Source organism: Phyllostomus discolor, chromosome 14 (genome assembly GCF_004126475.2).
Source record: "Phyllostomus discolor isolate MPI-MPIP mPhyDis1 chromosome 14, mPhyDis1.pri.v3, whole genome shotgun sequence".
Lineage (NCBI taxonomy): Eukaryota > Metazoa > Chordata > Mammalia > Chiroptera > Phyllostomidae > Phyllostomus > Phyllostomus discolor.
The window spans coordinates 11,123,092-11,193,223 of NC_040916.2; the positions used below are offsets into that span (position 1 = coordinate 11,123,092).

Sequence of the window (70,132 nt, forward strand, 5' to 3'; positions counted from 1 at the left end):
CTCAGGTGGAACGCTGTTTCGTTTTCATTTTGTGTTTTCTTTGGTCCAACATGTCCGGATAAGTCACAGAGCCAATTGCAGAACCGTGCTGGGCAATTTGAAAGTTAAAATTAAGGCTTTATATGTCAGAAGGAAAGCACACAGTCCCTATTCATCAAGCCTCTCCCTTTCCAGGGCCAACATGAAGGAGAAAAAAAATGGGTGTCTTTCCTTCGGCATGTGGATGATGAGATGGAAATGGTCCATATTTTGTACCCAGATTCTTTAAAGGAATGCTGAAGACACGATACTGGTTCTTCTGAATTGAGCATCTCTTTGAGTTTCCATCACAGCCTTGTTTCAGTTTAAATCAAACACAAGAGGGGACATTTGTGTTGGGGTATCTGCTGAGTGCTGGGTGTGGAGCCTTTGTCTGCCTCATTCATTCTTGTGTTCCCAGCACCTTGAACAATGCCTGGCATGCAGTAGGTGCTCAATAAATTATTTGATGAATAAGTACATAAATTTATTCCTCAGGGCAGTCCCACGTGGCTGCGGTAACTTTCAGATCAGGAGACAGAGACTAAACTCCATGCTGACATCCAGGGAAGGCGGCAGTCCACCCTGCCAGGCACGTCCCAGGCAGACAGAGATGGCATGGGGCCACCTCCGTGACTAGCTTTTGTGTGACCAGGTACATGCGTCTTCTGTAGAACCTTGTTCCATAGGGAGTGAAGACGAGAGAAAGAGGGCACTGAAAGTGCAACGGCTCCGCCATGCCCACCATCTTCACGATCACCACTGACTGTAGACACAACTGGAAATCATGGAACTGAAGGGCTGTAAGGACTTTCAAAATTTATAATACAAGGCACTTCCATTTGGGGGTAATTTGTTCCATTCGGGTCTAAGTTACACACACACACACACACACACACACACACACACACACGAGCCCCCCACACCCCAGCATACCAGCCCTGCAAGAAGGAAAGTGGACCCAAGGCTCATGTGATTTCTGCTTACCTAGTGCTCTCCATTCTAGAAGAACCCACTTCAGTTTTCTTTCTGTTTCGTTGCTGTCAGCCAAGGCTAGGTTTAGCAGGACAGAAGTTCTCTGAGTTTACGGGAGATGGATTAGCTGCCCCATCCCCCACCTTAGAAACTCTTTTATTCTTTCCTGTATCCCTCTCAGCTCTGGGCTCACGGGCGGGCACTCCATGAGTGCCTGACACAACTAAGCCAGGATTCAACGGGGATGGAATCTCTGTCCTTCGTATCCCTCAGTGGCAGGACCAGAAAAAGTAGGGAACCATCCCCTTTCAAAGGCATCAGATGATATTATAAACATAAAGTTTGCAGTTTCATCTTTTAAGAATGAACCCGCCCCCGTTAAAGGAAATTCAGAAATATAAATACAGGATGAAAGTATCACCCACCCATATTTCCACCATCCAGACCGAAACACTTTGAATATTTTATGGCATTTTTTTCTCGTTTGTATTTGTTTATTTATGGGTTTTATTGAGTTGCGATTGGTCTACATTTACAATACGTGTGTCTTGCTTTTTAAACTTATCCCCACAGCATTCCCTAAGTTATAAATTCTCTGCTGACATCTTTTTAAATAGTGGCATGGCTTGGGAAATAAAGACTCTTGTTTCCTCGGTCTGTTCTCCAGGAGGCTGGCCTGAGGATCACTGACTTCTCTGGTCCCTTGGTGGCTACTCCAGTGGTCGCCGACCACTTTATCAGCAAGCTACCTGAGGTCAACATTACTATTTTTTTGATTAAGACTAACTTTTAAGCCCTGGCTGGCGTAGCTCAGTGGATTGAGCATGGGCTTCGAACCAAAGTGTCACAGGTTCGATTCCCAGTCAGGGTACATGCCTGGGTTGCAGGCCATGACTCCCAGCAACCGCACATTGATGTTTCTTTCTCTCTCTCTCTTTCTCCCTCCCTTCCCTCTCTAAAAAATAAATAAAATCTTTTGTAAAGAACAGTTTTAGGTTCACAGCAAAACTGAGAGGAAGATACAATATGTAGCCTTTTGCAGATCAGCTTCTTTCACTCAGCGATATGCATTTAAGTTTCCTCCATGTCTTTTCATGGCTTCATAGCTCATGTCTTTTTAGCGCTGAATAATAGTCCATTGTCTGAATGTACCACAGCCAATCTATCCATTCATTTACTGAAGGACACCTTGATGACTTCCTGCTATAAATATATGTGTGCAGGTTTTTGTGTGGACATGTTTTCATTCTTTTATGTAAATACCAAGGGGTGTGCTTGCTGGATTGTATGGCAACAGTGCGCTAAGTTTTTAAAGAAGCCGCTGAGCTGTCTTCCAGAGCGGCTGCACCATTTTTGCATTCCCAGCAGCAGTGAATGAGAGCTCCTGTCGCTCCAGGTGCTCGCCAGCATTTGGTGTTGCCAGTGTTCTGGGCTCTGGCCGTTCTCACAGGTGTGTGGCTGTGCCTCACTGATGTTCTGGTTTGTCCTTCTGTGATGCCATATGATGCGGAGCATCTTTTCATAGGCTTATATGCCGTGTGTATTCTGCTGCGACTAGATGTCTGTTAATGTTTTCGGACCATACTTTCAAATCGAGTTGTTCTCTTATTGTCGAGTTAGGATCAGTATGACTGTCCAAAGGCCAAGAGAAATCACAGGTGAGAGCTGTGCCCCAGCAGGGACAGATTTATGTGGCACTTGGCTATTAGCAGTAAGTTTCCAGTAATCTAGAACAGGCTACATTGGGTCCTAGGGACCAGCCTGGCTACCCTCCCTCCTTCTCTGCCTTCTCTCCTCTGAGCCTTTCTGTCACTTTGATGTCACCGACATGCTGATGCCCAGGGGCCACTCTCTTCTTGACATCCCAGTGCTAAGCACTGTGTCTGTCCCCACATAAACCCCTGGGCCTGTTCCAACCCCTACCATACCAATCAGCCCCCGCCCCACCCTGCTCCCAGCTCTGCTCTGTAACACCTTGAGGTAGAGGACCCCTACCCTCTCCATCTGTCCTGACACAAAGCTCCTGCCAAAATTTAAAGGTGGCCGCCTGGAACTTCCCCCAAATCATCCCTCCCTGTGCACCTCGTCGCCTGCTCCCCGGGACTGGCAGCACTGCCTCCCTCCCAGGGTCCACCAGGCACTTGCTTAGGGCACTGCTAAAGTAGGCACAGCACCCCCAACCCCAAAATGAGAGAAGCTCAGCTGTAATGATGGAATCTTGAGTTTTGCAAGGACAAAATCTTACTTCACTTTTCATGCACCAGAGCATTGTTTTGTGGGTAATTTTTATGGAGACTGAATGACATATGAGACTGGACCACCATCTTCTCGGGACATCCGGCCTTCGACCCCTCCCCTGAGGGGGGATTCGTTGGGGCTTCCTGATGCCTCTGCCAGCACCCTCCTCTCCCATGCAGTCCACCCCTAGCCCCGTGCCAGCAACCTTCCTGAGCAGCACCCGTGTGTCCATCCACTGGCCAAAGACCCTGTGACCCACCTCTTCGAGTTGTGCCTGGACACAATCCAAACCGATGATTCCAACCTTGAAGGCCTATGGCAGTCTGATACCTATCCCCTCTCCACCCTCCGGGCCACTACCGTTTACTCCCTAACTTCCCCTCCCCTCCACACATACTCCTGCTCAGCAGCTGCCTCACCGTTCTGCAGATCTGCTACAGGTTCTCACCATTCTGTATTTTACTCATTGCCTGCACACTTACTGTGGGCCTAGCACATACCTGGAATGGTGCAAGGAGCTGGGAATAAGCATAGAGGATAACAGGGCACAGCCCCTCTCTTCCTGGCACCCACAGCCTCTGCATTTGCCTCCCTCTGTGCCTGGAATGCTTTCCCTCCTCTCCTTTCCAGAAAATGCTCAGCTTTCAACCTCCAGCTCAGAAGTCACTTTGTCCATCAGCCTTTGCCAGCTCTCCTGGGCAGAGCCTTCCTGCCCCACTTTAGCTTTTATTATATAAGCCTGTAACTATCTGTTGTCAAAGTCGGTCTCCCCAGGAGCTGTGAGCACCTGCAGGGCAGGGAAGCATCACTGTGTACCTGCAGCCCTGGACATGGTACCTAGCTCATAGTAGGTGCTCATTAAATGTTTGCTGAATAGATATTTGGTTATCGAACACCTGCTGTGTGCTAGATAGTGTTTCATGCATGTTACTTTTCCACCTAAAGTCCTCAAGGGCAAGGGGTGTTCTTAGATTGCCCTTGCCATGCCCCAGGTGGCTAAACGTGCTGCTGAGGTCAGGATCTGGCGATAGGAACAGTATGGAGAATTGACTGACAGGTATAAACTCACGGTGACTCACTCCACCCGCAGCCACTCCAGTTTCAAGTACGAGCTCATCATCAGATGATTTCAGTTCATCATATTTTGGGAAACAGAACAAACATCCAAAAAGCCCTACTCAGTTTACTCAGTCAATAGCAGGGCTTATGTTTGTGGTTAAAGCAAATTCTGGAATAAGTGCAAACTTGGCAGATGGGATAGCATCGCAGAGGGCACAGGGATCTGGAATTTTTCAAGTGGGAATCTTCTGGGACTTCAGGAGTGTGAATTATCTGGTAAGGCCAACTCTAGAAGGTTCTGTGCATTCAACCAGACCTTGGGAAAGCAGGGGTGCCCATTTTCAACAGGGGTTGGGGGGGAGCAAGGCTGAAAACAAATAAGCACATGCAAAGCTCTCTGGGCTTTGGGGGACAGTACAACTTAGTAAAGATTTTGAAGTAAGTCAGACCTGGGTTTCAATCAAGTGACTACGAGCAATTTTCTTAGCCTTTCTGAGCTTTGGTTTCCTCACCTGCAAACCTGATATAATAATACCTACCTCCTAGGGTTATTACAAGAATTAAATGGGATATTGGGTATTTTTAAAAGTGCTTACCATGGTTCCCGGCATGTAGTATGTGCTCAGTAAATAGTAATTACTAAATATGAACTGGCTTCACATCGATTCCTTAAAATTTGTATTAACATCAGTCAGTAAGTCAGCCTGAGACACAGCGCTTTCCACCGGGGCCCAGGCATTTCTGATGTACGAGGGTTCTCCATGACTTGCCAGAGACAAGGGTAAGGCATGAGGAAAGGGAACGGTAACATTTATTGACTACCCCCTATATGGAACTTGAGGGTGAGTTCTTTAATCCTCAATATCACTTTGTAAGACATTTTCACTTTACAGGAGAAACTGAGGTTCGGCACTCAGCCAAAGCCAAACTGGAGGTGGCAGCCTGGGGATTTGAACTCAGCTGTATCTGAGTGCAGGTCCAAGGTTCTTTCCGCATCCCTGGATCCTGCCCCTCCACCACTCACCTTCTCAGCTCCAGGGACGCTATGCGTGGCCAGCCACCAGCCCCTGTCAGTCGCTCTTCCCCTCACCTGTTCTTCACCTTGGCCACAACCTTGCCAAACGGAGCATCTCTTGGGGCAGAGGGCCAAATGGGGGCTCAAAAATCTGGCTGCTAAGGCTCCTCTCAGTGTAAGAATTTATGATTCTGAGACCACAGAGAGCCGCTTTTCCTCTCTGAGCTCACTATCCCCACCCAACAAATGAGGACACTGAACCATGTCAAAGCATCTCAGATCGTCCCATGAGCACTTGTGGAGAGGCAATTAGGTGTTGTGGTTAAGCACCCAGACTCGGGGACCAGGCTGCCTGGGCTTGGTTACTGCTCTGCCACTGGCTAGCTGTGTACTTCTGGCCATCATTCACCTTCTCTGTGCCTCAGCTTCCTCGTCTATAAAATGGAGACGTTCACAGGACTTACCTTGTGGAGTCGTTACGAGGATTAACGCATTAACTACGTGTAAAGGGCGCAGCCGGCTGTCTGGACACAGGGAGCGCCATACTTCGAGGCAGAAGACGGGCAACCGTTCTCCCCAGGAGCATAAATTTCGGTAGCCCGCCGCAAGCACAAAATGTATTTGCTATCTTTTTCCTTTTCTTAAAAATCCTTGTGCGACATACCCATGTTTGTTTAATATAAAGCCACATTTAAAGCACTAATTCATTAAGACCGACACTCCAGCAAGATTCCCGCCGACCTTCTGGCTCTGGCGCGCACTGGCGTATCCTGCACATGCTAACACGCAGTTTGATGGCGGTCCATGACTTCCAGGACCCTTTCAGCTCTGGTGTCGCATAGTTCAGAGCATCAGCACCACCAGGCTTCAGGAACCTGCTCTGGTGGCTGCTATACGGCATCCCCCACGCCCCCCACGCCCCTCACGCCCCAGACCCGGGGCAGCAATTCCTGAGCTGAGGCACCACCTGAGCCCCAGCAGGCCTGCTGCTGGAGGGCACGGGCTGCATCCTGCCCGCTCTGCTGCCTCGGTGCTACCCGCCGTGCCCCCACCTGGATCTTCTGCTCTAAGGTGGACGAAGAGAAAATAAGGGGGCGGGGAGTAGAGAGGGGAAGGGTTAAAGATGATGCTTTGTGTGGGAAAGTGCCTGCGGATATTTTTGTTCTGATGGTAGGAAACAAGGAAAAGGCGCAGGTAGCCACGATCCCTGGGGCTGTCCATCTCCCACCGCGCCCTCCTTAGCCCTCGAAGACACACCGAGACCTGCTCTCTAGACCCTTCTAAGCAACAAGGTGACAAAACTTGATGCCCCCTCCTCCATTTTAAAGACTTCACTTTATATAACACTCTAGCAGAACATCAGCAACACCTAAATGCTAAAAGTAGGGGAATGGCTGAGTAAATCATACCCCCTCCACTGGCCACTTAAAATCACGGTAATAGACGTCAGGAGGGTGGTTACCTCTGGGAGGTGGTGACAGGCAGGTGTGGTCAGGACTGGCCACGCAAGGGCTTCTAGGTGCTGGCAGTGGTGGTCTGTTTCTGAACCTGGGTGACGGGTTCTCGGTGTTTGTTTTATTACTAAAGTGACTCTCTGTGTTCTCTATACTCATGTGTATGTATGCTACATTTCAAAATAAAACGACAAAATATTTTTGAGAAGAAAAAATGATGGTAATTAGGACCACATCCAATTCAGAACACTAAGCAAAAGAGCAAATTCCAAAGTTGCATGAAATCTCAAATCATAACTGTGTCTTTTAAAATTGCATGCATGAGAAGAAAGACTTGGGGGTACTCACCGAAATGCTAAGAGTGTTGAGATTATGGGTATTTTTTTTTTTTCTCTTACCTATTTCCCAAACTTTCACAATAGTCACTCACACACACACACACACACACACACACAGTTCCCCTGAAAGGATTTTTAAAGGTATGATTTTTTAAATGATTTTCAAATCACTGTCACATCTGTTATCTCATGGATTCTTACAATCCTTTGGGCGGAGTCAGTACTAAGTAGTTCTGTTTCATAGACTGGAACACAGATGGAGTGTGTGTGATTTATGCAAGCCACTCAGTTGGCTGAAGGGAAACCTTCCAGTGGGTCTCAGGTCTCCTGAGTTCTGCATTAGCTGGACTGGGACTCCTGGCTGCTGGGACTTCATCCTTGGTGCCCGGGGCTCCAGGATCCTCATTCTTAACTAGGAGTAGCTGCTACCTGGGCTTTGATCCTCTGGTCCAAGGTGGGTGTCTAGGTGGTTGAAAATGGAGCACACAAAAGGTTCCAAAGATGCGGTCCCTGCCTGGGGTGCCCTCTTCCACTCTTTTCTCGAATAAGTCACAAAGTCCACAGATAAACTGTTTTGAAATGTTGAGAGAGAGAGAGAGAGAGAGAGAGAGAGAGAGAGAGAGAGAGAGGTGGAGATGTCAGGACCAAGGCTGTTTGAGAGTCAAGTTGGACAACACTTGTCCACTCTAGTTTTTGGAGGGGAAGAGATTATGGAAATGGGTCTGTCCTTGTGCAATTCAATGCCTCCCCCAACCCCAGGCCTTCTCTCCCTCCAACTCTCTTAGGAGAGGTTGCCAGGGGCTTACAGGGTGGCTCTGGCAGAAGGTCTTCATTCGAGGCCCAGGGCTCCTCACTTCAGAGGGGTAATGCCTTGAGAGAGAATACCAAAGGCACAATCAGACCAGAACCCATATCCCCTGCTCCCAGCTCCCAGCACTCTGCCCAGGCCATTGGCCCGCGGTGCATGGGGCAGAGCCCCGACATGCACTGGAGTGGCTGAGGGTGGAGAACAGGGCTCACTCTCATTGTTTTCTGCATGGAGTCTTATCGCCACGCCCCTGGAGATGGTCATTCTTGGATACAGCTCGACTTCCTCCACAATTGTTCGCCACAGACTAGGGGACAGAACGGGCTCTGGGAGAAATCCAGGGGTATCCCCCAAAGCCCTCCTTGATTCCCAATTAATGACACCACTACTGAGGCTGTGTGCTCCATTCTCAGAGATCCTTCCGACAAACTTCTGTGTTAGGTGCCATTAGTGCTTTATTTCAGCCAAGGAAACGTAAGCCCAGAAACGGAAATGATGCATCCAAGGTGACAGAGTCCCTTTCCACACTTCAGAGCCCACTAGGCAATGCTTCCCTGAGTTTCCTGAGGAGGCAGGCCCATTTTGCTGATTCTGAAGTTAGCGATCCTCGCTATTCAAACTGAGTTTAAGTGTGGGCTTTGGAAAGCAGAATAGAAAACCTACCCCACACTCTTTCTGAAGCGAAGTGGGTTGAGCCACAAAGACAAGGCTGGCGCCCAGCTGATTTTAACTTGTGCTGCATTTGCCCCTCTAGCGCTCTGTGAGCCAGCGAGCACAACCTTGGGGTTCAAAGAGGAGCAATGGGGCGGGGGAGGGAGCGGGAAGAAACTGTTCCCTAGACTAAGAAACTGCTAAAATCTTTAAATATCTCTGGACTTTTTTTTTTTTTTTGGCTCCCTGCAATGTTTTGGTGTTTAGATTCGGTTGCCACGAGTGGGCTGTTTTTAGCTGCCTTGTTCCATCCCCTCCCCTTTTAACTTTTTCCCCTTCCTTTAAGCACATGCCCCGGCATGAAGTTTCCAATTCTTATCTCACTCAGCAACACATACCGAGGCCGGTCTGAATGTGGATTCCCAAGCCGGTTCTCCAGCAGGAAACCTCGACAATATTCAAATCTCTGCTCAACCCCCTTTCAGCGCGGATTAACCCCTGGAATAACCCAAGCCAGGGCTGCCTTCTCAGGGGGCAGAGGCATTCTTTGCCTTTGTGCAGAGACATATTTCGGTCTGAGGAGCTGTTCCCGCCCCTCCTCTCCATGGTAGGGAGTCTGCACGCGGGACATGGGGTGCCATTAACTAAAGTTAGGGTACACTGAGGACGCACAGGACCAGATACGGATCGCCCCTCTGGGGGCACCAACGTAGGGGCTCTTCCTTTCCGCCTTCCCAGGCCTCGCCATCTGCCAGGCGCTTATCTCCCAGTTCTCCCCCCGGGGCCGGGGGCTGGGGGCTGGGGGCAGGGAGGCAGGGAGGCAGGCATCCTTTCTGTTTTCCTGAGATAAGAATTTCATTCGCCAGGGGGTGGGCTGACTTCCGCGTCGACAGTCTCGCAGCCGTTCGAGTGCCAGCGGGAAAGCCGGCAGGGCACCCCAGCCGCAGCCTGCGGTGAACGGCTGGCAGCAGGTCTATCCAGGTGTGCCTTGGAGATTCAAAACCAACAACTATCGCAATGCCAATAAGCCTGCCGAGAGGAACGGGAGGCACTGTGGAAGCAAGAATAAACCCACGGGCGTGCGGGCTTCGTCTTCAAGTCTCTGGCATGGGCGTGAGCAGGCCGGGCTGGCCGCTGTCTACCCTGCGCCTGCGGTTGGGCACAGGACTCAACCTCCACAAGTGTGGCTGGGGCGTGCGAGTGGCTCGGGGTTTAACGTGTGCACTGGCTGGGGTTGCGTTGGCATTGCACAGAGGAAGAGAAGGGAGAGCTTTCTCGCGTCCTCCCCCATCTCCTTGTTTCACTTTACCACGGCGCCGTTCCTCCCAGACGGCAGATAAGTAGATACAGCAGATAAGCAGAGAATCCCAAGCAAGGCTCCTGTAAACTGACAAACGCCCTTTCTCCCGGTCTGGGGGCTGGGCCGACACCCCCGGGGCTTACCCGGCGGCCCCGCCCGCCTCGGGTTTACCAGCAGACGCGTCGGCGGGAGGGCGGGTGTGGGGGTGTGGGGCAGGGAGTGCGGGGGTGCGGGCCTGCGCCTGCGGCGGCGGGTAGGGTGTGGCTAGGAGAGCCGTTACCATGGCGAAAAGTAAAGCAAAACAAGCGCCCCGAGCTTCCCGCGCGACGCAGCTGGAATCCGGACCAAGTCCCAAACAACCTGCACGTGGGTCCTGTGTGGAACCCCGGGGCTCGTCCTGGAGGAATGGACCTTCCGTGGCCGCCCTCGGCGTGGTCCTGAGCCTGAATCTCGGGGCGGGGCGGGGCGGGGTGGGGGTGTTCTGAGAGAGGCTGGGGCTGGGGAAGGAGAACACGGAGGCGGGCAATTCAGTTTTACCTGCAGCTCGGAGGGTCTCTGCCCCAGGCTGCTGGGCAATTGGAGGGGCTGGAGGAGGGGACACGGATACCCTGGGGTGGGGGACTATGTGCGTGTGCGTGAGACAGAAACAGACACTGATGGGACCCCCCATCGCCACCGTGACAGCCGGGGGCTTGCAGGTGCGGCGGGGTGGGGCTTCAAACCAGCGAGACCGGGTCTCGTTACCAAACTCCGACCTTCGCTTGCCTCTCCCAAGAGGGAGATGGGAGCCGGGGTTTGTGCCCCGGCCTGGCCCCACGGCGCACGGGCGCGCACGGGGCTCCCTCCCAGGCAGGTTCAAAACCTGCGAGGGCTACACTCGCTTCCAGATACACGCGTCCGTGGTTCCAGGAGGTCCGCAGACAGCCACGGTTGCGGAACCCAAGCCAAGAAGTCATTCTTAAGGTTCAAACCCAGTTCTGCCGAAGCCTCGGCTCGAATCTGGAGTCTCGGGACAGCGGCTTTCCCGCCGCCGGGGCTCGGAGAGGAAGGGAATTCTGCTGCGGGCCTCGGTTCCGCAGCTGTCAGTCCGTCCCGGTGCCGGCGGCCGGGGGCCAGCCCGTCCGCTCCGGGCGCCGAAAAAGACGTGCAAGCCGAAGACGGCTTTCCCCCGAACACCCAAGGAAGGAGACCGAGACGCCCTCCCTCCTCCTCTGCCCGGCCTCCAGGCTTCAGCCCTGCTCCCGGTCCCTCTCCGAGCTGCCTCGGATTTCTCCAGGTCGCTTGTCTTCCCGGGGTCTTGTTCGTTTCACTGTCGATTTCAAACGCGGTGGTTGTTTAAAACAACAGAATCCTAACCCAAACGTTCCCATCACTCGCCCCTGCCTGGTTGCCGGGCTCCCGACCTGTCTCGGGGCGGCTCCGCTCGTGCGGTCGGCTGGGGAGCCTCGGGGCTGAGAGCGCACGGCGCCCGCGGAGCGCTGCCCTCGACTCGGGGATTAACCGGCAACTCGCGGTCCCCGCCGCGGAGGTCACCCACGGAGGATGCCTTTGGGCGCCTCTCCCCCACCAGAGGCTAACGCTACAGTGCTTACCCCGCCCCCTACTTGAGAAGGAGGTGTTTGGCAGTGGAGGGGGGTATTTTCCCGAAGCTCCAGAAAATTATCACGGATTTTAAGGAAAGGACGTGCCCGCTTCCCAGCTTCACCTAGTCTGGGATGCGGCCAGGATCCTCCCCTCCACCTCGCCCCCACCGGCCCCCTCCCCCCACCTAGCGGAGGGAGAGATGCCAGCGCGGTGGAGTCATGCAGCTGGCTTGGGCACCATTGGCTCATGCCGGGAACACGCAGCAGCGAGTACGCACATCTGGCAGGCAGCCCGGGCAACTCGGATCCTGATATGGAGAGACAAGGCGGGCAGGTTTGCGTCCCAGCGCGCGAGGCGGGGAGGAAGCGCCGCGGCCGGCCCCGCCCCGAGCTTGCATCACCAGTCCCCACCTCTCCCTACCTCCCCTCTGGCCCCTCCTCCGCCCCTCCTCCTTTTGCCCAGCCTAGTTCAGCCGGTTCTCAGGGGAAGCTATTAATAGCATTACATCAGCCTAGGACTGGAGTAATCGGGCGCGGCGCCAGCCAGAGGGCTATAAAAGGGGTGATGCAACGCGCTCGCAGCCACAGTCGCACGCAGCGAGGCGGGCACTGCACTCCACTCTCCCAGCGCCGCCGCCGCAGTGAGCCCGCCAGCCCGCGCGCCGGCAGTGTGTTCCCGGTGCTCTCCCGCCGACCCCACCGACGGGCAGCCCGCCCCCGCCCCGACACCCCCCGCCCTCCGGACCCTGGCCGCCCCGACTGGAGACCGGAGGTGAGCGCTTGGAAGCCCAGAGAACGAGCGCGGCGAGAGTGGCTCGCTTTCATTCCCTTTGCGCTCCTGTAGTAACTAGCCCCGCGACCCCTGGAGTCACCCCCGACCGGCGCCCCCCAGCCTCCCGCTTCTAAAGAACCCCGGCTGAACGTTTCCCAGCCACCGCTGGTCCTCAGCGCTTCAGAAAGTTTCTCGCCAACAACTTTCTCTTTTGACTTGGGGCGCGAAAGTTTCCTGGTGAAGAGGTGGGCTCCTGCTTCTCGGCCAGGTTGGGGACACTGCTCTTCTCCGCCCTCGGCGTTTTCTCACCCGGCTGGGAGAGGGCGCAGGGAGGTGGGTTTCGCGGGGGTGGCCGAGGCTCTCCAGCTCACTGTCCGCTCCACGCTCCATCCCTCGCTTGGTGCCGGGGCACTGCCACTCCCATCTCCTCCTTCCCGAGGTCCGCAGCGGGGCACGAAGGCCGAGGGCTCACCAAAGTGCTGCCCCTTGGGCCAAACGGAATGAATGGTGGCCGGACCGACCAACCCGGGGCGCGGGCGCGGTCGCTGGGAGTCGCCCTGCGCACCGGAGAGCGCAGGGAGCCGCGAGCGAAAGTTTGTTGAGATAAGTTCCGAGGCGGCGAGCGCTCGGGTTCTGTCCTGCGGCAGAAGACGGAAAGGGTTCACGTCTCGGGCTGGCGTCTGGTGTCGGGCTCCCGGGTCTGAGACTTCCTGTTCCAAGTCTCTTACGCTTTGTTCTTCTCTGGTACCTGTGGCTCGAGCTCTTCCTCCGGCAGGTTCGCGGAGTTCTCCGCTTGTGGTTCACGGAGACCAGCCGTGGGGGAAGCGAGGGTGCGAAGCCAGATGTCCGTATAACTGAGAGAATGGCTTTGTGCCCCAGGGGCCAGGGCCGCGAGGAGAGCTGGTAGTGCCCTTGATGACCCTGAGCCTCGGCATCCCCAGCAGGAGGACGTGGGCACAGATGTAATGCGGGCCCCTCTGCGAGTCCGCGAGCACAGGTGGTGGTTGGACCAGATAACCATTAAGGTCCTTCCTGGCCAGATTCTCGGATTCTAGAGGGGTGCAATTGAGATTAAGGGGGCCAGTGAGGGGCCTTGAATGAGTTGAAGGACGGGGGAGTCTCTAAGGTACTGAGCAGCCTCGGAGGCAAAAGGGGAAGGAGACTTCTCTATGGGGCATCTTCCCTTTCCAACTCTCTTCCCCGTGGAATTGGGTCTCCGCCCGCCCCCACGCTGCATTTCATCTCATCTACTTACTTTCTAACCACTTTCTTCTCTCTGATTTCATTTCCTAGATCACAGTTGCTTCGAGTTGCTCAAGCTTTGGTGTGTGTGGGGGGGGGGGCGGTAAAATGTGTGCGTTGTGGGGGGTGGGGTGGGGGTGGTGGTTAAGAAAGGGCCAAAGGGCCAAGAGCCAGGGAGGAGGGTGGGGTTGAGACGGGAAGAACCCAAGGGCTCCAGCAGCAGCCACAGGTGCCATATCCTACCCAGACTGGGGGCCCGAAGTTCTGCCTGTCCCGTCGTCTCCCAGCGCACCTACCTCCGTGTGGGCGACAGTCACCTGTCTTTGGGGCTTCGGCAGAACTTTAAATGAAGGGGAAATGGATATTACTGTCCCCTTGGTTTGCATGTAGCATTTGTTGTAGAATAATGCTGCAGTGTATAGGCTCTTGCTTTGAGGGTATTCCGTCCCGAGACTGGAGTGGGGGTGGGTTTGTGGTTGTTATTGTGGGGCCGGTTTCAGCGACAGCGTGGCCGGTAGCACTCCAGGCCCGCAGTGTGGGTGAGACCCAGTCCTCCGCACCTGGGGCAGCTGTCTCAGCCTTTGGGTCCTCGTTGTCTTAGCCACGCCCTGTCCCTCTCTCCCTCTCCCTCTCCCTGTGGGCCGCTTCTTCCCTTGTTCTCTACCCTCCCTCCCCTGCGGGTCCTGTCCAAGCCTTCTCTGCGCTGGGTACCAGGTTACTGGACTGTTGACCCCTGGTCTACCTGGCCAGTGGCTCTGTTCTCCAGTTGCCTTGCCGACTGCATCTCTGTTGGTGATGGCACTAAATGGGCAGTGGGAGGGTGGTCAGCAGCTCGGCCTGAACTGGACCTCTCCCCAGCGTTAGGGCCTTGGGCAAGTCACTGTACTTTCCTGTACCTCGTTTTACTCGGTTTACAAGTGCAGGCCTGACCTAGGTGACTCTAAGTGTTCTGTCCCGTTAGAGTCCACGACTTCTTCCGTTTTCAGATTGGGTGGGCAGGGGGCAGGGTCAGTGACTCCAGGGGTCCCCCACCCTGGGGAAGAGGAAGTACATAGCCAGGACACCACAGAAACCAGAAATGGTTTCTCTAGTGAGAACTAGCTATTTCTTAAGGACGTAAAACCTGTGGGGACAAGCTGCTGCCAGCAAATGGGCGGGGGGGGGGGGTGGGATTGACCTGGCATGACAGGAAGCTGGGGGTCAATCAAAGTGCAGAAGCAGCTGTGACTGCCGGGAATTCCTGATGAACGGGACTCAGCTCACTGACTGACGACAGTATCGAGCTCCCCCGGCCCCGGGGAAAGTGGGGTCCCCGTGGTGTTGGGTACCCGGGACATGTGGAAACGCACCTTCACGGATCTCGCACGGTCTTCCTGACTGCCCTGTGAGGGAACTAGGGCAGGTGGCATTGGTCTCACTTCACAGATGAGGAGACGGAGGCCCTGGGAGCACGAGTTGCTTCTTGGTGGGTGCTCAGCTTGTGAGTGGTAGCGACAGGCCTGGCAGCATCTGGTCCCAGAGGCTGGCCTCACCCCTCCACCCTTCAGGCGGGCTGGGGGAAAGACCAGCACGGTATGAAGTTAGCGAAAGGCCGATGCTGGCTTCTGACTGTATTTTACGAGCAGTAGTAGTTGGTGGAAAGCGATAAGAATTGAAGTGAAAATTCAGCACGGTTGCTTGTAGGTACTAGGAAACAAAGTCTAGGCGCTGAATTTCCAGTTAAAGAAACACATGAGTAAAGTTTCACTTTCTTGAAAATGATGAAACTGCCAACGATATGACATGATTTCTGATCAGAGATAATGAAGCAGAAGCAAAATGCAAAGTGCTTTGTAGCAAGCCTGGACAATTTTAAGATCAATATAGAAAGTCAACTCAGAAAATCATCAAATATTTTTTTTTCTTCAGTGAAGGGGATGTCAGAGGGTCTCAACTTGTGGGGGGGGGGGAATGTCTGAAGATTTAACTTTATTTTCCTTGTAGGGACATAGCAGGCGTCCAGACTGAATCATACCATAAGAGAGTTGAGTACAGAGGTCACTAGAAAGTATCTCAAGAAACCAAAAACTAAGCTTTAGCCGAGTGCAGAGAAAGCCCAGATCTCTACAGACACAACTACATTACTTTCTGAAAAGCTTTTAACATTCTACAACTCTTTTCTATCCCCAAGTAAGCCCTCCCAATGCTTTCATAAAGACATTCCATACCACTGACATTCTTCATTTTCTTTCATCAGGACTGCTGACTTTACACTAAGGAGGAAAAAAAAAACAACAACAACAAAGAGCAGATCTCAAGTCTTGAGAGCTCATTAATAAACTTAGTCGGGTGGTGAAATGGAACTGCACTCGACTGCCATGGAGTTCGAACTCCCCGTGTAGAAGGAGCCAGCCTTCTAGCCTTCCAAACAAGGGCGAGCCCAGGGGTAGCTCTGAATTCCATCAGAAGTTGGAAAGGGAGGGAAAACATGAATGCATGGGAGAACCTTAAGCCTCTGGCTTTGGAAGGCTGGTCTCACAGAGTTTATCACCTGCCAGAGCCCAGCGCCCTCCCAGCGCCCTAAGATTATAGGATTAAACTGGTGGAACATCAGTTCTGACTCACGGCACAGGGCTTTAGGAAGAGCACTAACATACATTGGGTTTCTTTGAATAGTCAACGGTGGCATTTGTTGGCCTGGAATTCTTGCCTCCGACAGTGTCTCTCAGATCTTAAGCGGGAGTTAGAGGTCAGGGCATCTACTGAGAGGTGTTTGAGATCAAAGAGAGTGGCCGGCCAGCCTCCCACGCGGGCCTCCTGGAGCGTCTGTCAGAGAGCCAGCCCTGTGCTAGGGCATCCCTGGGAGGCCCAGGAAGAACATGCCTCCTGGTCGCATTGTTTCCAGGCATGTTCATGTGTTAGTATTCTGTTCTTTTACGGAGGAGAAGGCAGCCACTGGGAGGTACAGTGATGGCATATGAGTGGGTGAGCCTTATACCTTGATCTTCTGACCCAAGTCTGGGAATTTTTGTGGACCAAAGACCCACTTATACATACTCCGAAGTGCGGGCAGCAGCCTGAGTGCACACCCTGACATAGAAAGATCAGCAGTTTGTTACCTTGAGTTCAAGTTTTCCCTGTGGCGCTTTCCTTCGTTTCTTCAGTTCTGGGACCCCCACAACCCTTATGCCCGTCCCATTCCCAAGAAACACTTGCTCTGGTTTTTGGTTTGTTTTTGCCACGTGGAATAATATTCTATAAATTAAAGGCATAAGTTCTGGAGTCAAAACTAATTCCAAACCCTGATGCTGCCTCACACTAAGTATGACTCTAGACAGGTTGTTGAGCTTGTATAAACCTCAGTTACCCCATCTGTAAAATGGGGCTGGGACCTCGCCCACTGGGTTCTCGTGAGGACTAAATGAGATAGTGCAGATGAGGTTTCTGCTAGGAAGGAGGCACTCGTTACATGGCAGCAGTTTGCTGGTGGGCTTCCTCTCTGGCTGGGCTTGGCTTAAAGACCACAGGTCCCCAAGATTGAGGGTGCTCCAGGGGACCCCCTGGCTAGACGATCCCTGCACTCATTGCCCCTGGAGAACTGACCGCCTGAATGAGGGGACAGGCACTGCGGGAGGAAGTATATGACAAGGTGGGGTTTATAGGGGCTGCTCCAAATTGGGGCCATGAAACTATGACTTCTTTTACCCTTTACTTCCCTATTGTCAGCTTGGGTTCCCTGGACCACAAAATGATAGAAGTGGGCAGGACTTGAGGAGCCAGTCGATTTGACCACCTGTTCCCGAGTTTACGTGTTCTGTGGGGCAGTCGCCAGTGGTGAGCGAGCAGGGGAGCAGCCGGTGCCGGGTGCCGTGCCAGGCACGGGGGCCGAGCGGCTGCGGACACGCAGTCCCCACGCTGCAGACGCTCTCAGCGTTTTGCCAGATGAAGACTGAGTCTCAGAACGCCTCAGTCCCGCTGCTCCTTCTGGTCACACTGACCAGAGCCAGTCCCAGGCCCCCCGCTGGCCCCCAGACCAAAGCTCTCCAGACACCACAGGGCTGAACAAGACCTCCAGAGGAGACCCAGAACCTTAGCTCCTCACTTTCCTTCACTCTGAGGTCTTGGAGTCACCAAGCTTAACTTTACAAAGGGGCTACTGGCCCCTTGTGGTCTGAATCCCTGGCTCCCAGCCCTTGCCCAGGACTGGCTCAGAGAAACACACCTGCTATGGTTGCCATCCTCCTTCTCATTTATTTGGATCCAACTTGCTGGGGGAGAAGCATCAGAGATATATTTGCTAAATTCAAGGGTCCCCCCCACGCCTTGCTTTACTTCCACTTACTGACAACTTCAACTTGAGATGCCAAGTTTCTTTTTTTCAAAAAGAGACTGGAAATGGGTTTACATAATAGTTTCACTTTTTGTTTTTAATGCTCTTCCTCTTTCAGTTCTGTTTGAGGCTTCATTTGCATATAAGCACACCAGCCCGAATTAATGCTTTTAAGAATTTAGAATAGCCTGAAATGCCACCCCTGATAAAATTCAGGTGGGCATTTTATCCACATCACTGAGCTGTGTATTCTAAGAACCTGTTTCACTCACACTGAGCGTGGCATGAAGTGAAGACAGGACAGAAGCTGGAGGGCGTGTGGGACTTTTCCTGGGAGTGGGGCTGGGGTTGGAGGTCGCAGGTGTGGGGGGACTTTGTCCCATGCCCCGGGTCCCTGAAGTAGTTTGGGTTTCGATGTGTCTTTCAGCAAAATGATGCTTCAGCACCCAGGCCAGGTCTCTGCCTCGGAAGTCAGTGCCTCTGCCATCGTCCCCTGCCTGTCCCCTCCTGGGTCACTGGTGTTTGAGGATTTTGCTAACCTGACACCCTTTGTCAAGGAAGAGCTGAGGTTCGCCATCCAGAACAAGCACCTCTGCCACCGGATGTCCTCTGCGCTGGAGTCGGTCACCGTCAGCACCAAACCCCTCGAGATGGCGATCACGAAAGCCCAGGTAGGTTCTGCCACAGGTGTCCGTTCTTTCAGCAGGTATTTGTCATGCACCTGCACGCCTACCACGTGCCAGAGCGTGCTCCAGGCAGGGGGGTTGAGTAAAACCAACCACTGCCCTCAGGGAGCTTACCTTCCACTGGGAGGAGACAGACAATGCACAGAAGGAGTACAGACATAACGTGAGAGACTGGCAAAGGAGAAAAACTCAAGCAGCAGAGGGGGACTGAGAACAGGGCTGGGGTGGGGCGCTGCTCCACATCAGGAGGTCAGGGAAGCCTTCACTGGTAGAATGGCCTCTGAGCAGAGACTCAAAAGAGGAGAGGGAGGAGGCCATCTAGGTATGTGGCAAAAGAGCAAGAATTGGGGCACTGCGGGGGGGTGTGCTTGGGGATAAGAGCGGCAGCGAGGTGAGGGGTAGGGGTCCAGGTCGGAGCGGAGGTGGTGGGTGGGGACGGATTGTGCTGGGTCTCACAGACCACCGTGAAGATGCAGCCGTTTACTCAGAGTGGGGTGGGCGGCCCCTGGAGAGCTCCTGAGCAGCAGGGCAACGTGGTCCGACCTGTAGTTTTCAGATGACCACCAACTGCCACATTGAGAATGGGCAGTAGGGGCGAGAGTAGAAGCGGAATATAGGAGTGAGAGGTGGCAGTAATCTGGGTGCGCAGTGGAGGATCAGGTCAGGAGGGAAGCCACGAGGTGTGGAGAAGCGGCTGGCTCCTGGGTCTGTCTTGAAGGGTAGAGTGGATGTACTGATGCATCGGACATGCAGTATGGCTCCAAGTGGGGGACTCAAGGGTGGCACCCACATTTCTGGCCTGACCAACTATAAGGATGGTGCGCCCATTGGCTGCCGAGATGGGGACTGTAGGAGGCTGGATGGCGCCAGGACACAGGTCCATCCTGTGGGACGCCACAGCGGAGGAGGCAGCCGGGCCTGTGGGTTGGGAGTTCAGAGGAGAGTCAGGACTAGAGATGCAGAGTGGGAAGCCGTCAGCATAGGGGGGTTATTTAAAGACATGAGCCTGTGTGAGATCACCTTTTGTGTCTAGTCGTTCTGAAGAAGCACCAAGCGCAGTTTATTTTCATAACTGCAAAGACCCAGGCGGCCAGGCTGTGGTGTGAGGACCCGCCAGCCATGCTCACCACAGCTGTGTGTCGTGCTCACAGCCTTAGAACCAGGTTCTGCTTCAAGTTCACTTCTGTCTCTGACACTTGCACTGCTCCCCACTTGGTGACCTTTTTAAAGACACGTGGAGTTGCAGACACGGTGAGAAATCCGTGCGGTGGTTGCTGGTGACGCTGTGTGTGGTGGCTTCAAGACCCAGAGCCGAGGTCCTGGGTGTTTGGTTGGCTGTCCCCTTGTGGGCACAAGATGGGAGAGTTTCAGGCCTGACGGACGTGGACCTGCCCTTGGACAAGGAGTAGCGGAACTGGCCGAAAGGGAACTGAGTTTTAAAGGAAGTTGGCTAAGAATCTGTATGATTCTATACAAGGGCTCTCTGATTCTATGTAAGGGCTAATAAAATGACATATTTTAAGGGTCTAGTAGAGGACCTGGCTGATCATTATGTCAGGGACTGGTAGAGAGAGGGGACCAGTGTATGATGCTGTTCTTAGGGGCATTGGCTGGGCCCTAATTAACCCAAGGGGATGTCACTGGTAGGTCCCCAGCACAATAGTGGATGGTGCAGGTTGGACATTGGGATACTCAAGGTCATATTTATTTGAATTTTATAATTAAGGATGGAATGGAAGTAGCTGGATCATCACAGAAGGAAGGAGAGCATTTTGGAAGGATACTTTTAGGGTTCTCTAGAGGAAATAGTAGGCAGGCTGCCTTGTGGGAAAAGTCCTTAAAGCCCCCCAACCCATCTGTGATTCTGTGTTCATCAGCTGATCTCCTGATCGCAGGTGCCTCTAACAAGTAGGTTTTTCTGTCAGGAAGAAAATGCACCGACTGACCTCCTGGAATGCTCTGGTCCCCTTGGCTGCTGTAATTCTCAACTTAAAACAAGACACTGAGCCGGGGGAGCCCATAGACATCCTGTCTGTGTGTTTGGGCAGCGTGAGCCTGTTCCCCAGATCTCAGTCACCCAGCTGTGACCTGCAAAGGACATGGGATGAGGGACCAAAGGCCCCAGTTACACCAGGTTTTGTAGCCTACTGGTCTGCTGACCACGAGCTGGCGATTCCTGGGCCTCCCTGGGCACCTTACTGCACTAACAGATCAGTGTTATCAGTTGGTTGAATTCCTCATTTCCACATTAATAAACCGATGGGACCCACCCAGATGGCCTCTAGAAAGGCCTCTCTATCTCGGACAGTATGTGAACTTGAGATTTGCTCCACTGTCAAGTACTTCCTCACGTGAGAAGTCCCTGAATCCTCTCCCATCTATCCAAAAATGTCAAAATGTCAGAGGAAATACCAGAATCACTGAGTTGTTGAGGAAGACACAGATGGTGAGGTTAATAATAACTAAAGCTTCCATAGCACTGGCTGTGAGCTCAGCACTGTGCAGAGCATTTGCATTTATTCACTGATTTGACCCTCATCATAACCCTATTAGGCAGGTACAATTATCCATCCCATTTTACAAATGAGGACACTGAGTCTCAGAAGAATACGCTCACTTCCCTGAGGTCTCACAGCTTATAGGTAGTAAAGCTGGAATTCAAGGGCAGTTTAGTCTAAAGCCAAATGTCTGCCTGTGTGGGTCCGGGACCCCAGGTGTACAATGTGGGATGTCTCTCACCGCACTTCCCCCTTGGGCTTCGCTCCCCCTACGCTGCAAGCTGTCCGTCTCAGTCCAGACCAAGTCAGTGCCATCTAGGGCAGACGCCCAGCAGTAAGCCAGGCACGCGGTGATGACAGCACGCCAGGGTCTCTGGTTTGAGGCGTGGCTCCCATCCCCTTTTCCACTGTCCAGAGCAGTGACAAGTGATGTGACGAGGCCTGACATTAGCAGCCTGCTCCATGACCCACTCAGCCCTCCAGCTCCACCCCAGCTGGACGCTGGTCTATAAGCCAGGTCCAGCAGCTGGACCCTGCCAACCCCTCATCAGCCCTCAGACCGAGCCAGGATCCGGTGAACTTCCAGAGGACCAGATGCTAAAACAGGATAGGGTTTTGTTCTCTGAGGAGCCCCGGGGCTGGTGCAACGCGAGGCCGGGAGGAGGAGATCTGTATTTAACTGAAGGATAAATCAGTGGATGGTTCTCGTTTGCCCCCCATCGGTGGCACCTAGCCAGGGGTGATATGCCTCTGTGGTTGGGATGAGCTCAGGTCCCTCTTCCCCAGGAGCCCCACGGGCTTCTCCTGAGCTCAGGGAGGGGGTGCTGTGAGGCTCCAGAGGAAGCCAGAGGGGACTGGGCTGCCCTCGGGTCTTGAATCAAAGCGACAGGGGGATGAGGGTGGCTAGGCCACCGAGGTCATTCATGGTTTTAGGGGAAAGGACATTCACCAAGCAGAATCTATTTCCTGTTTTAATGCTTACTGGTAGCAATAGTTATTGATTTGAATATCAAACCTACATTAAGATCCAAATACATTTTTAAAATAAGCTCAATTTCAGTTTACCAATATTGCCAATATAATTTTAACAGTTCTTTGATTTTTATTATTCATTCTTCAGGGCGTATGTGTGTGGTGAGGTGCATGTAGAAGCCTTGGGCTTTACTCTTTCCAGGTCCTTCAGAATCCTGGCCGCCCTGGTTTGCTAGTTTTTCGTGGCAGTAAAAGGCAGCGTGTTTGAGGTGGGTCGCCTTTCTTGCCTCCCAGTAAGCAAGTGCCTCTTGGATTTTATAGGTAACCCCGGAAGAAGATGAAAGGAAAAAGAGGCGGCGGGAAAGGAATAAGATCGCAGCCGCCAAGTGCCGAAACAAGAAGAAGGAGAAGACAGAGTGTCTGCAGAAAGTGAGTGTCTTCTCGCCTTTCCCCGCCCTCTTGCTCACGCCTGTCCCCCGCCAACCTCGTGGCACTCACCCTCAGAGGGGGAGTTACAAGCCCCCTACTCAGAGGTGTTTTCAAAACCCGAGCAGGGCGTCGTAGCTGGGAGCAGAAATGCCAGCGGCTGAATGAAACGTGACTCTGGGTGTATACAAGCAGGTGTGCGAATGAGAATGAAACACCCCGCCGTGGCCTCGGCCAGTTCCTACATGTCCGGCGGCTCCCAGGCTGCAGGATATGTCAGCCCAGTTACAGAGGCTGCCCTTGCCCCTTCGCCTGAGAAAAGGAAGCTGCCAGCTCCCACTTGGCTCACTATGAAACGCCTTTAATTAATCTCTTCAAACAAGTTATTTCCTTAATCCGCAAGCAGTAGTTAAACTTTCTTGGTGTTCCTGTGTGCAGCCCTTCTTGGTTCACCCAGTCAGCGTAGCTCCTGGCTGCATTCAGCCGGCCCCACTTCCCAAAGGGAACAGCGTCTGTGGCAGGTGGGACGGCTCGTGGTGCAGCCTTTCCAGTGGTTGTGGCCCTTCCCCCTGGTGTGCACAGGCCGGGGCAGAGTCTCACCCGGATTCAACGGGTCCTCAAGGGTTCTGTTGATTGCTTTAGGGACTCAGCGAAAATTAAGACATTTTGTGTGTCGCTGTATACATACTTTCTGGGGAGAGGAGCTTCCCACTGAAATTAGTGACTCACAGAAGACGAAGCATCGTGAGTCTGGAGTTTGTCCCAGCCCCCAAGGCCCTTGTGGGTCCAGAAGACCTGCACACGGGCTGTTGGGCTCATGCAAAGGAGATCCCTGAGCCATTGGTTCCACTGCAGCTTCATTACTATCAGAGTCACACCCTGCTCAAACCTTGAGTGAAAACTCAAGGGCATTTCTGAAAAAGCCTCTAAGTTCAAGAAGACCCTGGCTTCTCCAGGGTCTGGATTCTCCCGAACCTAAGGCTGCTGCCCCAGCTGTGTGGGGCAGCGCTGTGGCAGGGAGCCAGTGGCATTGGCTCTGCGGGCCATTTCCAGCTTGATGAGTCCCTATGTGTCCCAGGTGCCACCCTGCCACCCAGGGACCATTCCCTGGTCACCCGGTCACCCGCTCCTTGCTGGAACTTGGCTCCATTCTTACTAACTCTGTTGCTTATCCCCTAGGAGTCGGAGAAGCTGGAGAGTGTGAATGCCGAGCTGAAGGCCCAAATCGAGGAGCTCAAGAATGAGAAGCAGCATTTGATATACATGCTCAACCTTCATCGACCCACATGTATTGTCCGGGCTCAGAACGGGCGGACTCCAGAAGATGAGAGAAACCTTTTTATCCAACAGATAAAAGAAGGAACATTGCAGAGCTAAGCAGCTGTAGTTATGGGGGCACGTGGGGACTCCTCGTCGAATCCTCCTTCTACATCCAAAACCCTGCAGCCATTGGAGATCTGACTTCCTGTGCACCTCTTGAATCCCAGTCGCAAAGCACCGGGGAGGCAGGAGGGCTCCGTGACTCGGCGGGGCCTCTCCACTCTGCCCCCGAGCGGACTTCGGACCAGAGCAAGGGCAATTTTTGCCTCGACTCCAGGATTTAGGCCTTAACATACCAGCCATTCTTGGGTTCTCCAGATGGCCCCTGGTTAGGGTCCTACCCACCTTTCGTCTGGATTCTGCACAAACCAGAATTCCCACCATTAGGGTTCCCGCAGAAGAAGTGTCTGTACCTTGGGTGGGTGGGGTGGGGTGGGGCCACCTCCTCCGTTGCCACTGCCACCGTCACTTGTAGGGGACACGGAGTGAGAATGGCATTTAGCAAAGTTGGACAATGGCCAGGGTTGTGCTTCTAGCAAATATGCTGTCGTGTACAGGAACCGTTGTGTGCAAGGCATTTGTCCCATTACTAGGCATTGTGCGCTCCCGATGTCTGTTCCGACGACACCGGTGTGATTTTTTCATTACTTTCCTCAGGTCTGGTTTCTGAGGGTTCGAGGGGCTATCACCATGTGCAGTGTTTCACAAAATGTCCAGGTGGCCGGAAGAGCGTGTCAGCCCCGGGAGAACAGGGTTCTGCTAGCCAGCAGTGCCGTTCTGTGCCAGCCAAGGTGGCTTCCTGTCCCTGGGCACCCAGGCTCTAATGCAGAATTCACGGGCACGGCTGCGGCAGGTCCTCTGTCACTGGGTGAAAGCAGGAAGACCACCTGCCAGAGGGTTAGGGCGCTCTGCTCAGTGACTTAGGTCAGGACTCATTTCCAGGCTGTGAGAGCCAAAGAGTATTCCCTTTCCCTTTCCCTTTCCCTTTTCCTGCAGTTGGAAACCACGTGCAGCGGAGGCGCGTTTGAAGCCAGGCGATGGATGCCTGGGCGTTAGCATTAATGGATGTTGATGGCGTCGTGTTTGTCGCGTGGATGTTTGTAGCAATCTGGCCCAGAGCCTGACACAGCTGTGAGTGAGAGGTCGTTCACACTGGCCACAGGGACTCTGGTCTGTTTCAGTTCTGATGTTTCCGTGAAACCCTCAGAGTGTTCAATCCTACACAATAGTATCATTGCAGTTTTCCGTAAGAGAAAATGTTACTTATTTATCCTAGTATTCCTAACTTGTCAATATAATAAATATTGAAACCAAGATGCAGTAAACAAACTTCCGTGTTGTGCTGGTTTCTGTTCTTTGAAACCAACGGGTGGTTGAAATCCAGTCACTGTGCAGTCCCTTTCCTCTCCACAGGCGTGGGGGGTGGGAGGGTTACTTGGCCTTGAACATCCCCCGAGGGCCCCTTTGTTCTCTGGGCGCCTGCCGCAGGCTGGGGGAGTGGCCTCTCAGTCCCGCTCCTCAGTCCGCGGCGTCCGATGCTCAGTTTCTCATTAACGGACCCTGGGACGCAGCATCCCGTACATCCCTCAGCCTGCTTGGTGTGGAGACAGAACTCTGATGTAAAATCTGAATTGCTAAATACCTCAATGATCGCTTTCTCTAAGGGTGTGGAGCCTGAGACGTACACCTGTCGCTCAGCTCGAGCCGTGGACACCTTACCTTCAGCCACGGACCTTCTCTCGGAGTAGCCACTTCAGTTAGATTCATAACAACGCCCAAGCGCGTGTCTCGTTGGTGCAAGTGTACACGAGTCCACTATCACGAAAACAGTGAGGGGAGGTTGGGGAAGAAGGAGGAATAATTTTAGGTGGGACAGGTGTGGTGATTTAAAGAAAAGGATTCCATCTAATTTTCTGGAATCTCCCGGGCGTACGATCCCTCAGGTCTGGAAGAGAACCAGGTTCTTTTGCTCTTTGCCTGTGCACACATGTAACACGGGCTAGAGATAATAATTGGCTACTCGTTACCAATGCTTCAGAGAGATGCTGGCTTCATTAAATGTTAAGATTCATGCACAGTAGCAGTGTCTGCTCCTTTGAACTCGTGTATGGTTCCTTTAAACTGGCACCTGTGACACAGGTGCCCTCCTCTCGCTGCTCTAATTGTACATCGGGGTAGTTACTAATCTGTAAAAACCAGCTAATGGGAGTGCCCCTCCTCCATCTTTGAGGAGGTAATCTTTTCTGTATCCCGGTGGGGGCAAAAATTCCCTGCATTTACCCTCTGGTTGTGGGTATGGGAGCCACTGATCAGCTGTTATGAAACTCAAGACACTTTTTAAGCTGCCACGGACAATGGAAATGAGGAAGGAAAGGGTTGGTGGCTGTGGCAGGAAAAGTTGATCTGAGAAATGCGCTGTGTATGGTTAATGAAACTAAGTTCTTTTAACAAATGCATTAAAAGTAGTTTTGTTTTCTGTAGCCAAGTTTATGTTTTGATACTTGAATAAAAACAAAAGTGGATGACTTCGTATTGACCATCAAGGCGTTTAGTTCATCTTGTTTCACATTCCACAGTGAAGAGAAGAGGTTGGGGGTGGGGGACCCGGGAGAACGAACTTGGGTGGGATTCCTGCCCGAATGACATCTTTTCGCCGGGCTGCCTCCGTGGCAACAGCACGCTGCCGGGTCAGGGGAAGCCCATTCCCCCTCCTCCTGTCCCCTTGCCTCTCCCTGGGATCTGGCCTGGTACCTGTTTCAGAGTAAAGAGATTTGGCAGGTTCTGGCCCAGCACAGGGGTTCTGGAGTGAAACTTCCACTTTCTGCCAAGGGCCAAAATGCTGACACTTTTTCATCGTTATCCCAATTTCTCCGCATGGGCTTTTAACAAACCCTCAGAACTCAACCCAAGCTTTCTCCTCTCTTCTGCATCCCATACTATCTGGTTGTGTTCAGGCAGCTCCTCTGTGGAGTGGACAGGGTTGTGGACCTGCCCGAAGTGAAACCTCACAGGCGGCCAGGGTTGCCCACTGCACACTCTCCTGCCCTCTCGCGGGGGCTCCAGCCCCAGGGGCTTCTCTAATCCAACCTGCTTTCAGGAAAGAATCCACACCGAGCCTTCAAGGCCAGTTGAGGACTAACACCAACAAGAAGTAACGTTTATTGAGACAATATGCTCAACCCTTCATGTGCATTAAATCATTTAATCCTCTCAGCAACTGTTATGATCCTCATGGTACAGATGAGGAAGTAGAGAGCTGAGTGGCTTGCTCAAGGTCACACAGTTGACCTTTCTAAAGCTGAAGCCTATGTTTTTTAATGGCCGGCATTCTGAGCAGGGGGTGTGTGCGTGCGTGTGTATGTGTGTGTGTGCGTGCATGTGTATGTGTGTGTGTGATTAAAATACACATAACGTAACATTTACCATTGTAACCACGTTAGAATGTGCAATTCAGTGGCATTCAGGACATCCCCAATATTGTGCAACCATCACCACTAGTTCCAGAATTTTTCCCCACCCCAAAAGGAAGTTCTGTGTCTCTCTTTTTTAAAGATTTTATTTATTTTAACTTTTTTAGAGAGGGAAGGGAGGGAGAGAGAGAGAGAGAAACATCAATGTGCGGTTGCTGGGGGCCGTGGCCTACAACCCAGGCATGTGCCCTGACTGGGAATCGAACCTGAGATGCTTTGGTTCGCAGCCTGCGCTCAATCCACTGAGCTATGCCAGCCAGGGCTCAGGAAGTCCTGTGTCTCTTAAGTAGTCACTCTGCATGCTCTCCTCCCTCCAGTCCTAGGCAACCAAGAATCTAAATCTATCTCCATGGATTTACCGATGGAGTCCTACAACAGGTGGCCTCTTATATCTGGCTTCTTTCCCTTAGCAAAACGTTTCCCAGGTCCATTCATGTTGCGCCATGTGTCAGTACCTCATTCCTTTTTGTGGCTGAAGATCGTTCCACTGTATGGGTAGACCAAATTTTGTTTATCTACTCACCTGTTGATGCACAGGGATGTTTTAACAGATAGTCTTTATCCTCAAAGAATGAATCTCTAAGGTGGGAGATAGGAGGGCAGAACTTTTAAGTAACAATTTAGAAATCACAGCCCTGGCTGGCGTAGCTCAGTGGATTGAGCGTGGGCTGCGAACCAAAGCGTCGCAGGTTCAATTCCCAGTCAGGGCACATGCCTGGGTTGCAGGCCATGACCCCCAGCAACCCGCACATTGATGTTTCTCTCTCTTTCTCTCTTTCTCCCTCCCTTCCCTCTCTAAAAATAAATAAATAAAATCTTTAAAAAAAATCACGTATTCCCATGCCTGGCTCTGTGGGAACGGCGACAAGGCAGAAGGTTCTGCAGGAGGTCCTTTGGCAGGCTCCCGGGACTGAAGCTGACACAGGCCGTTTGCGCAAGTATGATGGAGGGAAGGACCAGAGGCGGCCCCCTGGAAAATCTAATTCTCAGCCCCGCCTCTATCTCGCACTCTCTCTATAATACACACACATACGTGGAACTAATTATGCAACTTCTAACAATGTCTTCTTGGACGCAGTTAACTCAGTCCAGTTTGAAACCATTCGGTCGGCCCAAGCTTCCTTTGTGAGGCAAACTGCCTCAGTGGTTCCGAAAAAAGGACTTTAGAATTAGCAGGGCCTGCATTCCAACACGGCCGTCACTGCCGTTAGTTGTGTGAATTTAGGCAGGTGATACGACCTCGATTTCTTCCCCTGTGAAAGGGGCAGTAGCGACGGTACCAAACTCAAGGGATTCCTCCGACCCTGGGGCAAGAACACAGCGCGGTGCCTAGGGGAAGCAACTGTTACTGTTACAGGTCATTGTCGTCAACCTTTACCGGGGTTTTATGAAAGGATGGGCTAGGGACCAAGACTGCCGATTCTGGGTTATTTGATACAATTAAACGTAGAGCTCAAATGGTTCAAATGTATCCCATCCTCTCACGTCCCTCCAGTCTTGTCCAGTTTTCACTTTGGAACCCACCTGAGTCCTGGCAGGGTGGGCCTGTCCTCTGTGGGGGCAGCCTGGGGAAGTGATGGGGGCCCTGCCCTGAGGGGGTGGCTGGGGGGTGAGAACAAAGGGGTATGTGACAGTGACAGGTCACAAAGGGCAGCAGAGGATAAATATGGCTGCGCAAGGGGTTCGGGCCGAGAGTGGAGCTCACAGCCTCTCGGGGAAATAAAAAATCAGAGGTGGAGGCGAGGTGAGGCTGAGTGGACTCCCACTCTACACCCCACACCCTTGGAGACGGTCAGCCTGGGGTCCAGGGACCCTCTAGCACCCCACCCATGCCTCTGGGAGGCTGGGAGGCAGAGGGGGTCCTGCGGGGCGGGGCAGGGAGGACAGGCCTGCCATAGAGCCCGCTGTGCGACGCGGGAGCATCGCCGCTCCCTGTTCTGCCTGTGAGGCCAAGAAAGAGGAGACCCGGGGGCCTTGCCTTGCCAGCACTGCTTGCCGTGGTAAAACAGAGCCGGGAAGCGTGAGCCTCTGTCGCCATAACCCGCAGCCCAGTGCGGCTCCGGCCTGGCCATGTTCAGCAGCGGCATGGGGAAACTGCAGCAACAGCTGTACAAGGGGGAGTACGACATTTTCAAGCACTCGCAGGTGTTTGAGGGCGACTTCATCCAGACCACCAAGAGGGGAGAAGTGATCGACGTGCACAACCACGTCCGCGTGGTGACCGTGGGCATCACCTCCACCAGCCCCATCCTCCCCCTGCCGGACATCATGCTGCTGGCCCGCCCGGCACCCGGCTCTGAGGAGCACGCGGGGCGCGGCAAGGGCCCCAGGGGAAAAGGCCACAAGGCCTCGAAAACCTTAGAGCTCACCAGGCTGCTTCCCTTGAAGTTCGTGCGCATGTCCGTCCACGACCGTGAGAAAAAACAGCTGCGCCTGAAGTTCCCCACTGGCCGCTCCTGCTACCTGCAGCTCTGCACCCCTGTGGGTGCTCGGGAAGACCTCTTTGCCTGTTGGGAAAACCTGGTTTACCTCCTGCGACCACCAATGGACAGTAACCGCGGTCCCTGCGCCACCCTAGCTGGGGACAGGACACGCGCGCCCGCGTTCAAGGGAGAGACCAGGAAGAGCCTGGCGGCGGCCGATGTCCCAGGGAAAGAGCATCAGGACCAGGGCAGCACAGGAAGCTTCTACATGGTCTCTGAGATGCTTGGAGCCACCTCTGAAGCTTTTGCTGGGGGGCAGGGAATCCAACATGACTCCCATGGGTGCGCGGCCATGCCTGATGCAGCCGCCCCAGACACCAAACCTGCAGAGCCTGACACAGTGTCAGCGGCTGGGGCGGCAGCAGGCACCACGGCAGGCGCTTCGGGCACAGCGATAACCGAGGCTGCTGCCCCTGAACAACTAAGTGTGGCCCTAGCTGGGGCAGCCACCCGGGATCCAGGAGGAAGCAGAACCAGCATAGCCACTGCAGGCGTTGCCAACACGTCGTCCCCCAAGAGCATTAAAATGGCCTGGGCCGGTGCTGCAAACTGGCCCTCAGAGAGTGCTGCCAGCACCAGCCCCTCCTCAGAGACCAGCCTGATTGCTGCAATGGCAAAAGCAGAACCTGCCAGCGAGGCTGCTGGAGAAACAACTAACGAGCGTGCCACAGGACCTCTCCTCTCGAGCTTGCCCAGGGAAGGTGATGTGAGTGAAGGGGCCGGAAGGCAGCAGCAAGGGCCCGCAGCCAGGGCCGAAGCCCCAAAGAGCAGAAGGGATGGGAGGGAGCAAAGGCAAAGGGAGAGAGCTCTCAGGAGCCTCCACAAGCCGGGCGGTGACAAGATACTCCGAAAACCATCTGGTCGGTCCTTAGCCAGGCAGAGGAATGACAAGAAGGAGAAAGGCGGTGCCGGCCCGAGGGGCAGCAGGCCTGTCCCCAAGGACTCCAGGACCTCTCTCAAATCGGGGAGGAGCTTGTCTGCAGGTAGTTCGGCTTCCACAGCCCAGAGGCTCAGCAGGATCAGCTCTTTCCTGAGGACCATGAAAGCCAATCTCACTACGAAAACAGCGGCCACGCCACGTGGGAAGGATGCGGACAATTCGACTAAGACAGTGGAGAGGAACACAGAAGCCGTCACAGAGCTAGGAGAGCATGGGCCGGGGCTGGAGGGGATTGACAGGGTGGCACCTGAGGTCATGGATACCTGTGATCTTTGACCCCTGTTGCTGGAACCCAGGACTGGAAGCTGCAGAGGAGACCTGGGCTCGGGAGGATCTCTGGAGCGCCTATTCCAGCTTTCCTTACTGCAGTTTAAATAAAGATTGGTACAGTCTGAATATAATCGACCCAATGCTGCTTTCTGTCTGAGTTTCCATGTCCTATGGTCTAGCAGTGACCTCACAGTGGATTCCGTGATGTCAACTGTGCTGCAGCTGGAGACCCCAGGGTCCAGTCACGAGTGGCCCCACCTCACTGCTGCTGGGCCTGGCCAGCAGGAGGGCTCCCCCTCGCCTCAGCCCCTTTCTGGTCTTGCTCCCCAGGGCCACGGCTGAAAGCCAGACCATCCGCCATTGCCCTGTCCTTTGTACAAACATTCCTCCCCGCCACCAAAGGTCTGTAGGCAAAGCAAGAACAGGACTCACATTCCCTCAGGCCATTCAGGGAAGGGAAGGGAAGGGAAGGGAAGGGAAGGGAAGGGAAGGGAAGGGAAGGGAAGGGGAGCACCAGCATTGGCTGGCAGTCAGAACAGGGGGCATTCTCGTCTAGACTTAGCAATCCATTCCTAGGTATGGACCTTGGAGAAACCTATGAGAATGTTTCTAGCAAAAATAACGTAATAGCAGAACACCGGAAACAGCCCAAATTTTCAACAAGAGACTTGATAATACAGTAAGATGTTAGCAGAGATAAACTCATAGTTAAAAAAAAAAACAAGTCACAAAATAGGATATAATTCCACTTAGAGAACAGTTCAAAACCAAGATCAAACATGTACCCTGTAGAGTTTGCTGAAACCAGTCCAAAAGAGAACAGCAGACACAAAATTCAGCCCAGTGGTTTTCTTAGGGGGGAAGGTGAAGAAATCAGGTTGCTGAGCACAGGCTATCAGTGCTGCTGGGAACTGGTCTGTTTTCTAAGCAGAGCAGTGGGTGCACGGGCGTTGTATGTTTTTCCATACTGTAATGCTCTGAAATCGGAGATACGATCACCATGGCAGTTGTGATGACATTATTGCCTCAGAGATACTGCAGCCAATGCCTTTTCCTGCATGCTCACTCTGATGTTTGCACAAAAGTACGTCTGAAAGGTCTAGTCTCTCTAAATTCCACTGATTCTAGGTCCAGTAGGACAAGAACCTTTCTTTGTTATTAGGGAAGGAAGGAGCGAGACCCCTGTTTTACAGGTGAGAATGCCGAGGCTCAGAGAAGGTAAGTTGCTTCCGCCCACTTCTTCACGCATGGCCCTGGCTCAGGCATGCGGAGGAGGCGGAGCGAACAGATCTAAGGAGCCGGGCAGGCCTTGGAACCTGAGACACCAGCATTCCTACCAACTCGCTCCAAAACTCAGCTGAGAGGAGCACCAAATTTACAGGATGGGAGGGCGAGGTGCAGTTGCCGGGGAGTTAGCTGGGTGGCAGACTCCAGGGAGCTCTCAGTGAGCACACAGCCATTTGCTGGTTTTATCTCAGGAGGGTCCACCCCCCCCCCCCCCCCCCGGAGCTGTGTCTGGCCCCCAGACTTCTGTCCCCAGCCTCTGGCATGACCTGCATCGCAGCCACAAACAGACCGCCCGCCTGCAATTCCACGGCCCACTCCTGATGGGCTGCCTCTCTCTGCAGCCCAGTCCTCTCCCAGCTGCTAATTAAACTTTCCAAAGCCGGGCTCAGAATGGTTTCTCTACTCCACGTCTTCAGGAACTTCTTCTTCCAGGGTTCCGAAAACAAATCCTCACGCTTCACGGGAAGGAAGTTATGACCTAGGGGATGCATCCTTGTTGCTTGGGTCCTCACAGTTTGTGACTGTCACAGACCTTCTCGTGGGTCGGGGGTGAGGTCTCCTCTGTTGATCGAGGCGATGGTGGGCTGCGGAGGGGCACGGCTGAGGCCTACACACATCCCCCATCTTTGGCCAAACAGACTCCTGAGTCCAGGATGGGGGATTATTGCACTGAGTCAAGGTATTCTCAAGAGAGACGGGAGCGCGCCAGAGGTTAGAGGCGAACTGGCCCTGTGAAGAAAACAACCTCAGAATCATTAACCTGGAGTTTCAGAGAAACCTGGGGGCCTCGGGGAGACAGAATTAATGGTTTACTCCTGACCAGCTTTTCTCTGGACTCGAGGTGGGGAATTTGCAAAAAGATCACATCACATTCCTTTCACCTTATGATTTCCACGTAGGCAGGTGCAGGTAAACACTAATCTGGAAGGGAAAAAATGCAGCCAACACATGTGCACAGCACTTAGCCTTTTACATTTCTCAATAAGCGTGCCCCTTTGGATGCTCCTATCCTGCTGTTCTGCAGATAAGCAAACAGGAATTAGAGCAATTAAAGGACTTGTCCCAGGCGGCAGGTGAAGGTGCGGAGAGAGCAGTCCTAGGACAACAGCTCTCTTGCAGCGCCTACTATGTGCCATCCCTGGGTCCCCCACGGAGGTGCAGAGATGGTGGGGGAAACAAGAGTGACAGATATGGGGGGAAATGCGTGTCGGGGAACAGGAGCCATCCGGAGGAGAGGTTCTGGGACATGGGAAGGAGTTGTGGGTGGGGAAAGGTTTCCCAGAGGAATTGGGAGTTTGCCAGGCAGAAGAGCAGGGGGGAGGCGGGGGAGGTGCAGCGGAGGGGTCGGGAAAGCACCAGGCCATGGAAAAGAACGTGTGCAAAGTGCAAAGGCTTGAAACACCACGCTGTGTTGAGCAACTGCAAGTATTTCAGTGTTGTTGGTTGGAGGGCCGGGGGGAAGCAGCCATGAGGCTGGAGGGTCAGGCAGCCGGATCCTGGCGGTGGTGTGGGGGGCGGGGGCGCGGGATAGGAGGGGGCAGGGCTGGAGTGCTAGGTCAATGTCCCAGAATTTAGGGAGTCACTAATGGGAGTCAGATTGCTCTAGCCCCAGGGTGGAGAGTTCATGGGCAAGGGACCTTGGAGACAGGGGATGCTCCAGGAAGCATTAATCTAGGTCAGAGAAGGGGAGCCCCGAACTGTTGGTGGTGCTGGGGATACAAGAGGGGCAGAGTCAGGGATTTGAAGAGATGGAAGAGGACCATTTCCATCCCACACCCGGGAGGACAGGGAGCCCCGGTTTGGGCTCAGCACTCATCTAAAGGAGGTGGAAATGACGAAAGTGGATGGGTCTTCCCCTGTGCTGATTGTTTAGTGGTCAGTAAAGGGGGCGGCAAGAAGAGAGGCTCATGGGAAAGCAAAGAGGAATATGTCAAGATATAAAACAGTGTCTTCTAGATGGCTAAGGGGTAAAACATCAAGAGAAGCCCTCCAGCAGGGCTGTGGGGCCGCTGGCCTCGCAGATGTCGGAGAGGAGAGAGCCCCTGAGCGGCTCCCTGCTCCTGGGGGCAGGACGCGTTCTCACCTAGCCACCCTCGAACCGCAGAGTCGCGGTGCAGCGCTCCTTGTGGCCAAGCCTGGCTACTGCAGGTTGCTGCGTGAATGAGGGGAGCCTTGTCTGAGGCAGAGAACAGCCACCTTTTCCCTTTGTCGCACTTCATGCTCATCCCAGAGGTGTGGGGGGACAGGGAAGGGTGGGGGGTCTGGGGAAAGAGGACGTGTCTCATCCAGGCTGCGTGGCTCCCGGGCCCTGGCAGTGGAAGCGCAGAGTGTGGAACGACCCACAAGACAGGTCCCCGGAGGGAGAGATGGGAGTCAGACTCAAGAGGACAAGGGGCGACCACCAAACATAGGGGTGGGGTCCCTCCGCTTCGCTGCCTGGAAGTCACTTGAGAAACCATTGTGGAGCGCCTACTATGGGCAAGAGAGGAAATCAGGGACCACAAAGACGTTCTCGCGCACAGCCCAGTAGCGTTAACACAAGTCCAAGTGTTTGGGCGGCTTTGGGCGGAGTTCGCAGGGCAGGCGAGGGCCCAGCAGAGAGACGGTGGGCTGAGCGCTCCTGGCAGAGCGGACGGACGGCACGGCCGAGAAAGAGAGGCATCTGGGAGACGAGGGGCTTGGGTGATGCTCGCCCACGAGACAAGTGCAGCGTGCCCAGGGTGTGATGTGCTTGGGGGAGAAAGTGGGGTGTAGGGCGGGGACGAGGAGGGGGTAGGAAAGGAGGCCATGACGTGACGACAGAACCAGTAATCCGGACAGAGGGGCAGGGAGCTGGGCTCTCCAGGAGCGAAAGGACAAGGCAGGCCCAGACGCTTCCCCTTTGCCAATCGAAAGAACTTGAAGTGTGGGATGGAGGCTTGTGACTTCCTGCACACTCTCCGTCCAAGTAGATGTTTTCCCACGGGTGTGCCAAGATATCGATATCCCTCATCCTGGGGGTGCCTGGGCACCCAGCCAGTCAGCTGTGGCCATCCAGAGCCCATCATCCCAATGTTGTCATTTTCTACGTGTGCCACAGACAGAGAAAGGTCAGGAAGCATCTTTCTAGATGTGCACACAGGCGCACACGGTGCAATTTGTGGGCGAACCACGGGGCGCAGCAGCAGCAAGGAGCAGCTGAGATGCGCCTGCCTTGGACAGCCAGCCAGCCGGCCCCGTGAGGCCTTGGCTGCTGCCGACCACGTCACCCTGTTTAAATCTGGGCTGGCCTGATGACTTGCTTGTAACCAATTGAACGGGGTAGAAGCTGGGCGGGGTGGCTTCTGAGACTCGGCCAGAAGCAGTGTCCCCTTGGTTATCCAGGGGCCGGTGCTCCGAGCATCCCAAGTCTTCTGCTCCATGTTGTATGTTTCCTGGGGACATCGTCTCAGCCCCCAGGTCCCTGTCATTGTACAACTTACACTGGTCCAAGGAGAAATTAGAAAAATGAGAAAAAATAGCAAATTTTTCATAAAACTTTCATAACGCTAAATCAGTTTTTTAAAAATATTTTTAAAATGTATTTTTAAAGAGAGGGAAAGGGAAGGAGAAATAGAGAGGATGAAACATTAGTGTGTGGTTGCCTCTTATATCCCCCCACTGGGAACCTGGCCCCCAGGCATGTGCCCTGACTGGGAATTGAACCAGTGACCCTTTGGTTTGCAGGCCCACGCTCAATCCACTGAGCTACACCAGCCAGGGCGCTAACTTGGTTTTTTAAAAAACCTATCCTTTGCTTTGAGATCAGGCCCTCCTTTCTGTTTTTAACGTTTTGTTTGCAGTATAACATACCAGCAGAAAAGGACATGAGCTGATGCCACTTCACAAAATGAGCGACCCGGTGCGGCCGGCCCCTGCCGAAGAATTCGAACCCCGCACGCTCCTGGAGGCCCCCCACGCTCTCGCCCAGTCACTGCCCCGAGGGTAACCCGTTCTCACTTCTCACACGGTAGGTTCATCCTGCTTGCTTCCTCAACGATATATAAACGGAATCGCCTAGTATGTACTCTTTGACTGGTTTTGTTTCCTTGACATCCAATTTATGAAATCTGCCCATCATTTTTTCTCTGGCAATAATAATTCATTACAGCTACAATAATTCCATCTGGCAAGAATTCAATACATTGTAAGTATTCCATTGTGTGACTATGCTGCAATTTATCTGCTCATTCAGCTGTTGACGGGTACTTGGCTCTTTTCCAATTTGGGGCTATTAGGAAGAGTGCTGGTCTGAACATTTCTGTGTGGATCTTTGGGTAAAAAAAAGTGTGTAAACTTCCACTGGGTGTGCAGTTAGGAATGGAACTGAATATATGCATGTGTTCAGCTTGGATGGCACCACCAAGCCATTCCCAGAGCCGCCTGTGCCTCTCGGGCTCCCAGCAGGAGTGCGCGGGAGTTCTGGTGGTTCTGCGCCTTTGCCGACACCTGATGCTGCTCATCTTCTCCACTTTAGCCTTTCTGATGGGACGCACTGCTTTTTCTTCTCCTCCTTCTTTTAAATAACAAAAGACACTTTTAAAAAAATAATATGGTGACCTTGAAAATAGTAGTTTTGTTTTAATGTCCTTAGTGGGCAAAATTAAAATTTGGCATCCAAATCAGTTTTGAAATCTCAAACATCTCCAAAATCTTAAGTCTCATTTCTACTTTTCAAAGGGTTTTTCCCTTGCAAGGGGGCTTATGTTTTCAAACCTCTTATACTATCGTGTTCCAGCACCTTTTGCTTTGCAGCAAACTACCCCAAAACTTTGTGACTTAAAACAACAGCCTTTTCTTTCTTATTCCTGATGTCAGAACCCTGACATCAGGAATCTGGACAGGGCTCATCGGTACACTTCTTCTGCCACCCACGGTTTCCAGTGAGGCTGGTTGGTACTCTGGTCGGAAGAGGTGAAGACAGCTTCCTGCAGGTGTCTGCTGCTGCGAGGGGGACGGCCGGAAGGCGGGGCCCAGCCTAGACTGTGGACGGGAATGCCTAGGTGTGGCCTCTCCAGCACGATGATCTCAGGTAGTCAGACTGGCTTTCCCCAAAGCAAGTGTCTGAGATCCCCAAGTGGTGGCTGCTTCTGACTGAGCCTCAAAGCCGTGCAGCAAAACTTTCTCCCCCATTCTATCGGTTACAAGCAAGTCACGAGGCCAGCCCAGATTTAAAGGGTGGGCAACTAGCCTCCACCTTTTTATAGGGACACGGCAAGATCACACTGTAAAAGAGCATGGGGGTGGGGGTGGCGACGTTATTGTGGCCCTCTTTGGAAAAGACAGTTTGCCACGCTGTCCCCCCACCCCAGCCTGACAAAGTGAACAGTCAACCTGGCCATTGGAGGCCTGAGGACCCCTGAGGTGTCTGTGGCCGCCACCTGTCTCTCCTGCTTTCTCTTTCCTTATCTCCCTCTCTCACTCGCTTTCCTCCTTCCTCTTTGCACTTTGTTTTCTTAATCCCTTCTCTTTCTTCTCACTTGCAGTTAACTGAGCCCACAGGGACTCCCCCCCACCCCACCCCCCACTCATGTCTTAGGCCCTTCCTCCCGTTCTCTCCCCTCAGGTCTTCGAGCACTTTGACCCATGGGTGACAGATTACTGGGACCCCTCGCACCGTAGCAGGATAAGCCCAGAAGGGTCTTGGCTAATCCCAGAAGCACTTTACATATGAGGAAGCTGAAGCCTAGACAGGAGAGGGATTTTCCCAAGTCCTAGTTCAAGTAAGAAACAGAGTTCTGGCCAGCACAGCACAAAATATAGCCCACAGCGGGTCTCAAAGAATGTCAACACTTGTTTTTCCATTTCTGACTTCCTGAAACTGAAGCTACTTGTTTCTGTTTCACGTTCACTGCCTCAATATTACAATGTTCTTTCAGCCTCTTGGTCAAGGGGTGAAATCGGTACCCTCAGGCGTCTTGCCCGGAGAGTCCTGTCCTAGCCCCGGCCTGGGTCCTGGCCTTCAGAAGTGGAGGTGGGGGGTAGGGGGCTTGCAGATGGAGCAGCCAGCCCCCTCCAACCATCTTATTGCAACCCAGACACAAGTAGGTCCTTCCTGGTCCCGAAGTCCAAGAATCATCCGAACTCAAGCAACAACTAGCAGCCAGTTCGAACATTTTCTGGGCATCCAGAGATGGTGAATTTAATTGAGGCTGATCTGACTGAAGTCAGGCTGAGGACAAATCTGTGGTGACCTAGGGCCAGAGGACACCTCTGTGGCCAGGCCCAAGAGACAGCAACTCCGTTACGTGAAAGTCAGTTTCCTCTGATAACTGCAAACAGGAGGAGGCAAGGGCCCAGAGAGGGGAGGCTGGGCCACCAGACGCCCCTCGGCACAGGGGCTGGACCTGGACAGGCAGGGGCTGGAGGGAATGCGGGGGTTGGCACATTGCTCTGAGATCTGAGCGGTGACGAGGTGGATGAGAGCCTGCTGAGAAGTCTGCCAGGAGCTACGGTCACCCACCAGCTCAGCGCCTTCGGCTGCGGATATCCAGCGCTGCAGATCAGCTCGCTGTCAGGGAGTCATGCAGGGCCAACAGTGCGCACCCCCGAGGCTGCAGAAACAGCAACTGTGGGGGACTCTTACTGACAAGAAGGGATCAAAACAATTATTTTCATTGGTATAGCCTGCAACCCCCCTTAGGAGACTAGCCCTGTCTCGTTGTTTCTGGGTCCCTAGGTCTTGCCCAGAGCCTGGCATGCATTAAAGGTTGCATAAAGGTTTGTTATAAGGACCTACAGTGGTCCACCAGTCATCCACTAGGCACAGTGCCGCCAGGGCAGTCCATGCTTCCCTGCAGCCCTCCCCTGCCTCCCGGCAGCCCTCTGCCAGCTTTAGCTGATGGGAGGCCCAGGACACGGAGAGACACCTCTAAAGGGGTTTAGTCCCTCCTTGCCCACAGATGCCAGACTAGCAGGCCCTCCTCCGGGGTCCTCTACTGGGAGTGGTAGAAACAAGGCGTGAGGGTCCCATGACTTTCTTCTTGCTGGGCCCCTGCCTCCAGCCTACAAGTGCCGTCCTGCCAAACAAATATACAGAAGGCGATTCTTTTCCTTCATACTCCCCTCCTGGAGGAAAAAAAAAAACCCCACATCATCAGCTAACAGTGTCATTTCCCAGCCTCTGGTGCCCAGAGCCCATGCCTCACCCTCGTCCTCACAGCCTGTTTCTGCAGCTGCATCAGCTTGAGTTGAAATGGTAAGAGCAGCTGCCACTCAGAGCACAGAGACAAGAAATTAGGAGCCCAGTCCGCGCATCTCTCCACGTCCTTCGAGCGTCTCGCTGCAGGTTATTCGGGACTGCCGCGTGTAACAGCAGTGCCACCCACCGAGTGCTTGCTCTCTGGCAGCCTCTGCTCTAGGAACACAGTAAGGGCCATGGTGTTTAGTTCTTTCTCCACAACTCTCTGATGCTGGCATCATTGTTCCCATTTTACAGATGGAGACACTGAGGCACAGACCAGTTGCAGTATCTTACCCAAGGCCCCCAGTGGTAGAGCCAGGATTAAATCCCATGGATCCCATACCCCTGACCCACCGTGGGCTGACTCCACGGAGTGCCTGGTCTTCGAAGGCACCCAAGCCTACACCTTGAGAGGGGCCAACCTTCAGCTGGCCCCTCAGCCAGCAGTGAGTAAGCCCCTCGGCCTAGCACACTGGGCACGTATTGGGCACCTCTCCCCTAGCTGCGGGGACCCTTCCATGTCCTTCTGCTCCTCCGCCACAGGTAGTCCCTTTCACTCGGGCTCAGCGGCGTCCTGGCCACTGGGGGAACGAGCTGCATGTGTGGGCAGAGTGCTTTGTTCCTTATTCTGGAAAAACAACCCAAAGTCCCATCCTCCAATCGTGTCTCGCCTGGAACCACTTTACAACCTGTCATTTGCACTTTCAGGGCGTGACACCTCAGACAGTCCCTGGATGGTCCCAGAGGATGACTTGCCAGGCCTCAGCCAGAAACCCCAGCCGGTCTGACAGCAGCCTGGCAAGGGAAGGAGTGATGGCCCTTGCAGCCGCCTGGCCACACACGCTCTGACTTCGATCGACAGTTTCCCTGAACGAAAGTCCACCCTCCATTCCAACTGGCTACGCAGTGCTTGACCACCAGTTTGTCTCTACTGACCCTCCCACTCTTGCTCCTTCCGCCCTCTGCCCCCTCTCTCCTCTTTTTTCTGGGGGGCTCTCCACCACGTGGGCTGTGTCATCTCCAGTGAGACTCTGTTGCCCTTCCTTCCACCCCTTTGCTCAGGTCTGAGGATCCCTCCTCACCCAGCTCCTGTCAGACTGAGCCTGACCTCCACGCACGCCACATGACTCCAGTCCCCTCTCTTAGGCTCCAACACATTAAGGGTAAAGCTTCAGCACCCAGAAAACAGAGGATCCTGGGTAAAGTTCTCAGGGGGTCCAGGGTGCATTCTACAGGCCAAGGGGATGAGAGGACCTTTGCCTCCCAGTCAGGGCTGCTCGCTCTCCCTCCATCTCTTTGTCTCTGCTGCTCGCTCAGGCCGAGGCCTTCCTCTACCACTTTCCAGGGGCGCAAAAGCTGGAGCTCCGTTTGCATTAATTCTCTGGGTTGCTTTAACTCTGAGCGGCATGCTAATTTATGCAAACTGAATGCAAATGAACATAGAAAACTATGTGACCCTGGATTTACTGGAAATCAGAGGTTTTCCTGATGGGAAGACTTAGGGAATTTTGGAATTGACTTCCCAAGAGAAATTTAAAAATAGAATGGCCTCCAGTTGGGGGCTGGGGAGGAATGTGGCTGGAAGGCACTCGGAGGAAGGAGCCGAGTTCGGGTTCCATGTCATTTCTAAGTGATTCAGCAGAAGCCAGAGGAAGAGAAAGCATCTGGCCACCAAGCTGTCCCCGCTTCTCCTCTGTTGGCTCTGAGCACTTGATCCGTTCCAAGCTCCGCTGAAACCACTCCCCAGTGCGCGCTGCAGAGCAGAGTGCCCAGGGCATCCCCCGGGTTTGGAAAGGGGCATTTTTCTGGTGTCCAACTTCGCATGAGAACACTCTCTGCTGGTCCCCTTTCCCTTTGCGTCTCCTGTGCTGACCGTCCTCTGCTTGCCCCTCATTGTGTATACCTACCTACGTAGTCGAGTGTTCTGGAACCTAGCCAGGGGTGTGAGGCGCCCTGCATGTTCCTACAAAGATGACCTCAGAGGATAGCAGGCAGGTAGGTCAACTCAGGCACGAAGCCGTAGGCACCCCATTTCCGGGAGGAGGGAGCGAAGCATCAGTTCAAGCAAGGACACGCATGAGAGAGGAAGTTGGCCCAGAAGCAGCGGCCTCTTCTTCTGACTCTACGCTGGGATGTGAAGAGTAACTCCAACAGACAGAAACTGACCTTTTCTTAAAGATTTCAAGAGAAGAAACTATTTTTCCAAAATATTTACAAGAGTCCCCTAAGTTTCATGAGAACATTTTTTTAAAAGATTTTATTTATTTATTTTTAGAGAGGGAAGGGAGGGAGAGAGAGACAGAGAGAGAAACGTCAATGTGCAGTTTCTGGGGGCCATGGCCTGCAACCCAGGCATGTGCCCTGACTGGGAATCGAACCTGTGACACTTTGGTTCACAGCCCACGCTCAATCCATTGAGCTACGCCAGCCAGGGCTCATGAGAACATTTTAACCTATAGTCACATAAATGGTTGGTGTATCCATGGAAGTAATTTTCTCTAGTTCTTTCCTCCAACCAGAGAACAGCCACTCCCAGCTATTTGGCCATACTCCAGCAAACCCCTAACACAGGCCCCAAAAAGACCTCATGAAAAACTCCCCCAAGATTCAAGGACCGCCTCGCCACTTCCCTAACTGAACCCTCCACCCCCAGGTGGCAGGGAACTGTGTGTATTGAACTTTGTTGCCCTAACTAGACAGAAAACGTGCTCAGGGACAACTTGCAGCTGATCAGTATTGGGGGTTTGGTTATCCAGAGGAAGGAAAAGGCGCTCCTTTGTGCATTCAAGAGAGAAGGGCACCATGTGCGTCAGGCATGTTTTATATATTATATCCTTTAAGTCTTACGACAGTCCCACTAAATATATATTATTTCCATTGACAGATGATGACACCAAGGCTAAGAGAGTTCAAGTCTTTTGCCCAAGGTCGCACAGCTGGTAAATGATCATGGCAGAGCCTCCCACTACCCATTAGAATCCGTTTCTCTTTTTCTTTTTAGGTGCATGTCAAACGATACTTCTCAGCCCTCTTGTGTTACAGGTCCACCTTGCGACTGAGTTCTAGCCAATGAGATGGGGACAGAAGTGACTTTTGCCACCTCTGGGCCTGGCCCATAAAAATCTCACAGGGGTCCTTCATCATCTTCCCCATCACTCTCTGGAAGACCCTGGACACCACAAAGCCATGCGACTAAGATGGGAGGAGCCTGGTCTCTGAATGACTACAGGGACCCTGCCTTTTGCCACCTGTGCTGGACTATTTGACTTGGATGCAAGAAACCTTCACTGTGCTAAGTCACTGAGAGCACAGCTCACCCTAACTAAAAGCATGGTGAGGGCAGGGTCTGACACCCGGTCTCTCCCATTCCAAAGACCATCCTCTCTCATGAAGCCACACTGCCACACCACACAACAGAAACAGACTGTCCCATGGTTTACCTCTCCTCTCCACTCCTGTCCCACAACCAAGAGCTGCATTCCGAAAGATTTTGGAGAAAATTGGGTTAAAAAAAGTCAAGCAAGCAATCAACAGCTATACTACCTGTTGGACATACACAAAACTATGTTTGTTGTTACCTCACATCTGGAGAAACCCTTCTATCATTCATGCCAAGGAGGGCTCTCCCTGCCACCTTCACGGGACCCGCCTCCCCCTGCAGCTCTGTCCCATGGAGCAGGGCTACAAATTGGAAGCACCTGGAGAACAGCCACAGTCCCCACGGAGGCAAGTCAAAGCTGTTAGCAATGATTTGCAGCTCGCCCTGCATCCTACTGTCCCTACCCCACACCAGTGAGTGCTGGGTAAATGTCACAGTCCGGACAATGTCACTAAGATCATGCAGGAAAAAAACCATGTGTAATCAATCAACCTAATATAAGTTAAGATTAACCAGTAGTTTGGGCACGATAGAAACAGCCCAACCTGATTTTTAGAAGAAAGAGCGAAGCAGAGAGTCATTGGCAAGGAGGGAGAAAGAAGGAGGGTTTACTGTCTTCTGCTGAGGTGGCATTCCTGTGGGTGTGATCTGCAGCAGCTAGAAGGCTTTTCCTGCCCCCCCACCCCGCTCCCCACAGGCATTTTCATTGAGATCCCACACTAGAGGGCTTGCTCTTAGTCTTACCACTGGCTCTCCCCCTTAACATAATCTCTCTGGAAGAGAAATCCGCAATTATCTTATTAGCCCATTATATCTTATTGTAACGCAGCACTGGGTCACAGTATTTATTGAGTCCTTATCACGTGCCGGTTAGGGTTCCAGGATCTCACAGAGCACGGACACCTGGACTAATAGGAATATGGCCCCGCATCAGTGACCATGGTACAGTAGGTACCTGCCCAATTCCAATCACTCCTGGCACAGTAGCAGCTGGCCACCAACACTCACGCCGACCAACACTCCTGGCACACCTGGAGCCCCCAAACCAGTGACAAGCACTGACAAACCACTGGCTGTGGCAGGCACCGCCAGTAATCCACCCAACAGCTGCTCCACCCTTTTCTTGCTAACAAAGCCCCAAGTCTTCATGTGTTCATATGTCCACCTGGCCTCAGTGAGTGGACAGTTGGTCAGCCCCAGCCCCTTGTCTAGTGATTGCCTTAATGCTAGACCTTTGACCCAGTTCTGGCCAAAGAGACTCAAGAGAAAACTGCTAAGAGCTTCTGGGAAAGATTTTCCTCACTGATTACACCCCTAACCCCTTTCTTCTGGCTTGAGAAGCTGCCACATGAGAAGGAAAGCTTGGAGCAACTGCAGCCATCTTGCCACCATGAGGGAGGTAGTGGTGGCCAAGGAGAAGGCAGAGCGAGAAGGTGGAAGAGCCTGAGTGCTTGAGGATCTCTCAGAGATGCCACACCAATCCCATAATCATCTCCTTCCCTCTGATCTGTACATTTCCTGTGATGAATCAGCTTCTGTCATTTAGTTCTTTATTCTGAGCATTTTGTTATTTGCAGCCGAAACATGCTGGGACACTGATTCACTGATTTCACTGTTTTCCATATAATTAATTGTTGGAGCTAGAATAGACCTGGGAGATCGACTAGCTCTGAGTCTCTTGGTAATAGGAGAGAATCTAAGGCAGATGCACAGACAGAAGCGCCAGGAGAACCTGAGTCTTCGCTCATGACAGGTTCCCCAGCACCCTGAAGACGGAGCGCCCAGGGCAGCGGCACTGGTGGGCAGCTACGGGGTCAGAGCCTGAGTCTGGCACCTGAGAACAGTGGGCAAAGGGACAAAGAAAAGGGCAGAGCAGGCTGGGCGTGGGCAGGGCTGTGGCCAGAGACACCTGAAACGGCAGAGACCGAGGAAGGGCAAGATGTGTCCCCAGCTCTTCCCGTCAGGGTGCACACATGTGCACACACACACCCTCACCCCGGGCCCCACTTCCCAGGCTCCCCGAGTCTCTGGGATCTCCTGCTTCCCACTGGCTTGGCAGTGACGAGCTCTTCCTCTCACAGATGAGGGATTTTTGTGGTTTCTGGTTGGCTTCATGCCCTGTACCTGGACAGAGGAGGCCCTGAGGAGACACTGGAGATTAACTCCGGTGCTCGCAAACTGCAGAGCAGTGAACCACACCCAGTGGGAGTGTGCCGCGTGGAGGCAGCAGCCGGCAGAGACACCAGCGTGCTGTGAGCTCCTCAGAGGGTTCAGAAGACACACACACACACACACACACACACACAATTCCCCAGCCTCGACCTCAAGTCATGCTTCCTTTGTCTGGAACATTGGGGCTGGAATCCCACCAGGGGAGGTACAGTGTAAATATTCCTGGGACACAGAATTGCCCCATAAGACTCCTCGAGGTGGGTGAGTTTTTATGATCCTTGCAAGACAGCAGACATGGAAGAGAAGGAAGAGAAAGGGAGTGGTGTAGTGGTGAGTTTTGTGGCAACTTAGCTGGGCCACGGGGTGCCTAGATGTGCGGTCAGACATGTTCTGGGTGCTTTGTGAGGGTGTTTTGTCCTCCCTCGATCCTCACTTCACCTTCCAATATCCCCACGCTGGGCTTCTTGACTCCCTTCTCATCTCCTAATAGGAAAGAAACTCAAGAAAATACTTGAACTGGAACCACATTGACCCCTGTCCCCTCTGAGCCATGGCTGAGTCTGTCGGGGGCACCCCTGCTCCCAGGCGCCCAGCCACTATCTTCGAGGCCCCCACCTTCTGCATCCTGCACCCCCTTGGGGCAGCTAAGTCCAGACCAAGTCAACTTCAGGTACTTCTGCTTCATCAAGCCTTCCCTGTGACCCTGTGAGAGAGGGGGTGAGCCTTGGAGACCTGGAGGGAAGCTCCTGCTCCCCTACCCCCAGCCTCCCTCAGGGCCTGCCAGGAGAGGTGCGGACAGGTAGGAGGGGAGCCACCTTCATTCAGTCCTTCCCCCCTCAGCCTGCCTTCTTTGTCCAGGCCAGTGTTCCCAGGGCCCCAGCACACCCTGGGCTCCTGCTCAGCGTTTGTGGGATGAATGAATGAATGAATGAGCACAAAACCAAAGGTGTCAAGGGCGGATACTGCTGGATGGAGGAGCCACCAGTCTCCCTGGCTGGCACAGCCATGAGTCAGGCAACTCTCCACACCTCCAAGACGAAGCTCTGAAAAACACTGCCAGGCCATGAGCTCTGACTCAAGCCCAGCTGGCTTGGAGTAGACGTCAGTCGTCCTGCTGCAGCGTTCACACGCTGGGTGCCCAACCCTTGGGCCAGCACCCTGGCCTCCCATACCCAATGCCCCCATTTACAGCCAGTCTCAGACCTTCTGTCTTTGCCCTGCTTTGGAAAGAGTATGGGGTGGAAGCTCCTAGCAGGCAGGGACGGGGGCTCACTGTCCATTCACCCCCAAGGACAGGCTCACTGTAGGCGGATAGATGTCAAAGGGTGGAAAATGGGGTTATTAATTGCTTGCTCGGTGCCAGCATCTTGAACACACAGAAATTATTCAGGTGGCACAGCAGTCCTGGGAGATGGGTCCTACTCAGCCCGCTTTCTGCATGTGAGAAAACAAACACAGGCGAAAAAGGCAAGAGCCTTCTTTAAGACTGCACAGCCGTTTTGGCAGCAGAGATGTGGGGTGGGTTCATATTGAGTCTTTTTGCACGAAAGGCCATGCTCCTTCCACCAACCATAAAAACTAAATGGATCTGGGACCTGGAGGAGGGGACCCTGGTATCTGGAGTCCATGCCGTTACGGCTCCTCCCCTCTCTACCCCCAGGCTGGGTGGGGGAGAGAGGCAGCTCCTTCCAGGCCCCAAGGAGGCTCACTAGCATGGCCTTGCTAAGGCTGGCTCTCTGTGGCTTCTCGGATGCCCAGGACGGGGGAGGGGGCCTCCTTCTGAGATCTGCAGGGCTTGGGTAGACTCTGACTGTCAAAGATGGGCCTCCTGGTTCTACCCAAACCCCGAGGGCCCCTCCTTTTCCTGGAGGCTTTGGAGCCCAGAGCAAACAGCCAGAGGCAAAACAAGCTGCACTCTGGAAGGACCAAGTGTCCCATGGGTGAAATAAATCTGACAAGAGGACACCATTTGGCACTCGGCTCCAAAGCAGGATGAGCTGATTAGCAGAGAGCTCTCCGGCAGAGAATCCAGTCTAGACGGAAGCCATCGGAGGGCAGGGCCCAAGGTAGTCTCACAATGGCCCGCCCAGCCTCCACGAGCGTGCTCGGGAGTCTGTGCTCTGCCTTCCACGGCTCCGTGCCCTTGAGCAGGTCACCCAACCTCTTTGAGAGCCCCTTCCTCAAGATCTTCATACACTTCCGAAGCATCCAATTAGATAGCTGGTGCATGTGAGTGAAGCACTGCGCAAGAAAGCGTATGAGAGTGATGGAGAGAAGACCTGCAAGTAACATTGTGAAAGGCAACTGCTGTGCATTTGCAGCTTTTATTTGATTGGATTCGGATTAATGTCCCCCCATATCTCCTCAGTCTCCCTTTTGACTTGTACTTGGGTGGGTGGGGAGTGACCGTGAACATGGAGGGTCTGCTATGTGCTAGATGAGTCCTCTCAAAGTTGGGTCCCTGGACAGATGATACCAGCATCTCCTGAAATGCAAATTAGACATGCAAATTCTTGAGGCTCAGACTTACTGATTTAGAAACTGCGGGTGGGCCCCAGTGACTAGTATATTTTAATAAGTTCTCTGGTGATGCTGACGCATGCTAAATCCACTCGGTTAATCGTTTTACATGACTACCTCATTTAATTCCAGAAAAGCCTAAGGGAGTGGGAATTAATATCTCTGACTTTCAGATGAGAAAAGTGGGGTTTGGAGAAGTTAGTGACTTGCCCCGGGTCCTCACCTGGTTGGTGGACCCCAGGTCTGTGTGGCTACGCACTACTGTCCTCTCCCCTCACCACTGTGATGCCTCTGGGAAGTGAGGAGGTTCTGTTACAGTGCTCGTGGGAGGCGGGAGTAGCTGGAGAAGATGGAACATGCTCCTGGGCTGATGCACGGAACGGGCAGCTATTTTTACGTGACTTGCAAGCCCAACCAGACTGTTACCTTTCATGAAAATAGGCAAGTATGTAGTGCTAGGGCTGACCCACTATTGAGCTGGCACTAAGAAGGCATTGCTACCAGTTTGCAAGGTGCTCAGAGCACCCGCCATCTGCCAGCACGACTCTCGGCAGCGCTGGGACTTACTGTAGAGACTGAGGGTGGTGACACCATCCATGATGTACTGAACGCCTAGGGCTAGAAGGCAGTGTTCTAGAAGCTTGGCCATTTATCCTCCACCCAGCGTCACTATGCCCTTTAACAGATGAGAAAATTGAGGTCTAGAGAGGCTCAGAAACAACAGGTTCTGGCTTGTCTGGCTCTAACGATTATTCCTTCCATTATGCTACGTGCTGAGTATCCGTACACAGCCAGTCCTCAGATCCAGGCAAACCTCAGGCCCGCCTCCCCTCTGGAAGAAAGCCAACCCGAGCCCACCCTCGCGGTAGCGGAGGGCGCCAGGGGTTGAGCCAGAGTAGCCCAGGAGAGAGACTTGTTAGTGGCCACGAGATGGCGCTGTGGTGCAGGAGACTCGGGGGTCCTGCCTGACACCCTCTCTGGGACCGAGAACCCGGACCCTTGGGGGACGCGGCCCATCAAGTCAGAGCTGCCTTGCTAAGGATCCGACCCAAGGTCGCGGGAAGGAGTTGTTGCGGGGAGGAGTTCTTTCCCAACCTCCAACTGAATTCCTCCCCGCCTTCCTCCTCCTCCTCCTCCTCCTCCTCCTCCTCGCTGCCCCGGCATGGGGGCTGCACCAGGGAGAGCCTGACACCTGAGGGACTGGGATTCCGCAGCGACTTCGAGGCAGCGCGCAGGAGAGCGGCTTCTGCCCTCCCCTGCCCTCCCTTCCTCTTCCAGCCCCCCCCCCCCCCCCCCCCCCCCCCCCCCCGCAGCTACTACCCCGCCCAGCCAGCCAGTCCCAGCCCACGGCTCTCACACATTATAGTTTCAGCACACTCACAATTTGAGGATCTTAAACATTGCAAAACAAAACATCAAACATGATCTCTTTGCTGTAAGGCATGCTCCTACTTTAAAGCTCAGCCATCAAAGTTCCTTCCTTACATCAAAAATCAGTTACAACAGGAGTCAGGGTCCCTGCCTGCTGCCACTCCTTTTCCGGAAGTCCTTTTCCATCATTCGAACAAGGTGTATGTATATGCACATGTATGTTTGTGTACACGCTCTTGGTGAGGCAAAAGTCTGAGTTCAAATCCTGGATCTACCGTTAAACGTTGTGTGACTCCAACCAAGTCCTCTAATCTCCTTTAGCCTCGCCCTTCCCAGCCACAAAAGGAAAATAATACTAGCACCCATCTCACGGGTGGCTGGAAAAATTAAATAGGCATACACCATTTAGAATCAGGTCTGACACATAGCAAGTGCACAATAAATGTTACCATTATTATTTCTTTTCCTCTGACGCTGCCTGCACCAGTCATTTGGCCTTCAATCTAGGCAGCCTTGAACTTTGGCTGACTTTCCATACAGGATGCCCATGGCCACGGGGCTGCGTGACACGTCTCTGCACTCGGAAGTACCCAGCACAGGCCCTCGCTGGGTGCACAGTGATTAGGGTGGGTCCCAGCAGTCACCACAGACCACCGCCTCTGGCTACAGTTCTGCCTCCGTCTGGTCGTTCCTCAGGCTCTCACATAGACCTCCTAGTGCGATCGCAGCGTGTCCCCTGCCCTTCTCTGGTGCGGGGCGAGGGGTGTCCGGTTTTGAGTGATGAGAACTGCAGCCTTATACAGTCTACCCCCTTACCTGAGGGGACACACTCCCAGGCCCCCGGTGGATGCCTGAAACCGCCGAGAGTACCGGACCCTGTATACACTACGCGCTTTCCTATATGTGCATGCCTACGATACAGTTTAATTTAAACTTTAAATTAAACTTAGGTGCAGTAAGAGGTGAACAGCAATAACTAATAATCCAATAGAACAATTAGAACAATATACTGTAATAAAAGTTACGTGAATGTGGTCTCTCTCTCAAAATAGCTTATTGAACTGTTCACTCACCTTTTCACTCAAAGGAAGCACTTTACGGCTGTTCTTCGGCATTTCCAAATTGCTGGCACCACCACTCTCGCGCTTGGGGGCCGTTATTAAGTAAAATAAGGGTGGCTTGAACACAAGCGCAGCAATACAGGCACAGTTATCTGATAACCAAGGCGGCCACTAGGTGCCTGACGCCGCACAGGGCACGGAGACGCCGCGTCGCCTGCAGCGCGGAGACGCTGAGCCAAGGGAAGATTCCCGTGCCACGTGGGCGGGAGCGAAACAACGCGAGATTCCACCGCGCTGCTCGGAATAGCATGCCATTTAAAACTTAGGAATTGTTTATTTCTGGGATTTTCCGTTTAATAGCTTCAAGCCGTGGTTGACCACAGATAACTGAAACCTTGGAAAGTACAACTGTGCCTGAGGGAGGACAGCTGTGTTCCCTCCTAGGCCAGGGGACCCCTGCTGCTGCCAGGGGCTGGGGGGTGTCTGCAGTGGGTGCGTGGTGTGTCGAAGTTGTTTTGCCTCCACGCAGGAGTGGAGAGAATGTGCGCTCCTTATAAAGGCTTGAGGGCAGAGGGGGAGAGCCTGGGTCCGGAACCTTGACCTCTAGAACCTCGACCAGGTTAAGACAGCTGAAACTCTTGCCTCGGCTGTGCATGGCCACACAGGATAGCGAGTCAGTTTTTAAGTGTTTGTGCCTGGAGTTCTTTGAGATTTGTATTTCTGCCTTCCTTGACTTCCCATCTCTGAGAGTCAGGTCTTTCCTTAAGATGTCTCTGTCTCACACTAACCAGTGTCTGGCAAAAGGCCTTACTGGTGGTGCACAACCTCTCCATGTGTGTTCACTGGCTGTCTGACCAGTCGGCTCTGGGGGTTTAACCAAGCTGGATCTCAAGCAGATCTTTAAAGAAGCTGCAATCCAGGCATGTGCCCTGACTGGGAATCGAACCAATGACCTTTTGGTTCACAGGCTGGCACTCGGTCCACTGAGCCACTCCAGTTAGGCCTGGGTTTCAGACCAGGTCCCCAGCAGGAGGTGCGCAAGAGGCAACCACACACTGATGTCTCTCTAAAAATAAATAAATAGAAGCTTTAAAAAAATAAAGAAACTGCAATCTAACTCATTCAAGTCCATCAGAGGACCCTGCAGAAACTGCTCACAGATCACTCAATGTCAATAAAAAGCTAAGCACATATGCAAATGAGGGCGTTAGAGGTGTGAGGGTGACTTGGGGTAGAAAGGGCTTCTGGGCCATCTAGGAAGGCTTCCTGGTTTGGGAGGTGGAGGGACTGGAGCTGTAGTTAAAACGGATGCAGTGTGACAAAGTGAGAGGAGGTGTGGTTTTAGGACGCAACCCACCCTTTCCTGGTTCAGGTCCTCACTTGAGTCATTCCAGAGTTCCCCTGCCAGCTGCTGGGAACGTGCCGATGTATGACATCTCTCAGGAAGCTGGCCGAGTTTCCTGGAAAACATCATCCACAGAAAACAAATCCACCACCTCCACCCCCAAATCTTTCTTAGAAACCGTTGGCGGCCTGCAGCCAGGAGTGAACGGAATGGAGGGTGAGGATTGAGCAATAACCGGATCTCGGGTTGGAGGTGCCACTGGCAGGGCCACCTGCTGGCGTCTCCTCCCTGGGTAAGAGCATGTTCAGAGGAGAAGTGTGAGGGAAGCCCAGGGAAGGGGGCGTCTGAGGGGCTCTGGGACACCCTGATCTCTCACTCAGCTCATGCGGAGTAGCCAGGCTGCTGCTCCGTGAGGTCCTTGCCTCCCTGTCTCCTTCTCGGGACTCGGAGAGGGAATGCGAGCTGTGGGTCTCTGATTACCGCGAACTCGTCGAGTTGGTTTGTGGCCAGAGTCCTTGAATGTCTCGGAAAGAGCTTTTGGTTTGATTTCATTTGTTTTTGTTTGGTTGGGCTTTTTTGGGGTCATGCTTTTCCTTTGAAATAGGGAGTCTATTTTGCCAAGAATAAAGTGGAAAACTAGATTTGAGGCTGGATGAGAGCACAAAAAGAAATGAAGATTTTTATCCTTTGCGTTGTCCTAGGTAACGGTACAATACAAAACAACTATTAGCCAACATTTAATCTTGCGAATCAAGTCATATTATGGTCCCCATTTTACAAATGAGAAAACCGAACCCAGAGAAGCTGAGTGAAATGCCCAAGCCCCCAATGCTAGTAAGCTGTACGCCTTATTATACCTGTGCAGTATTGAGAACCCACAATGCTTTGCGCGGGGGGGGGGGTTGCTTCACAAATGTTTTACTTATTTTTTAAATCAGAAGGAAAAATGAATCTTAAGGTCTAAAGAAAATGTTTTAATATGTAATATTGGTATATTTGTCTCTCTGTCTACACAGGCATACCAGTTTTAATTGTTCTAGAAGCAGGCACGGCGTTAGGTAGGTAGGTAGGTACCAGGCAGAATCAGCAGACTCAGCAGCTCACAGGTGCCCAGCGCCCTAGTGCGGGCTGAGCTCTGGGCGCCAAGAGATGCAGACATCACGTCACCCTCCCTCGGCGGGAGCTGGACCTACACCCTAGTACAGAGCAGCCTGGGCGTGACAGAGAGCTGCAGGGTTGGACCAGGCGGGTCACCAGGGGCGTCATGAAGGAGCAGGGATTTGAGGAGAGAGGGGGTTAAACATAAAGGAGAGAGATGGGAGAGTGGGGGCATTCTGAGGAATGGAGAATTCACTGGTACGGGGGAAACCGAGGCAACTGATAGGTTGTGACCATTGGTTGAAACTCAGTTCCACACTTACTTGTGAATTTTTAAAAATACCTTTCAGCCCTGGCTGGCATAACTCAGTGGATTGAGCACGGGCTGGGAACCAAAGTGTCCCAGGTTCAATTCCCAGCAAGGGTACATGCCTGGGTTGCAGGCCATAACCGCCAGCAACCGCACAGTGATGTTTCTCTCTCTCTCTCTCTCTTTCTCTCTCTCTCCCTTCCCTCTCTAAAAATAAATAAATAAAATCTTAAAAAATAATACCTTTCATACAAAGAACCCTCATTTAACTGTTGGACTCCATCAGTGGGACTTAAGGCCTAATTGTTAGTTAATCTCACAATGATTACCTATATAATAGAAGGGAAAACAGGGTTTTGTTTCTGTTCAGTTCTTCTCTGTTAGATACTGACAAGTCTTCATTCTGTAGCAGTCAGTGTCCACCAGTAGTTTGCAAATTGTTCAAAAGGCCCTAAGAAATCCTCTCACTTCCTTATTTTTGCATCAAAATGGCATACTAAGTTTGCAGTATGGTTTCCATGGAGCGGGCTAGTGGTTTACAAACAGGCCTCCCCAGAACCGGGGCTTCATAAGGATACCTCAGGGGACCAGGGGACAGCCAGGGGCTGGCCCCCTGCTTTGAATATGGATATGTAAATATATATATGCGTGTGCATGTATGTTATTTATATATATGACATATATCTTCTATGAAGAAGAATATTTATGAAAAAGAAGAAGATTTCTTTTTAAAAAAGGGATTCCTTTGAAAAAAATGCACTTGAAAATCATGGTTATAAAAACTTCAGGAAAGGTAAATAAGAACTCCAGAACTAGTTTATTATTTATTCCCTGCCTATCCCAAGAACAGCCTAGAGGACACGCAAACACAGACATAATGCAGGGGACGCTTGTTCAAGGTGGAGAAGGAAGTGGAAAGGAGGAGAGAGAGGGGGTGGCAGAAGCCCGGCGTCGTCGTGGTGAGGGTTAGGCGCTGGTGCCCGTGCTGGGGGCCTGGCCAGCAGGTGGGGGCGCCCAGGCCGCAGCCGGCAGGTGTGGTTCCCAGAAGGGTGACGGGGACACAGTCGTTCTCCGTCTGCAGAAGGAGGAGATGTCATCCCGGGCAGGGCCTCCAGCTCTTCGTGGATGCTCACAGACAACTAGTGAGAGTCCTCCGGGGGCTGCTTGGCCTCGGGCAGCCATGTCTTCCTCCCTCCTGCCCACCACCCTTATCCCCCTCCCCCTACAGACCCCAGACCAGGGTGAGAGGAAGGCTCTGCCTGGCCGCCCGCTGTCCTTAGCCCTCAGCCACAACCCTCCTGCTTTATCCATGGCAGGCACACCCTCAGAAATCATCAGCGACAAGACCCAGAATCCCACAGCCAAGAGTCTGTGCTGAATGAGAGTGGCTACCATTTACCTCACAATTACTCTGTGCCAGACCCTGTTCCAAGCACGTCCCAGGTGTTAATTAACTCCTGTGAATCTCAGAGCCCTGCGAGGTAGGTAGTATGATCGTCCCCATCATCCCCAGGGGGGGATAGATCAGGAAACGGAGGCACGGAAAGGTTAAATAACTGGCTCGGGGTCGTCCACCTGTGGACAGTGCTGAGATTGGAACCCAGTTGGACTCTGTGACCTTAACTACCCACCGCACAGCTTTCTGGTCCGCCAACATGTTAAGCCCAGCCAGCTGGGGACAGAAAGTTATCAGTGCTGTCCCTGAGGCTGGGGTCCCAAGTTTTCCCTTCAAGTTTTCCCTATAGCCTCCTTCGGGTCTGTCCTGCTTGGTGGCTGCAGGCGGCACGTTGTGCTTCGTCTAGCCACTCATTAGTGCTGTAGATCCCAAAACTAGCCCTGGGTTTGAGGGCATGAGGAAGATGAGGGCAGGCCTTCCTCACAGTGGAGAATTAGCAGCAACATGCAAGACAGCACCTTGGCTGGTCCATGGTTTCACCTTATTGACAGTAGTCGTTGTGACAAATGCCATTTAGAGCCACACGCTGTTCTAGAGGGAACTGAGACTTAGTAGTCAAGTAAGTCCCTAGAGGACATAGTTTATTCTGCTCAGCTTTCCGCCTGCCACAGCACCTCTGACCGCCACATGGACCACCTGTGTGCTCGTGTGCTCCCCCACAAACCCATTTGCACAGAAGTTCCCTCTTGAGTGTTCGAAGCATCTTCCTGTGCTTCAGAAGTTCCTCAATAGCCAAGGCTGTTGTGTTTACTAGTTCTCTTTATGTCCTCCCCTCTCCAATGCCAAGGGCCCCACATGAAGTTCTGTGTAAGGTGGGCCCTAGTTAGGTGCTCCAGCCCCCTGGCTAGATCAGCCTTAGCAGTAGAAATGGGGAAACAGCCCAAAATCGAGTTCCCTGAACTTCATCCCTCCAAACAACCTCTCGTCTGAACACCCCAGAAAAATACCTACCCTTGAGTGTCCGAGACCCAGCCTGGGCATCATGCAAATCATCATGCAAATGAGGTGGCAGCTGTTGGACTATTTCCAGAGCCATTCGTGTCCACTCATACCAGGATGGAACCCCAAGGCTGGCAGGAAGCCCTGCCACTCTGAGCTCTTCCCTGCCGTGCTGACTCAGAGAGAGCCACGCAGCCATTCACTGCGCAGCCTCTAAAAGCAGCCTTTTAACTTCCCTGCACCTGCCCCCACCCCCAGCACAGGCAGGGAGAGGCAATGACAAATGAGCTGTCACCAGCTGTCATTGCAAGGCAAAAAACCCCAAAAAACGTTCACTCAGCTTTGCTCTGATAAACACTGTTACCCAGCCCCCAGTGAGCCTGCAGGGCCACGACCAGGAAACTGATGGCGGGCCTGGCTCAGGTCCTGGGAGAGCATCATTCCTCTGGGCAATATACAGACTTCGTGGCATCGCAGTGGTGGGACGAAAGCTGACTTTTCATTCAACCTGTGAGGAAACGAATTTGTGAGCAAACGAATTTAATTCTTTGTTCATTTATTCAATGCATATGTGAGAATGCACTAAATGAGGGCTAGGAACAAAGACTAAACGTGGCCCTTGTTGTGAAGGAAAAAAGGGTTAAGGTAATCAGTCACAACACCCTAGTGCATGAGAGAGAATCGGGCATTTTCAAGCTGTTCTGAGGCCTTCGTGTTTAGCAGGAAAACAGACTTGCATCTCAAATCCTGCTTCCTTCATGGGACTTGGAGTAGGTTCATGGGGCTCTCCTTACTGTTTTTTTAATCCTTACCCAAGAATATATTTACTGATTTTAGAGGGAGAAGAAATGGGGGAGAGAGAGACAGAAATATTGATGTGAGAGAGAAACATTGCCCCAACTGGGGATCAAACTTGCAGCCTTCTGGTGTATGAGACAATGATGCTCCGACCCACTGAGCCACCTGGCCAGGGCTATGGGGTTCTCCTTTTTAACCCTCTGTCCTTCTACGAAATGATAACACTTGAAAAGAAAGGAAGGCCCTTGCACTTCATGATACTTAATTTGTTTTTAAAAATTCAGACTGCCCTCTCTACCTCAATTTTTTTCCAAATGAAAGAGATGACCCCAAAGAATACATTTTATTTTTAAAAAATCACAAAATGCACTAAGTCCTTGCCGCTCACAGTTTGGCCCACAGACCAGCAGCACTGGCATCGGCCAGCAGCTTGTGAGGAGCGCAGATGCTTCCCCCTGATCTCCTGGGTCAGGGGCATCCGGGGCATGTGAGAGTTTGAGAAGCACCACGCTGGACATTTTCTTCCTGGGCAGAGACCATCCTTGCAGAGTTATGCTTTGCTCCCAGCGACAGGATTGGTCCTCTCTGGGCAAGTGCCTCGTCTGGGGGCATCCAGTCCCGGGCCTTGTGAAGGGTGGCAGGAACAGAGAAAAAAGAACCGAGCCCTTTGAGAACAGATCACAGAGGGGAGTTCGCATGTCATGACCTTGGCTGCTGGCCTCTAGGTCAAGAGGAGCAATGAGAGAGAAGAAGCCTGGAAAGCAGGCTCTTTCAGGACACAGTGAGTGGCACAGGTGAGGGTGTGGACCCTGTGAGGGGATGCACCTGTCTTGATGCAGGTGGTAGAGAGGGAAGAGGGAAGAAGGAAAGGACGGACCAGCACAGTGGTCCTCAGGGTCCTATTTCAGCCCAGCCCACAGGGGAAGGGTCAAAGGCAAGAAAACAGGCTGAGAGCTAGACCCAGGCCCAACTCAGGGGTGCTGGCCTGTCTGCTCCTGACTTGTGCTGAGATTACAAGCGATACAGGCCATGTCCGTAGACAAGGTGGCCAGACCTGGTCTGCTGACTCCAGCTGACAGACAGAGGAAGACGGGAGGGAGGGCGCTGGCACTGCTTGAAGACAAGCCACATCAACTGCTGCACAGGAAAGCTTGTGTCACCCTCTCCGAACAAACCCTGAGCCAGTGGATGAGCACAGGCAGCAGCCACACCCCTCGCTCCCTCGAGGCAGAAAACACTGCCATCAGCATCTCTCTCCTCCGTAGCATTTCCCAGGCAGAAGTCATCCACCAGCTGTCTGTGTCCCCAGACTGCAGGGACATACTGGGCCCTTGGAGTCCCCCGCTGAATTCCTCTTCCTTGACTTCGGGGGATGGGGGAAGCCCTCACAAATCCCTTCACCATCTCTTCTCTCTCCCCCTTTTATAACCTCAGCGTAGCTGGCGGGTTTCAATAGCCATGTTGTCACCTTTCAGCTAATTTTGTGTTAAATGTTGCATACAGTCTAGCACTTCCTTTGGAATGCGGCATATCCTGTAACTTGGTAGCTGAGTCAAAACTCCAACGTTATGTCTTGTGGTATATATCATAGAAAAAAATGGGAAAACCCCACGTGTTTATCCACATCAGTTCAGTCAATTGTAGAACATCCGTTTGTGGATTACTATGCAGTGGTTGAAAAGAATAAGGTCGGTCTCAGTGTGTGACCTTGAGCCGGTATCCAAGATGCATTATGTGAAACAGCAAGCATCTAATGGCATCTTACTGTGTCTAAAACGAGAGGGAATGATGTTCCCGTACATGTCTCCACGCGCACGGCATTTTTCTGGGTGGACATGCTAGAAGCTGGATTGTCCATTCCTCTAAGTAGGGCACCTTGAAGATCAGAGCTGGGGGGAAAGGCTTAGGGTTTTACTGCGTGCCATTTGGTATTTCTGATTATTTTTTACTCTGAGCATACATTACATTTTACATTTCCAAAGCATTATAGAGCCATTTACAATGGCGATTATGAGAACTAATGTGACAAGGAAAACTTTATGATGTAACGTTCAGTGAAGAAAAGTGAGACCCGAGTCATCGTGTGTGCTCTGATTTCAGTCACGTGAAGACAAGCAGATACAAGAGAACGCGATGGGAATGAACAAATTTCAGAGCAGCTTTGTTACATACAGTGCTGGGATTTTCCGTACTTATAAACATTGACCTTATTGAGGTAGAGTTTATATGCAAAATACATCCGTTGTAAGTGTACATTTGGGTGAATTGGGACAAATCTGTACACCTGTACAGCCATCGCCACGACCAAGTTACAGAACATGCCTGTCATCTGCGAAAGTTCCCCCGAACCCCCTCCCTTTCCCTCCCGACCTGCAATCAACAATGTGTTTCCTGTCCCTATACATTAGATTTGGCTTTTCAAGAGTTTCATATCAATTGAATCACGCAGTATGTCCTCTTTGTGTCCTGGCCTTATTTTGCTCAGCATAATATTTGCGTCCACCCTGTCCTTCTCCAGTAAATCTGGGCTGAGGCACCCAGCTAACAGATTATACCTCCCAGCCTTCCTTGCAACTAACTGTGGCCTTATAATAAAATATGGCCAGAGACATATAACTAGAAGGGTCACGTGGGACTTCTGAAGAGGCTCTGTAAAAGTGAGAGGCAGACACATTTGTTTTCTTCTTTGCTGTTCTCCACCTGACGGCCTGGAATATAGAGCTGATGGCTGGAGCCCCAGCAGCCATCGTGGAATATGAAGGGACCTAAAGGGTCAGCAGAACAAGAAGATAAGCCTGGGGCCTCTGAGGACACAATGCAGTGGCCACACCGGCTGGACTCCTTTCCTCTCAGACTGCTTCTCCGTGGAAAAAACACGAAGGTTTTGGGCTTTTCCGTTCTTTGTAGTTGAAACTAATTCTACATATGCCTTCTAGCACTATTCGATTTTTAAAAATTGGGCATATGTTTGATGGAAATTAAACTTTAATTTTCAAAATAAACCTTTCTACCCAAATCTAACACAAACAGTTCAAGAAAAACATTACAGACCAATATCTCTCATGAACACAGACACAAAAATTCTTGACAAAATTTTAGCAAATTGAAACCAGCAATATGCAAAAAGAATAAGGTACCGTGACCAGATGGGGTTTATCTCAGAAATGAAAGGTTGATTCAGCATTCAAAAATCAATCAATGTAGCCCTGGCTGGAGTAGCTCAGTGGATTGAGCACAGGCAGCGAACCAAAGTGTCGCAGGTTCAATTCCCAGTCAGGGCACATGCCTGGGTTGCAGGCCATGACCCCCAGCAACCGCACATTGATGTTTCTCTCTCTCCCTCTCTTTCTCCCTACCTTCCCTTTCTAAAAAATAAATAAATAAAATCTTTTTAAAAAATCAGTCAATGTAATTGACCATATTAGCAAAACACAGGGTTAAAAAAGTCCAATAATCATCTTGATAGATGCAGAAAAAGCATTTGAAAAAAATTTTAATTCCTTCATGATCAAAACTCTCAGCAACTTAAGAATAGAAGTGAACTTCTTCAACTCAATAAATGGAAATTCTGGGAAAAAAAACACCTACAGCTAACAAAATACAAAAAAAATGCTTTCCCTAAGGTAGGAACAAACAGTAAAATGATGACTGTTCTTAAAACATCTATTAACTACTGTGCTGAAGCCCTTAGCCAGTATGCAAAGCAAGAAAAAGAAATAAAAGCACACAGTTTGAAAAGGAAAAAGGCAAAACCTTTCCTATTTACAGGCAACATAATTGTTTACGTAGAAAATCCCAAGGAATTAAAAATCAACTCAATCTGAGTAGAACTAATACATAAATTTAGCAAGGTTAAAGGATATAAGGGCAATACAAAAAATAGCAATATACCAGCAGCAAATAATTGGAAAGTTATAATCTTATAAATCTTATTTACAATAACATCAGAAAGCATAAGGTATTTAGGAATAGATTTAATGAAAGATGTGAGATACTTCTACATTGAATATTATAAAATATTAAATAGTATAAAACACTGAATATATGTAAAACACCCTATTAGCTGAGAGAAATTAAATAGCATTTAAATAAATGACTAGATGTATCATATAGAGGCATGGGAAGGCTGAATATTATCAAGAATCAATTCTCCCCAAACTGATCTGTAGATTCAATGTAATTCTATTTGAAAATAGCTGTGGTTTTTAGACTGAAACAAGACAACTCTCAACTTGTATGGAATTTTAAAAATAACACAATGAATCTACAACAGAATGAAATAAGACCAATGCTGTGACAGAGACACGTACGAGTTTCCACAACAGCACGGAAGAAGGTCACTCACTAGGTAACTCGGGGGAGACCCCTCAAAGGAGAGGTTGTTTGAGCTGGGAGTTGGGAGATGATTAAGTACTAACTAGGCAGAGACACTCACAAAGCGCATCGATTTACTGAGATTCTGCTGGTTGTGAGGAAGTAAAACGCACCGCATCTAGTCAAATAATGGGGTTGTATGTGGACATGTGCAGGAGATACAGTCCCACGGAAATCCTCGGTCGGACCTCCCAGATTCTGGGCTGGGAGGGCAGCTCTGGTCCGGGGCTGCTCACCCGGCCTCGGCGGCCCAGGCCCCTAATGCCGCCGTCTCTGGTCTGTCCCACCTCTCACCTCCCACCGTCAGTTCTCTTCTCTCTGCACTTCCAGATATGAAGCTGGAAGGCTTGGTGAGAACCAGATGGTGAGAGGCCTTGTTTGGTCAGGCAGGTTGGCTTTTATTATTGTAGCCACTGAAGATTTTTAATCAAGAGAAAGAAATGCTCCGTTTTGCCTTTGAGACAGAGGATTCTGAGGGTGTCTGGAGAGACCAGAAGCGGGCAGGCCAGGGAGTGAGGCATTCCAAGTAAGAGATAATGAAGGTCAAAACCAGTGAATGCGGGAATTGGTTTGAAGCAAAGGACATCCTACTCTGGTAAAAAAAAAAAATCATATCCTCTTAGGGAATAGGGGGAAGGAGAATTAAAGCATATGCACTTTGAAAGGAAAAAAACCCTCCCCAGCTGACCCTCGTTGAAAACTCCTGGTCCGAACAAGGTGATGCCCGTGGAAGTAGAAGCGTGAGAGCAGACGGAAGATAGGGGGACAGGTGTGGGGCCCAGGGGCCTCAGTGGAAGAAGAGCTCCAGGTAACCTGCAACTTCTAGCTCGGGAAAAAGGCGGATGATGGCTTCGCTCTCCTGGATTTGCCAAAGGAAGAGCAGAGTGGGTTTACATATGGGAGTGGGAATGAGAGAGGTTGAGAGAAGACTCATGTCCACACCCTCCCCGGGGAGCTCGGGAATCCAGCTTCACCGAGTGCCCAGCAGCAGGCGGAGAGCAGAGGCGGACACACTCCAGCCAGTCCTTTGTTTTTTGCTTCCACAGGGCAGGCCCTGCTGGGGAGAATGGTATTCTCTCTGGGCATTGATTTGTTGGACGGATGCTGTGTCCTAGGGCTCTGAGTGAGTATAAAGCCTTTGTCTTCATGGTTTTGGTGGTGGTGGTGGTGATGTTATTTCAGGTGGATTTTGTTAACCCGTAGCGAGCCGGCCCAGAATGCTGGAACAAATTTGAGCAGCAGGTCAATCGGATTCCAGGATTCCACTCTGATGGGGAGAATGTACAGGCATCAGGGCAGGATTAAAGGAACAAACAAAGGGTGTTGAGGTGTCCAAGGAATATCAACAGCGGGGTGCTGTTACCATCTAGGCCTGAAGGGGCAGAGGGAGAGGATGGTACTACTAGGGCCCAGGGGAAATGAGCTGAGCTGGGGAACAGGGGCCCCATACTCTCTGAGGAACGCAGCCACCACAGGCTCCGAGGCTGAGAATCAGGGACAGACACGCAAGAAACACTGGGCTGCCCTCTCCCTCCTTCCCCTCCAGTCTCCTCCGGTGGCTCACTTTGGCTAATGCCACTTGGAAACCAGCCATCAGGAAGCACAGGATGGAATACGTAGGGGTCAGCCTCATGACGCAGAGCAAGTCAGAGAATGGTGTGGGGTTAAGGGGGCAAGTGAGACACGGCAGCAAAGCCACACCCTCAGACACAGCCTGTGCAAGGCAGTGGCACGGGTAACTGTGGAATGGCAGAAAAGCCAACAGCAGGGAGTCAAGGCCCTTGGCTCCTGACAGGCCTGACCCCGCTGCACACAGCACACTGACATTCCTGAGGGCACATCTCTGGCATTTTAGGCCTTGATGGCTTCAGCTGTAGAGTGAGTAGGTTGGATGGACCGCGGGACCCTCTATGTGCAAGACTTCCCACATAAGGTCCCTTGACCCTTGCCTTCCAACTGGGCGCTGGGCGCACTGCTCCAGGGCCCCCATCCCCACCGTAGGGTGCTGTGCCCGACAAAGCGCAGTGCTGGGGAGTCCTGGCCTGGCCAGCACCTGGGGCTAGAGCAGGACCTCCTGTCTTCCAGCGAAGCCCTGGACATGCAGAGTCAACCAGGGACTTTCTTAAATGCACTTTTCACTGCAGTGAGTTACATTCAAAAGGAAGGAAGAGCACATTCATTTCCAGAACGCAGCACCTTCAGAGACCCGAGCTGCTGCAACGCTAGGTCCTGGTGCCCCTGTCAGTTCCTGATAACTGAAGACGAAACTTGAACAGCAAAAGGGAAGTCTCCTGTCTCCTACAGGGTATCAAATCCTGTTTCTACACAGTTTCAGTTCTTAAAGACACAGGATTCCATATTTTCTCACCCAATAAGCTAGAAGGTGAACAACCTTCAGTGACCACCAACCACATTTGCAGGGACCGGCGGGGGTGGGGGGTGAAATAGAAGTGAACCACAAAGTCTTTCTGAAATCCAGGTTTGAAGGTCTGGATATTTCTGAAATGCATCATCATCATTCTCCTTTTTAACGTAAAGAGTTGGTCCGGATAAGTGCACAGATTTTCTCAGTGTCATCTGGGGACCAGAGGGCCTCTCATGCTTTTACTTTTCTAGCTTCCTGCAGGGGTCAGATGACTCAGAGATGGGAGCTGCATTGTTTTCTTCTGGAGGTGGGAAGACTGTGCATGCTGGCTTCTGGGTCATGCCAAGGGTGGCCTCGGGGAGACGCCCGCTCATCTGTCGTGCCCCTGAAGCCCCCCAGGTCCCTGGACAACAACCCCAAGGTGAAATGTGTGAGGATCTCCCTGCCTTGAAGGCATTTATTTGCAAATACTGGTTCAGTTATGCATTATTAGTTCTGTGCTGTGCTAAAAAGGATAAAAGAGGGAGCAAATAAGAAAATATGGAAAAGGAAAGGTGGGGCAGGCATTAGCAAGGGTTTCCCAGCACGCGAAAGCACACAATACAGAGAAAAGGGTGATCCATCCACTGGAAAAGAAGAAAGGAAGATGTTTGCACAAAGGTTCCGTTTAGGCCCCGGAAGTTTTCTCACGGAATTTGGAACAGGTGGATACAAGGTGCTGTAGAGTCTTTACCATTGGGACTCACTCATCAGTATCTCTATTTGCTTAAGTGGGCCATAACAATAGAATGGGACGTATGCTGTGGCACATACATCCCATTGTATGTGCACAGAGCCGAGAGCTGCTGGAGAAAGTGACATTTGGCCTGTGATGTCAAGAATGCTTAGGAGATGGAGAAACAGGGGGAGGGGGAGGAGCAGCAGGTGTGAGGAACTCACTCAGCACAACACAGCCCAGGACAGCAGAACAGGAGAAATGGCCCCAGAGGCTCTGCTCTTTGAAGGTGGCCCTCAGTGACACTGCCCTGCTTTTTCTGTGTCCCCAGGGGGTGCACATCTGTCAGCATCCCTGGGATCATTTAACCCTGTTTGAAATAAATTTGCCCAATGGCCAAATCGTAGCTGTTATTCAGACATGAAACAAACACCTGTAAAAAATTCACTTAATGAAAGCTAAATAAGATCATAAAGATTAAAAATGAGATGAACAGGGTCTGAGTGGTTGTGACCCATTTGAAAACAGATGCCCAAGAGCAGGCACATTGGCCGATTTGCTGAAATGAGCGTGCAAACGGAGCGAGCTGGCTCGTCCAGGGAGAGGGAGGGCGCAGAGGAAACCGGCTTCTCAGGACAGGCCAGACAACAATTGGAATAATTGGAATTGAAAGCAATGAAAAAAAAAACGTCCTTGGGTGAGGATTAAAAAAATCCAAAAACCAAAGAACTGATTCTTCAAAACAGTTCTGGAAAGGGTTAGGGCTGCACAACAGTGTGAATGTACTGGGGGGTATCTTCTGGACAACAAGTCCTTTGCCCTTGAACTTTTCCCCAGAAGACCCACCTATTCAATTTCATTCTTTTTCCCCCTCCATACCAGGCCACTGGTGATTTGCATATGAACTCCTCAGTGAATATATGATGTTAAGTAATCCTAATCAAATATTAAAGACAAGCAGTAACGATCGCAGAACAGATAAAAATATAGTAACTATATATACAGTGTTTAACTGAAACTGAAGCCAATGACGGAAGCGACGTGTTTTCTGCCCCAGTCCTCCTCCTCATCGTCATCAACCCATTGTCACTTCCAACTCTGTCGTCTCGGGGCCTTTATGAAGCAACTTCATTGCTGATTTATGGGAACCCCTCATTTGCAACAGGCCCACTGACCCAGATGAAGAATTACAGGAACAAAGGAAGTAGGTTAGGTCCATGCTCTTAAATGGGGAAACCACAATGAGGAATTCAAATCACAAATAGGGTAATATTAAGTGATTTGGGGGGGATTGGAGTGGGGGTGAGGGACTTCACGGAGATGAAGACTAGGGAAGGAGGAGCCAGTCATTGCGTCAGTCATTCAAACAGATCCTCTCAGCGCTAGTCACGTGTGGTAGGCGTCTCGGCTAGCAACCAGAGATAGAGGGGTCAATGAAAGAGCGTCCCTGTGCTGTGGTTGCTTAGAATTGAGGTAGGAGTGTTCCCTGATCCAACCAGATGAGAAAAAATCGTATTTCCTCTGTTCAAACTGAGACAGGTCTGGAGGTGAGATTTCAGAAGTTGTGGGATAAGGTGGCTCTTTAAGGTGTGTTGCCGGTTCTGCTCTCTGCCACACACGCGATGGGTACATAACTACTAATTGTTTGGATGACACCTAATGAGTAAATCGGTAACAATAACAAAGTATTAATAAAGTAGTTTATTATTTTAAATGCACACTTATTTAGTTTTATAAATATGTGTATTGTTTATTGCCTACATAAATAAGTAGTTAATTGCTAATAAGTTCAGTAATAATTAACTAATACTTAGCAAATTCCCTGCCACAGTTCAAAGAACAGCCATGAGATACATCCATTGGTTCTTTCCAGTCTTGAACCTTTGGATGCTGGCCACCACTCTCTCTCCCTCACTGTCTCAGTTTCAAAAAGTACTGCCTGGGAGTGGAGCCTTCTGTGGGTTTCTGACATTTTGGAGGGTGCTTTTTTGGCCCGGCCTCTGGTCAAGAGGAAAGACTGGGAGGAAGCTCAGTGAAGAAAACACTGAGATGCTCAGTGTTGCTCAGAATGCTCAGAATGTTGCTCGGGATGCTCAGAAAACAGCCCTGCTCTGCGCTGTGCACGCACGACTCGCCCCGGATTGGGGGCAAAAGCTGACGCCCTGCACACCTTTGCTGAGAACTTGAACTAGTTCGAGAAGAGCCTTGATAAATGGATGGATAGATTAAGTAGCGGGTCATTGAGGGAAATCAGGGAAGTTCCACGTGCATCTTTGGCCTTTAAGGATGGTGTCTTAAAATGCAAACACTGGACTCTCCCTCACTCTCCCTCAGAGTCGTGGCTGGAATTTCGGACTAGTGGCCTTTCATCTGATCTGTGATGACATTTCCAATCTTCCTAAGAATGCCGTACCAGAAAAGGTCAGACTAGAACACCCAAAAGAGCAGGTGAGCTGTCTCCAGAGGCAGAGTCTGCCTTGAACACCGCCCCAGACGTAGGACACAGTTCTGCAAGCATGCCGTGCTGAGCACACGGACATCCGCGAGGTTCAGACTTTTGGTGTCGCTCATGCTAATGGTGACGGTGTCCACGACGACAATGTAACCACATTGATCTCTTTTGTCCCAAATGGATGGGGGTGGGGACAATTTCATCAAGGTGGTCAATTTCCAAATGAGCAATTCAGGAATGTTCCCTTGACTCCAAGCACAGAGCAGTTTCCAGAGATTCTGGCCGTGGCCAGCTCCACTCTCACACCCCAGGTTTGCAGCATTATTGAGGGGGGAGGGGCTTTCAATAGCATACCCGCCTGGGGATTCAGCAGAAGTTCCCCAGGAGCAGGGATGGTTTAGGTTCAGAGCTCAAGGATCCCCATCACCTTCTTCCCTTCCTCTCTCCTTCCCTTCCGTTCTCTCTCCTTCCTCCTCTCTAGTCTTCTTTCGTTCTGCTCCCTGGTTGTCTGTTATGAGCCTTCTTGCCGTGGTGTGGATGACTCTGCCAGGTCTTCCAGGATGTCATGGGAGGGAAGACATGACGGCGACACTCAGGGCTGCCCCTTTTCTTCTAGCTCCTCCCAGGGCAGAGCCCTCAGCCCTGGTAAGTTCACGAGACTGTGCAAGCCCTAGTACCGACGGGGAAGAAGAGAGGGGCTTTTGGGTCTCTCGCTTTCCTGTTCGTTCGAGTCATCATTCTCAACCAAGATTTGGGGTGACAACTGGGGCCTGATTCAGTGATGGAAATCCCGGCCTTCAAGGCTGGGCTGGTGCAAGGCAAGGGCGGGATTACGGACAGGAAGTGGTGTGGCTGTGTGGGTGTGAAGAAGGGCTTCCTTTCTTGCTGACACTTTCTCAGCCTCCCTCCCTTCCCCCGCCCAAGCAGCAGCCGGTGCAGACGCCTGCTTGGGGACTGGCTCACGGCAGCAGTGGGAACAGAGCCCAGCAAATCCAATTCCCACCAACTTCTCTACTGCCCTCATCCCTCCTGAAATAATCTAATAGTCCCTCCGGTTTATGCAGAATTTCTGCTTCGGCAGAATAGGAGCTAGGGAGCTCAGACAGCCCCTAACATTAGCGGGAGCTTCACGAGAATGTCCTTTGCAGCCAAGTTCCGTTCTGAAAACTCTCGTCACAGCTCCAGTTATCTCAGAGGGACGTGGCCCCAGCAACATGACTCACGGCCTGGGCTCCCTTAGTTTTGGTTCCCTGGCTCCAAAGGTGCTGTTTCGATATCAGAAGTGAAGGCCTAACGGTCCCTAACTGAGAGCTCAGCTTCAGTGAATGCACAGCTTGCCAGCTAATTTGAATAAAGCTCTTCACAGCAGATCCGGCCATTTGCACATTGGAGCCAAGTGGCTGGATCTGGGGGATAGTGAGGAGATACAGGAAGGCCTTGGAGGAATCATACGTGAGATGAAGGTTTCTGACCAGGAGGACGATGGAGCCCTGCACAAAGCAGGTGAACACAGGTTGAGAAGCGCGTCTGAAGGAAGGACGACGGTGTCATAAGTAGTTTTGAATGTGTGGAGGAGGACGCACGTGTGGGAGGTCCTCTCAGACACGCGATGGGAAGCCGCACAGGCAGGTCTGCCCGCAGGCGAGAGCCGGGTTCTGGGTGCAGACAGTGGGGGTGGGGGGGGGAGCTGTCAGGCGAGGCAGAGTCGGCGACTCAGTTTCTTTATATGGTGAAGCTGGTAGAAGGAAAGAGGGGGAGAAACGCAGAAGCCAGTATCCTAGGCTGTTGGAGAGTAAAGAAGAGAAAGCCTGAGATATTCCCGTCAGACCTGGCAACGGGAGCTTGCTGGGGATACCTGAGTGGGCAGTGCCAGTGAAGCAGCCGGAGCAAAGGCTGCATCTTCTACGGCTGAGACTAATGAAGTCCCACAATCCAGTTCCTCCACCCCGAGCATGAAGCTAAATTTCATTTCCCAACTGCTCTTGCAGCAGGGATTGAGGTCCGGCCCATGGGCTGTGGGCAGAAAATGCTTCACTTTCACCTCCAAGATGTAGCCTCTCCCCACCCCCTGCACGGACTCCTCCCTTCTCCTGAGTCCCCCAGTCCAGGGGCCACTGCAATGCCCTGGGGTTACAGAGCAACTAAATGGAAGGAGTTTGGTCCCTGAATTATTATGTGGAGCCCCGGGGCTCAGGCTAGTGGGGCCAGCAGACACAGACACCAGGGGTCAGCAGTGGAGTGGGTGAGCAGCCAGCTGGACAGCAGTGACAGCAGGGGTGAGAGCAGATCGGCAGTCAGGGCAGCCAGAGGGGCCTGCAAGCTGGGCCGGCAGGAAGTCCCTTTGGCCTTTGCTCTGCAGCCCCCAGAGCTGCCTTCCCATCATCTAGTTTGGATGTAACTCAGGGGAGACGACCAGGAGGGGGAAGTAAGACCCAGGAGCTGCAAAAAAAAAAAAAAACAACTGAGGAGACAGGAGATACCTCAACAGGAAGGGAAAAATGTGCTGTGCCTCTAAATTCCAAGAACCTGGCAAAGGAGAGATAATAACCATCTTTATTATCCAAATTCTAGAGAAAAGGATTCTGCATCACAGCGGAACCTCCTAGCTGCCGAAGTGGAGTGAAGTAGTTGTGAGGGTGGTCTCCTGATCCGGATCCGCCCGAGGCACTGAGAGTCAGGGGCCCGTGGCACGTGGCCCAGAGCTCCCGGGAGGAGGCCTGGCTGTGGGGGAGATGACCAGGACCGAGAAGCAAGACCCATGAGCCACAAAACCACCCAAAGGGATGGAAGGTGACCTTTTCAGGAGGGGGAAACGGTGGAGGAGGCCTGGTCACAGGTCCCCTTGCACGCAGGTGTGGAGGGAACCCTCCTCCCAGGTGTGAGAAAGACCGAGGCTCCTCGCTGGGCTTCACCGGGGCAGGCAGCTGGTCACGGGGTCCGGCCGCAGCACCGGCACCAAGTTCATGGGGCACAGCAGCAGCGGGCACATCTTCTCGTGCTCCTTCAGCGCCTCGCTCAGGTGCTTCAGCTCCTCCGTCAGCTTCCCGATCTCTCTCCGCAGCACTGTGTTTTCCTGTTCCAGGCACTCATATTCCTGGGCGAGACAGAGAATGGGCAACATCTGAAGACACATTCTCTTCCCCTGTCATCCTGGCAGACCTGCCTGCGCTGCGGTGCTCACCTCCTTCCCACGGAAGCTTTCTCATGAACCATGCCCCCTCCACCACTTGCAACCAGCTGTTCATTTGCTTAATGTCTCTCTCCTCCCGCCAGGACCAAAGGTTCATACAGGCGTGGCTTCAGCTGTTGGAAAAACTTCGTAGGAACCCTGACCAGTGTAGCTCAGTGGGTTGAATGTCTGTCCTGCAAACTGAAAGGCTGCTGGTTTGACTCCTGGTTAGAATGGATGCCTGGGTTGTGGGCCAGGTGCTTGGTTGGGGGAGTGAGAGATGTTTCTGTCATACATCAGTCTCTCTGCCTCCCTCCACCTCTCTCTAGAGATAAATAAAATCTTTTCTTAAAAAGCTTTATGAGATATAATTTACATGAAATAAAATACACTCTTTTTAAGTGTGTACTTCAGTGAGTTTGAACAAATGGAAATAACTATATTGATCAAGACAGAAGGTTTCGATCGCTCTGGAAAGTTCCCTACTGCCCCTTTGCAGCCTTCCCCTCCCCCAGCCACCGAACTGCATGCTAACGGCCTCTGCTGGGACCGCTGCCGTAGTAGAGAGCCCCAGCACCCAGAACAGTGCCTCAAACATAAGAAACGTTTGTTGAGCACTGAGGAAATGAATGAAAACACCCCTTGCTCTGGCTTTGCTCCAATAGTCCTGTGGCAAGTTTCCTCTGCATCAGAGCTTCTGGGGGCTGAGAACCAGAAAGGATTGCCGAGACTCCTTAGCCCACCCCACGCAATGCAGACACCTCCCCTGTGGAACTCTAGCTCGGACATCCAACCCACGCTGAGCCCTGTCTCCTCCGAAGACAGTCCCTGCCATTTCTGAGCGGCTGTGGGACAGAGCTCCTCTTTGCACGGATACAGAAACTCTCTCTCCTTCAAACCCACCTTTGGGGCTTGGTTCCACCTTAGGGAACCACACAGAGTAAATTCAATACTTTTTCAACGTCGCAGTTCTTGAAATGTTAGGAGACAGCCCCATACCACTTCCCTTTAGGTATTCTCTGGGCTCAACTGTCTCAGGTCCTCTGGGTTCCTTGGTTTGAGGACTCCCAGTCCCTTTGCCCTCCTGGACATCACCCCACACATGCCCCAGTCTGTCAGAAGCTCTGGGAGAACGCCATTCCCCAAATGCAGGGCATGACTACAGGGATGGCGTGCCTGACTATGCAGAGGGCGGACTGCAGAGGTGACCTGCTCTGGGCTGGGCACGAGCCTCTTGCCACCTCGCTCTGGGGACTCCGAGCGTGCAGAGAAGTTCAAGCTTTGTCTGCACCT

At 52.2% G+C, this 70,132-nt stretch overlaps 3 protein-coding genes across 4 annotated transcripts in view; 2 read left to right on the forward strand and 1 right to left on the reverse strand.

The window, feature by feature from the left end:
* Nucleotides 1-12,014: 12,014 nt before the first annotated feature.
* ATF3 (activating transcription factor 3) lies at nt 12,015-24,982 on the forward strand. 2 transcript variants are annotated; one of them, XM_028530799.2, is made up of 4 exons: nt 12,015-12,211; nt 18,190-18,433; nt 22,240-22,347; nt 23,524-24,982. In XM_028530799.2, the coding sequence occupies exons 2-4, from the start codon at nt 18,194-18,196 to the stop codon at nt 23,719-23,721; spliced, it is 546 nt and encodes a 181-aa protein (XP_028386600.1). In that variant the 5' UTR covers nt 12,015-12,211; nt 18,190-18,193; the 3' UTR covers nt 23,722-24,982. The 2 variants fall into 2 exon arrangements, with proteins under 2 accessions (XP_028386600.1, XP_035871070.1); XM_036015177.1 differs by lacking the exon at nt 12,015-12,211 and adding an exon at nt 12,253-12,479.
* Nucleotides 24,983-27,577: 2,595 nt separating this feature from the next.
* Nucleotides 27,578-30,833, forward strand: FAM71A (family with sequence similarity 71 member A). Its single transcript, XM_028530558.2, has 2 exons — nt 27,578-27,581; nt 29,182-30,833. The coding sequence occupies exons 1-2, from the start codon at nt 27,578-27,580 to the stop codon at nt 30,831-30,833; spliced, it is 1,656 nt and encodes a 551-aa protein (XP_028386359.2).
* A 37,372-nt stretch (nt 30,834-68,205) lies between these two features.
* Nucleotides 68,206-70,132, reverse strand: part of BATF3 (basic leucine zipper ATF-like transcription factor 3) — a 12,270-nt gene continuing 10,343 nt past the window's right edge. The window contains exon 3 of the mRNA XM_028530866.2: nt 68,206-68,764. Within this exon, the coding sequence (XP_028386667.1) occupies nt 68,579-68,764 (186 nt within the window). The 3' untranslated portion in view covers nt 68,206-68,578. The remainder of the gene's footprint in view (nt 68,765-70,132) is intronic.

Bases quoted from the DNA above. Each gene is read 5' to 3' on its own strand.
- ATF3 (XM_028530799.2), top strand. From the start codon at position 18,194: ATGATGCTTCAGCACCCAGGCCAGGTCTCTGCCTCGGAAGTCAGTGCC. The intron at 18,434-22,239 runs GTAGGTTCTGCC...TGGATTTTATAG, and splicing joins TGGCGATCACGAAAGCCCAG to GTAACCCCGGAAGAAGATGA. The intron at 22,348-23,523 runs GTGAGTGTCTTC...CTTATCCCCTAG, and splicing joins AGACAGAGTGTCTGCAGAAA to GAGTCGGAGAAGCTGGAGAG.